The sequence below is a fragment of the Microtus oregoni genome, unplaced genomic scaffold, assembly GCF_018167655.1.
Source record: "Microtus oregoni isolate MIOR12 unplaced genomic scaffold, Mior012 000074F_001, whole genome shotgun sequence".
Taxonomy (NCBI): Eukaryota; Metazoa; Chordata; class Mammalia; order Rodentia; family Cricetidae; genus Microtus; species Microtus oregoni.
The window spans coordinates 783,611-855,699 of NW_024543988.1; positions in this window are offsets into that span (position 1 = coordinate 783,611).

Genomic DNA, 72,089 nt, shown 5'->3' on the forward strand with positions numbered 1-72,089 from the left:
ACTGGTGTTTTTTATTCAGGACATGTTCTCCTGTGTCAGTGCATTCAAGGCAACTTCTCACTTTCTGTGAGGTTCAGAACTAGAATTTTTGTGGGATATAAAATCACCATCCATCCCAGAGCTGGCAGAATTCTTTGTAAGTCCGGTTTTTGGCAAGTTGAGAGTGGAAGGGAGTCTTGCTCCTTTACTTCAGAGGTCAGCTTCAAGCTCCAACACCTGCATTCCTTTTAAATAGACAGTTGGTGCAAGTGAAAAGAGGAGTGGCTGGATCTGGAGCAGGGGAGGCTCTTGGAGGAGCTGGGGGAGTGAAAAGAATGTGATCAAAACAGTTTGTATGGGAAAACTTTGTAAAATAAAAAAAAAATAAAAATGGTGATAATTTGTTAGTCAAAGGGACTTCACTGTCACTCCAACATGACATCCAGATAGAAAGGAAAAACGTAATAAACTAAAACATTTAAGATTATCCAAAGAGGAGACAGATTAGCATTATCCCATCTCCAAGCACCCTGGACAATGTAAGGCTGTGAATCAGTCCATTGTTGAAAACACAGGGTGAAAGGTACTGTTTGGGACTTAGATAACATATTCTTCCCTATGTGAGACCTAATTTTTGTTTGCTTGCTTACAGTAATTTCTGGGTTCAGAGGACCAGCAGTACTGTTAATATTTGAGGTAGCTCAGGGAATAAGAACATTGGGAATATTGAGGTCTACTGGCAATGAGTAAAATTATGTCACAGTTTCAAAAAATTCTGTATCTTCTAAACCAAGCAAGGACAGCTACATAAGTGGCAGGGCCTAGAGTAAAACGAAGACATGGAATCACTGTTCTTCTACCATGTCAGATTCAAGGATTGAACTCACATAATCAAGCTCAGTGGCAAATACTTTTGCCGGGCATATTTATGATACAAAGTGAGTATGCCCAGGTGTATTTCTGTGTACTGTCTTTATGATGTAAACTAAGCCTGTTCGGAAGTATCCCAGATGGCCATTTTAATGTTCTAAGCCAGTGCTCTTGGTGGAAAGGACTCAAAGTAATAGAATTGGTGTTACAAAGGACTTACTAACAACTTTTCTGAGGAGACATTAAATTACCCAAAGTAGAATTTAGCTAAGTAGTGCAGCCTCCAAAAGGCTCCAAAGGTAAGTAGTATGCTAACAGGACTGTTACAGATAACCAAAAAATTATGGTGCTAGGATGTAAATGTTTGTTCACTAGGATTGTCCAGGCATCAAGTTCATCCCCAGAATTTGTCTCTCGCAGGCTGGTCAGGTGGGCAGTGCAGAGTCACAACCAATGTTAAGTAGTTGCCTTCCATAAAGCCCCCAGTTCTCTTCTTAATAAAAATATAACTTTATCAAATGGGCAAGATGACCCTGAGTAACAACTATTCTAAACGAACAATGCTGGTATACTAAAGAAGTGGTTCTAGCAATATCTTAACTGTGTAAATCTCCCATCTGCCTCAGTGACCAGACTTACACTCTCTTATATCTGTTGAAACTGTTCAAAGTGTAACCTGGGGCTTGGACCTAAAAGAGATTTAAGGAAGGATGACAGTGCATGTGAAATGCAAAAGCCTAAAGTGTGTCTGAGTTTTACTGAAATCTTCTATTCAAGGCTGGCTTCTCTCTGAGCATTAGCCAGAGTTGGACAAGCACTATTATAATGCGCAGAGTGATTTCTCATTGGGAAAGCCTATTGTGCTGTGTTCGTAACACTCTAAGACCTTGAACTAAGCTCGTGCTCACCATTTTCCTATTTGGACTAGACCTTAATTTGAACATGATCAAACATCTTAAAATGAGCATGCCCTGTCAGTTACAGCTTAAACTGAGCATGCTCAGTAACATATTTTTAAACTGCACGTTCTGTTGTGTAGCTAGTAAGCTGAACCTGCTAAATTTGGTCATGTACACCTTAAACTGAGCTTTCTCTAAAATATTCCTGTGCCTAATGTGTTTTCCTACTTATGGATTCTATAAATAAAAGCCTGGGTTCATTAATGAGACAGGGAAGTGTTTGCAGAAGAACTTTTGCCTTTCCCTCCCTGCTGCACACAATAAACTATCCACCATTTTTTATATTCTGGTTTTATTTGTTGGCCTTGTACTTACCAAGAGGAGCAAGCTATTGTTATAGCAAGATCGAAGAATTACACTGAATGTGTAACCTGTCTGCTTTTATATTGCCTTGTCCACAAAGCTCTATAATTGGGGTATAGTGGTGTACACCTTTAATCCCAGCACTTGGGACGCAGAGGCAAGGGGATCACTTTGAGTTCAAGGCCAGTCTGATCCACACAGTGGGTTCCAGGCCAGCCAGGGATATATAGTGAGACCTTGTTTCAAACAATAATAATAATTATCAAATCTATAGAGAAAACCTGTTTCAGAAAAACCAAAAAAGATGAATAATACGAAAAGGAATGATGGTGATGCTAGTAATAATTCCATATGAAAGGGAAGATTTAGTTCCCACTCTGTATCTGCTAGGCTTACATTTGTGGATTTAACTAACTTTGAATAAAAATATTCTAGAAAGGAAAAAAATGCATTTGTACTGGGAATATCCTTTCTCTCATGTTACTATTCTCTCAGCATCTCTTCCTAAAATATTTATTTGTGTGTGTGTGTGTGTGGTGTGCACTTATGCCATGGTAGTGTGGAGGTTAGAGAATAACTTTCAGAAAGGCTCTTGCTTTTATCTTGTTTTGAGGCAGCACCTGTCTGGTTATTTCTGCTGTGAGATGCCTACTCCAGAGTAGCTGGCTTGAGAGCTTCTGGTAGATTCTTCTGTATCTGCCTCTAATCTCACTTTAGGAGTTCTGGAAGTACAGATGCATTTAACTGAATCTTATTTTATGGGGGAGGATGTTCCAGAAATTGAACTTGGTTGTCAGGCTTGTATGGCGTGTGATTCTGCCCATGGAGCGATTTTCCTGGTCCCAAGACAGCGACTCTTGCATACCATACATAGTGGTTTGAAGGGAAATGACCCCTAAAGGGAGTGGCAGTGTTAGGATGTGTGGCCTTGTCAAAGTAGGTGTGGTCTTGTCATAGGAAGTGGGTCACTATGGAGGCAGTCTTTGAGGTCTCATATATGTTCAAGTCATGCTCGGTATCTCAGACCACTTCCCATAGCCTGCAGGTCAAGATGCAAAACTCTAAACTACTTTTCCAGCACCATGTCTGCCTGCATGCTGCCATGACCCACCATGATGATAATGGACTGAACCTCTGAACTGTAAGCCATCCAATGAAAGGTTTTCCTTTATGAGAGTTGCTGTGGTCATGGTGACTCTTCACAACAATAGAAACCCTAACTAAGACATTTTACATTAAATTTGGTATTGTAGGTCATCTAGATATTATTTATTTTTATTTTTAGAGATTATTTATATGGGAATCTGTGTGTAAGCTGTAATGTAAATACTACGCCACTTTATAAAAGGAGCTGAGTCTCTGTTAATTTCTATTATTACTGGGGGTCCTGAAGCCAATCAATATGAAGTTTTCTTGTCTGGTTTCTTTTTTTGACCTTTATGTTTTTGGGCTGCAAGCATCAGAATTTTTTTTCCTTTTTAACTCTAAAGAGTATTTACTTGATAGATGTGCCACCATTTGTTTCTCTGCTTACATGTTGTATGGTAATAGGTTGTTTGAAGTTTGTAGCAACTGTAATAAAATCTGTCTAAACAACAATTGTATGTTGGTGTACACATATGTTTTCACTTTCTTCAGCTAAATACCCAGGAACAGAATTGTAAGGGTCATAATGTTACTATGTGACTGTGTTCTCATAATCCTTGTAATTGGTAATCTTTCTTTATGGTTGTGCAGTGTGGAAGCCAGAGGTTGACAGTGCGTATGGGGTCCCTTACTGAATCCTGAGCTCATGGATTGGCTAGACTGGCTGGCATCCTCCCAGCTCTGCCTCTGCAGTGCTGAGGTTCAGGTGTTTGTCATCAAGGGCATCTCTTTAATGTTGTGCTCAGAATCCAAACTCAGGTCCTCATGCTAGTACAGCAGGGACCTTACCCACTGGGCCATCTCCACAGCCCTTTTTGTTAGCGTTTTTAAACTTCATCAATTCCATTGAAAAGTACAGGTGGGTTGTGTGTGTGTGTTCTTGCAGGTACTCATGTGTACATGGTGTATTGTGTATGTGTGTGTGCACACACCCACACGTATAGAAGCCATCAGTCAATGTCACGTGTCTTCCTTTCTCATTCTCTACCTTAGTTTTTGAGACAGAGTATCTTACTGAATATGAATTTCACTAAAACGATTGGATTGGTTAGTTAGGGACCCCTAAGGAACCTCCTGTCTCTGCCTTCCAGTGTTGGATTTACAGATGCATCCTTTCCCTGCCCTCATGCTTACATGGCATGTACTATACCCACCGAGCCTTCTCCCCAACCACAGTCTTTTAAATCTTAGCTATTTTATTAGATGTATGGGGACTATAAGTTGGATTTCCCCAATAGCTAATGTTTTCAGAGTATTTTCATAATGTGTTCTAGTAATTTGTACATTCTCTTCCAAGGTGATTATCTTAAGCTTTGGCTCATTTTAGGTTGGTTCTTGTACTTCTACTTCTTCAGAGTAACATATTCTGTGTACAAATCTTTTTTATTTTTTAAAAGTAAACAAAGTAACATTTTTTTTTCATTTTACATACCAATCCCAGTTCCTACTCTATCACCCTCCTCTCATTCCCTCCACCTTCCCCCTACCCCACCTCCATCCATTCCTCAAAGAGACTAAGGCACTGGGGAAGGATGAAGGCCCTCCCTACTATATCTAGGCTGAGCAAGGTATCCCTCCAGAGAGAATGGGCTCCCCAAAAGCCAGTACAAGCAGTTGGGATAAATCCTGGTGCCACTGCCAGTGGCCCCACAGTCTGCCCTAGTCATACAACTGTCACCCACATTCAGAGGGTCTAGTTTGCTCCTATGCTGTTTCTTTCCCTGTCTGGCTGGAGTTAGTGAACTCCCATTGGTTCAGGTAAACTGTTTCAGTGGCTGTCCCCATCATGGTCTTGAACTTTTTGCTCATATTCTCACTCACTCTTCAACTGGACTTTGAGAGCTCAGCCCAGTGCTTCGTTGTGGGTCTCTTCCTCTCTTTCCATCAGTTGTTGGATGAAGGTTCTATGGTGACATTTAAGATATTCATCAGTCTGACTACAGGGCAAGGCCAATTCAGGCACCCTCTCCATTGTTGCTTAGGGTCTTAGCTGGGGTCATCCTTGTGGATTCCTGGGAATTTCTCTAGTGCCAGGTTTCTTGCTAACCCCATAATGGCTCTCTAAATCAAGATATCTCTTTCCTTGTTCTCCATCTCTGTCCTTCCCCCATTTTGAGCATCCAGTTTCCTCTAGTTTTCCTCCTCCCTCTCCTTTTCCCTCCTCCTCCCCTTCTGCCTTCCCTTCTCCACCCACCCCACCATGCTCCCAATTTTCTCAGGAGATCTTGTCTATTTCCCATTCCCTGGGGGATCTATGTATGTATGTTTCTCTTAGGGTTCTCCTTGTTACTTAGCTTCTCTGGGGTCGTGGACAATAGGCTTCTAATCCTTTGCTTTACAGCTACTATTCACCTATGAGTGGGTACATACCATGCTCATCTTTCTGGGTCTGGGTTACCTCACTCAGGATGGTTTCTTCTAGTTCCATCCATTTGCATGCAAATTTCAAGATGTCATTGTTTTTTTACTGCTCAGTAGTACTCCATTGTGTAAATGTACAACATTTTCTTTATCCATTCTTCGGTTGAGGGGCATCTAGGTCATTTCCAGGTTCTGGCTATTGTACACAATGCTGCTATAAACATAGTCGAATAATGTCCTTGTTGTATGGTTGAGCATCCTTTGAGTTTATGCCCAAGAGTGATATTGCTGGGTCTTGGGGTAAGTTGCTTACCAATTCTCTGAGAAACCACCATACTGATTTCCAGAGTGGTTGTACAAGTTTGCATTCCCACCAGCAATGGAGGAGTGTTCGGCTTACTCCACATCCTCTCCAGCATAAGATATCATTGGTGTTTTTGTTCTTAGCCATTATGACAGGTATAAGATGGTATCTCAGAGTCGTTTTGATTTGCATTTCTCTGATGACTAAGGATGTTGAACATTTCCTTAAGTGTCTTTCAGTCATTTGAAATTCTTCTGTTGAGAATTCTCTGTTTAGATCTGTACCCCATTTTTAATTGGATTATTTGATATTTCGATGTCTAATTTCATGAGTTCTTTATATATTTTGGAGATCAGTCCTCTATCTGATGTGCAGTTGGTGAAGATCTTTCAGTAGGTTACCTTTTTGTCTTATTGACTGTATCTTTTGCTTTACAGAAGCTACTCAATTTCAGGAGGTCCCATTTATTAATTGTTGTGTTCAGTGTCTGTCCTACTGGCATTATATTTAAGAAATGGTCTCCTGTGTCCATGTATTGAAGGTTACTTCCCACTTTCTCTTCTATCAGGTTCAGTGTGGTTGGATTTATATTGAGGTCTTTAATCCATTTAGACTGAGTTTTGTGCATGGGGATAGGTGTGGATCTATTTGCATTCATGTACAAATCTTCTAACAGGCCAGTTTTGAAAATTTTCTTCCCAAGCTGTTGATTTCCTCTTCATTTTTTCTTGAGTCTTTCAAAGAGCAAATGTTCTTAACCATGATGATGTCTATTTTTATGATGTTAAAAAGTACTTGTGCCTTTTAAGTCTTGATTTAGAAAGCTTCACCCTGTCCAATTTTCCTAAGATCTTTCTCCTGGGCTTGTTTCTAGAAGTCTAGTAGGTTTTAGCATTTTCACATAGGATGGATTTTCAGTCAATTTGAGGGTTTAAGATAAGTTAAGTTGCCTTTTCCTATGGAAATATCCACTTATCCTTCTACTATTTATATGCAAAATTTGAATTTTCAGTTGGAAACATTCTAAGGAGATACTGTCAGGACTTCAGTTAATATAGTCAGACCATGTTTTATTTTGTGTGTTTGTGTGTATAGTTATACATGTTTGTATGTATATGTAGAGGTCACAGGAGCGTATCACATGCTGTTCTTCAGATACTATTTTCTCCTCCTTTCATTGTCCTTCTCCTCTTCTTCCTTTTCCTCCTTCTCCTCCTCCCTCCTCTTTCTCCTCCTCCTCCCTCTTCTCTTCCTCCTGCTCCTTGTTCTTTTTCTTTGAAATGGGATCTCTCAGTGGCTCTTGGGATTGCTGATATGGCAAGGTTGCATGAACAAGGAGCCCTAGAGATCTATTTTTGTCTCCCAGTGCTAGGATTATGGACACATGATGCTGTACCTGGCCTTATTTAAAAAAATAAAAATGTTTCTTTCATACAATATATTCTGATTATTGTTTTCCCTCCCCCATTCCTCCCAGATACTCACCACTTTCCCTCTGGCAATTTGAATGAAAATGGCTCCTATAGGCCTATAAGAAATAGCTATTAGTGGGTGGGTGCACCCCTCGTGGTCCCGACTTCTTTGCTCATGTTCTCCTTCCTTCTGCTCCTCATTGGGACCTTGGGAGCTCAGTCCAGTGCTCCAGTGTGGGTCTCTGTCTCTATCTCCATCCATCACCAGATGAAGGTTCTATGGTGATATGCAAGATATTCATCAGTATTGCTATAGGATAGGGTCATTTCAGGTTGCCTATCCTCAGCTGCCCAAGGAACTAACTGGGGACATCGCCTTGGGCTCCTGGGAGCCACTCTAGGTTCAAGTCTCTTGCCAACCCTAAGGTGGCTCCCTTAATTAAGAATTGTGCTTCCCTGCTCCCCTATCCAACCTTCCTTTATCCCAATCATCCTTTTTCCCCAAGTTCCCCCTATCCTCCCCTTCTCCCTTTTCTCTCCCCCTCTCCCCTTACCCCCATCCCACCCCACCCCCAAGATCCCAATTTTCTCCCCGGCAATTTTGTCTATTTCCCATAGCCAAGAGGATAACTATATGTTTTTCCTTGGGTTCACCTTCTTACTTAGCTTCTTTAGGTTCACCAATTGAGACAGTGGGGCTGATCTATTGGGAGCTAACCAAGGCCAGCTGGACTGTGACTGAAAAAGCATGGGATAAAACCGGACTCTCTGAACATGGCGAACAATGAGGGCTGATGAGAAGCCAAGGACAATGGCATGGGATTTTGATCCTACTTAATGTGCTGGCTTGCTTTGTGGGAGCCTAGCCAGTTTGGATGTTCACCTTCCTAGATATGGACTGAGCGGGGAGGACCTTGGACTTTCAACAGGGCAGGGAACCCTGACTGCTCTTTGGACTGGAGAGGGAGGGGGAAAGGAGTAGGGGGAGGGAGAGAAGGGTGGGAGGAGGGGGAGGGAAATGGGAGGCTGGGAGGAGGCGGAAACTTGTTTTTTTTTTTTCCTTTTCTCAATAAAAAAAAAGAAATAGCTATTAGGAGGTGTGGCCTTTTAGAATAGGAGTAGCCTTGCTGTTGGAAGTGTGTTACTGGGGGTCATCTTTGAGGTTTCAAATGCTCAGGGCAGGCCTAATGGCTCTTTCTCTTTCTGCTACCTGATGAACAAGATGTAGAACTCTTGCTCCTTTTCTAGCATGTCTACCTGTGTGTTGTCATGCTTCCCCCCATGATGTTAATGAACTAAACTTGTGAACTCTAAATATTTTTAATAATGAATATTATGAATAATGAAAAATAATGAAATATTTTTTTATAAGAGTTGCTGTGGTCATGATGTCTTTTCCCAGCAATAGAAACACTAAGACACGACCCATCCAAGTACACACCTGTTCTTTCTTACCCTCAGTAGAAAAAAATAACAAAAATAATAAAAATGAAAATAATAAAAATAATAAATAAAACAAAACCAAACAAACTGGAATAGGATAAAACAACAAACACAAAAAAGAGCCAAAGAAAAGCATAATAAACACATATAGACAAAGAGACACATGATGGCACACACAGAAATCCCATAAAAACACAGAACCAGAAACCATAATATATGTAAGAAAGATCTGTAAAAAAAGGCTCTGTCAAAGCATTATGAGACAAAGAACCTCCAAAAATGCTATTGAATTCACTTTGTGTTAGTCATCTACTGCTGCATATGCGATCTGCCCTGAAGAGTGGTTTGTACAGCCAGGAGAAAACTGTTATTTACCATGCAAGCAGTTACCAATTGGAGCTAACTTCTGGGTTAGGGATGGGGGCTTGTATCCACTTCCACTCTCGGTGCTGGGACTCCATCAGGCCCAGACTCATGAAGGTCCTGTGTATGCTGCCACAGTCTCTCTGAACCCAGATGTATGTGCATTGGTCCTGTTGTGTTTAGAAGCCTTGTTTTCTTGGTGTCCTCCATCCCCATTGGCTCTGAAAATCTTTCTACCTCCTTTTCCAGAGTTCCCTGAGCTTTGATAGAAGGTGTTTGATAGAGACATCCCATTTAGGACTGAGTGTTCCAAGGTTTCTCACATTGTCTGAATGTGGATATCTTTACTTGTTCTTATCTACTGCAGAAGAACCTTCCGTGATGATAACTGAGCAAGACACTGGTCTGTGAGTACAGCAGAATGTTGTTAGGAGCCATTGTGTTGCTACATTTTTTTTATCAGAACAATATTATTTGGTTTTTCCCTATGTCCGTGGCCTATCTAGTTTCAGGATCCTGGACACCCAATCAGAGGCAGGCATGGGTTCCATCTCATGGAATGTACGTTAAATCCAATCAGATATAGGTTGGTTACTACCACAAACTTTGTGCCACGATTGCACCATTGCATCTTGCAAGCAGGGTCACCATTGTACAAACGAAAGGTTTGTACCTGGGTTGGCATTTACCTTTCTCCTTTGGTAGTATGCAGAGCACCTTCCAGTGCCATAAACACTAGTTAGTCGGGTGAAGGATCTAAGTAGGCACCAGATCAACTTATATATGTTCACTGAGTTGTGTAGATGTAGTCTTCAGCAATAGAGCTCTGCTGTTAGTTTGTGAAGAGCATCCAACAGCCTTGGCAATAGCCTGTGTTGTTTGGAGATTCCTATATGGACCTTTTGGCCAACAACTCAGTTATATGTAACTCATTACCAGAACTGGAGGCTTCATTTGGTCATGAGAAATTTCTATTTGGGACTCCATTTTCTGACATTATTTTGGTGATTCAATTTAGATACTCTTCATAAATGAATATATTTTAGGAAGCTTCTACTGTATTAGGTTTCCATGAGTCCTCAAATGGCCCTTGGTTTTAGCTGTTTCTCCTCTTATTTTCCCCTCTCTCCTTCTTTCCTTCCCATTCCTCATTTGATCCTCCGTTTCTAGTTTTTCCTGCCCTTATCATTCATCCATAGCTTTCTATTCTATTTCCCCTTTCTGGGGAGATAGAGCTCTCTCTCCTAGTCACTTACTCTCTACCTAACCTTCGTGGTTAAATGGATTGTAGCTTGGTTATCAATGACTTAACAGCTAACATTCACATATAAGAGAATACATACCATAATTGTCTTTCTGGGGTTAGGTTGCCTCACTCAGGATGATTTTTTTTCCGAGTTCTATCCATTTACTTGCAAATTTTATGATTTCATTTTTAACAGCTCAGTAATATTCCATCGTATAAATATACCACATTTTCTTTATCTATTCTACTGTCGCAGGACATCTAGGTTGTTTCCAGTTTCTGGCTATTATGAATAAAGCCACAATGAACATCTTTGAAAAAGTGTCCTTGTGGTAGGATGAAGTGTCCTTTTGGTATATGTCCAAGAGTGTTATAGCTGGAGCTTGATGTAAATTAATTCCCATCTTTCTAAGGAATCATCACACTGACTTCCAAAATGACTGCACACATTTGGATTCCCACCAGCAATGCAGGAGTGTTCCCCTTGCTCTGCATCCTTGACAGCATGAGCTGTCACTTGTGTTACTGATTTTAGCCATTCTGACAGTTATAAGATGAAATCTCGAAGGAGTGCTTCTTTGCATTTTCCTGATGGCTAAGGACTTTGAACTTTTTTATAATGGTTTCTCAGACATTCAGATTTCCCCTTTTGAGAATTCTCTGTTCATGTCTGTACCCCATTTTTAATTGGGTTATTTGTTTACTCGATGTGACTTTTTTGAGTTCTTTATATATTTGAGATATTAGCCCTCTATTGGATGTGTAGTTGATTAAAATCTTTAGCAATTATAAGACTTCTGCTTTGTCTGAATGATGGTGTCCTTTGACTTGTGAGATTTTTCCCAGAAGCCATGGTATGGTATCTGGCTTTGAAACTGTTCAGGTCTTTTTGTAGTAGCCATATTGTTGAGATTTCATAGATGCATCTTCCCTGCCATATTTAGAAGGCACAATCTTTCAGTAGATGTCTTGGTCCTCTGGTTCTTATATTATAATCTTTCTATCCCATCTTTCATAATGTTCCTTAAGCCTTAGCGGTAGTCAGTTGTGTTGTAGATGCATCAGTTGGGGCTGAGCAAACCCACTGTCAGCTGTTCTGTGCATTTTGCCCAGATAGATTTTCCTGTAGTGCTTTGTTACTGTTGTACCTTTGGGTGTATTTTACCATGATTGTAATTGTTGTGGTTTTTAACATCACAGCAGGGTATGATTATTGCTTTATTTTCTTCCTGGCAGACTATACAACACCCTCCAATGATATGAAAGCTAATCTTCATAGAGGAAGCTATCAGGTCAAATCTAGCTTGAATCCTCCTGGTCCTATGTTCTATGTACATGGCATCTTCAGCAATCAGAGTCACCTTCAACTTCTGGGTGGAAACCAATGGCAACAGCAATAGTGTATATTGTGTTTTGAGGGTCTCTTCAACTCCGTGGTCAACAACTTGAAAGGAGGTTTCTCATGTCTGGTATTGGGTTTTTTTTTTGGGTAGTCTATGGCTCTAGAGGCAGCATAACTTCAATTAAAAAATATATATGGATGTAGTCAGGTGGTGTGTGTGCACCTTTAATCCTTAGCACCTGGGAGGCAGAAGCAGGTGGCTCTCTGTGAGATGCTGGCCAGCCTGATCTACAGAGTGAGTTCCAGGATAGCCAGGACTACATAGAGAAACATTGTCTTGAAAACTATATATGGGTGCAAATACATTTATGTGTATTATAGGTAATTTTAGATAAATATAAAATAATGATTACTCTTGACTTTTTCAAGCATCCTCAGTTGTATTTTTCCCTTTCCCTCTCATTCCTGTATTGCCCACTCTCTTTCCCCAATTAACCCCCCCCCCCCCCCATTTCCCATTTATCCCTTCATATTGCCTCGGTCTTGCTGTTCCTTTCCCTAGAGCTTTGCCCTACTTCCTTATCTCTTATTTCTTTGCTGATGTCTACAGTTACCCCTGGGTATGTGCGCACACCTGAAGATTTGGCGCTAGGAATTGCAAATGAGAGAGAACATACAATGTTTATCTTCCTGGATCCGGATAACCTCAATCAATATAGTATTTCCTAGTTCCACCCATTTACCTACAAATTTTATGATTTCATTTTTCTTTCCATCTGAATAGTATTTCATTGTGTATATGTACTCCATTTTCATTGTCCCTCCATCAGTGAAAGGTTAGAGTATTTACATTTCCTGGTTATTGTGAATAGGGTGATAATGAACATTGTTAAGCAAGTATATGTGGAACAGGATGGGAGTCATTTGGGCATATGCCAAGAAGTTATATAGCTGGGTCATATGGTAGATTTACTTTTAGCTTTTTGAGGGTTCTCTATACTGACTTCCAGAGTGGCTGAACCAGTTTGTAATCCTAGTAAGAGTGAATGAGGGCTCCCTTTCCCCCACATACTGTTTAGCATTATTGTTATCTTGATCTTAGCCATTCTGATTGGGTAAAATGAAATCTCAAAATTGTTTTAATTTGCATTTCTGTAAGGATGATGAACACTTTTTTTTGAGATATTTTGTAGTCACATAGTTCATTTCTTAATTAGGTCTTTGTTTCTCTAGGTCTCTCTCTCTCTCTCTGTCACCCCTCTGAGTTTTTTTTATATACTCTGGATATTAATCCTGTCAGATGTGTAGCTGACAAAAATTCTCTTCCACATTGTGCTCTTCTTCTTTGCTCAATTAATTGTTTACTTAGATATGCAGAATTAAATTTTTCTAATAAGAGCACAGGGGAGTTATTGATGGAGCAGACCTCAACACTGGTTGTGACTCTGCTACTCTCTTGAGCTGCCCATTAGAGGCACATTCTTTGATATGAGAATGGGCCTAATGGCTGGTTGTAAGTCAAGATTGTCTTCTTCTGTTATGGGAATAGAGCTTAATTGGAGGTCAATCTTGATGAACAAACATTAGTAGAAAGTTGCTCAGCAAGTCTCATCTTCAATTATGGAACACAATTTTCTTTCTTACAGTTTCTAACAAGCCTGGTTATCTTATCTTATCTTCCAGTCATATTGGAGACAGCACTTCTTTAGCTAAATTCTACTTTGTATAACTTAGTATTTCCTAAGCAAGTTTACTAGTTAAATCCATTATAGCATCAATTTACCTACTCATGTTTCTTTGGTATCAGGTTAACAATAGAAGTTGAAGAGAAACAAATGTGGAAAGGCAGAGTGATAGTTTCTCTCAGGAGGAATGAGTTTCATTCACCTGTTAATTTTGAGAATTCTGTCCTCCACAAAAGTAAGCTAATGTATTTGCACCGTTTCAAGCAACCAAGCTCATGGTACATTGTTTCAGAAGTGATAGGAAACACATAAGTTATAGTGCAATTTCTTTTTCTCCATATATGTGTGTATGAATATGGGTGTGACTGCATTGAATATATGTGCATATAGAGGCCAGAGATCAACTTGGATGTTGCTCTTGAAGATGACCACATACCTTGTTTTGAAAGAGGGTCTCTCGCTGGGACTTTCGGCTCAATGATTAATTCAGTCTGCCTGGTCATTGAACTTTAGGGAGCTTTCTGTTTCTACCTCTTTAGCACTGAGATTCTGAGTGAACTGAGATTTTTGTCCTTGTTCAGCAAGCATGTTACCAAGTAAGCTATTTCCCTGATCCTATATTGCAATTGCATAGTACTTGGTGATAGATACACTTTCTCTTATTCTCTGAACACCTACTGAAACAGAGCAAAGAAACACAATAACAGTTCTTGACATTCTTGCAGAAAGTGGAATGAAGGCTAATAACATTGTGGAAAAGATAAGCAAAGAAAATAGATGTGCTATTTTACGAATAATTCTAAACTCTTCTACCGAACAATCTCATGATGTTTACGATCTGTTTATATATTTAAAGATTTTGTTTACTTATCTTATTTTTATAGGTGTTTTGCCTTCATATATGTCTATGTACATGTATATGTCTGGTGTTGACTGAGTCCAGATGATCCCCTGGAACTGGAGTTAAACATGATTGTGGACTACCATGTAGGTGCTGAATCTTAAAACTGGGCCCTCTGGAAGAATAGCCAGTGCTTTTAATTTCTGGGCAATCTCTCCAGCCCCCTTATAGTGTTTATGACAAGATGTGATACAGAATCTACCTTAAGATGAAAATTCCAATTTGCATCATCTTTTCACCCTCTAACAATTTGCAATAGTTTATAGAAGCTGTTCTTTTCTTTTTTTTTTTCCATGCAGAGACTATACACTCATTTCCCACAGAACAGATCCTACAAAAAAAATCCCATCCTTGGAAGCTTATCCTCCAAAATATACTTTCCTTATGTAGAGCAAAGCCATGAAGCCCTACATCTTCAAAATGTGCCTCTCAGCATCTTTGATTGCATAGGAACTATAGTTGTATGTGTGTGGATTCTTGGTGACACCTTCCTGGGAACTCTAAATGACAGAGCTCCTCAATACTCTCTTGGCATTCCCCTTTGAAAGAGCACCATGCTCGTTGACAGACCAGCTTGTCATAGTATACATGCCATAATCTAAAGAGACCCAGAGGTAGTACTACTTATCTAGCCTGCTTGTCCTCTTCAGGGGCAGTGGGATAATGTTTCTGCTGTATTTTCTGCAGATGTTGGTGTGGGTTTCCTTCTCCTCTCTCCCTTCAGCCTCTCTGTCTCTCTTCTTCTGCAGTACCCAGCTAATGTTAAATGCTTTATTTCAAACTTCCAAACAGACATTCAGAATCTTTACCTTATCTGGTTCTTTTAAATGCTTCAACAGCACAAGCATTTTCTCAATGTCCACTGGTCGCTTGTGCTGCTACTGGGGCTTTCAGGTATATTTTGTGATACATGGAACCCTCTGCATGATTATTTCCTCTCTAGCAACATAAATATGCATTAGTATCCTTCAGTGTATGCAAGGAAGGAGTCCCAAGGGTGTGTGTTAGATGTGCATACACACTGGCTCCCATCCAAGATGCTGAGTTAGCATATTTAGGCTAGCATCTCGGAATTCACATGAATAATAAGCTCACCAGGTCATGGGGAGACAAGTGGTCCTTCCTCCCCCTTATTAGGATTTTTTTTGGGGGGAGCTATGGCATTTTGGAACACCTTAGTCCACATGGCCCATGATTGCCTTACTCAGATAACCATATAAGTAATCTTAGTAATTAACCTAATTATTTACCATTATTCTGTTTAGTTGCCATTTATTTTATTTTCATACTGGGTTGACCTCTGGACTTACAAATGCTCTATCATGGTTGACATTCCAAACCCATACGTTTTTCTTAATATGAAGAAAACTGGGCTTGGCAGAGAGCTTTTGTGTTGATGTCCTAGCTTTTCCTGTTACTATGACAAAATGCCCCAACAAAATCACCAAGAAAGGAAGGAAGGAGGGAAGGAAGGAAGAAGGGAAGGAAGGAAAGAAAAAGGAAGGAAGGAAGGAAAGAAAAAGGAAGGAAGGACTTATTTGTGCTCACAGTTGGAATGTGCTGTATATCACAGTGGGGAAGTCCTGGTGACAGGAGCTTGAGGCAGCTCCTCCTATGGTACCTGCAGTCAGGAAGCAGAAAGAGGTGAATACTGATGCTTGGCTGGCTTACCTTTTCTTTTGTACTTAGTAAGTACTCCAGCCCACAGAATGCTGTACCCCACAGTTAAGGTGGGGGTCTTCTCACCTCAATTAACCAGATCTATGCAATCCCTTACAGAGAATAACCTAATATAGATAACCCTTCATAGGCTGGAACAGAATCTTTTCTTTTAGGTCATTCTAGACTTGGCCAAGTTGATACCATTTACCATCATGATTGATACTTACTGAGCAAGTATGAGGATCTGAGTTTCATTCCTTCATGTAAAAGATGGCCATGTTGTATGTGCTTGAAATCCCAGTGCTGGAGAGGTGGAGACAAGTGAATCACTGGGGCTCACTGATCAGCCAGACTAGCCTGATTGGCGAGCCTCAAGCCAATGATAGATCCTGACTCAAAGCCTAAGCTAGACAACTTCTGGGGAGTGACATCTGAGGTTAAAATATAATCTCTACATGTATGCCCTCTCAAATATGCATATCCCAGGCACACCAAAGAAATGAAAAAATGAAGAAAGCAGATTCACCAAATAATGGAAAGCATGAGCTAACGTCATAAAGCTGTATGTGTACACAGATAAACCCACAAGCCAACATCACCTCTTACTAGGTACTCGTGCACATACAGCATCACTGAGATTGCTTTGAGGTACTGAATATTAGTTTGAAAAAAAACACAATATCTAACCCTTCCCTTTTTCTGCTGTCCATAGCCCAAATTTTAGGGTCAACTCTGATGTACACATTCATTTTCAGTTGAACTGTCCATGCTGAAAACTTGTATAGTTGTGAAACTAGAGTCTGTATTTGTGAAGACAACCAACTTCAGATTGGAAGTATTTAAATAATTGCAACTGTAAGACTTGTAGACTTCTATCTTGTCATTTTGCCAAACAATATTGCATGGCAACTATTTACATTATGCTAAGCAACTAGTTACAACTGGTTTAGAGATATTTAATGTACTTATGAAGATAGGTGTAGGTTCTGTGCACACACCACAGCATTTTACAAAGGGTAGTTTAATGTTCTGGTGTCATGATGACTGCTTGTGGATGGTTGGAACCAACACACTGAGGATATTGAAGGATGACTGGAGAATCCTTTGGCACATGGCTTCAAAGATAAGTTGTACAAGGTAACGCTCTGAGGAAATGAATATACTCTTTAGGCTGACGGTCAGGAAAGGCAAGAAATGAGCTGTTTAATTTAGCCAGAGACCCAGTTAGCTTGGACAGTGCATCTTGCTTTTTGTGACTCATGGTAGAATGACTTCATTAATATTTCAAGCAATATTTATAGAAGCCCCTCAATAGTTCTAAAGCTAAAATTAACCGAAGGGAAGGAAGGAACCAAATGAAAGAAGCAATGCTTCCTACCAAAAAGGAAGGATGCATTGCAATCATTTTACTGTAATTGTTATCAGTGGTCAGGGGCTGGGCCTGGTGCTTCTGGGTTCTTGGCCTCTTATTCAAGAATGCAGTACACCTTCACACAGTTCACATAGTATCAAGGAAACTACTCAAAGCAAAGTAGTAGTAAAGATCAGAAACTGTCAAGATTGACAGAGGTCCACACGAATGAGGTTATGTATAAAAGGGCTCCATTTTTAACTTAGGATTTTTTGTGAGTCTAAACGAGGGAGGAGCTGGTTACTAAGGGAAAGAGTTGGGTAGATCTTTATTTTGATTGACACATTAAGCTATTTAACCATTTTCCAAACCAGTCTAGGCTGGATTGGTTCTCTAACCTTCATACCTAGACATAACTGGAGTAAGACTGAATAGAACCTGTTTAAACTTAATGGTTTAGGGAAGGGGAAACTATTCCATTGTTCAGAGGGGGGGGGTATGTGCAGTTTGAAGCAAGTGTGGGCACTGTTCTGTTAGCATGTTGCTGGGTGCATTGTTCAGAGATGGAAATGTGTGCGTAGCATGCAAAGGTAAGGCTCGCAGGCTGCCAAGTGTATTGTTAGAAGATAGGCATGTCAAAAGCAACTCAGTGCTATTTTTGGAAGACTTTTTGTCTCGTAACGTTTTGTCTGAGCACTTCTTTTGCTTTACAGGTCTTTTGTTTATAGATTATGGTTTACAATTTATATTTTTTATGTGTGAATGTGCTTTTCTAAGTCTATATGCATTTCTTGTGCTTTTTATTTGATCATTTTTTTTCTGTTTGTTTTGTCCTATTCTGGTTTGTTATTTTATTTGAGATGCCCCTTTGTTTCCTAATGAGAGAGAGAGAGAGAGAGAGAGAGAGAGAGAGAGAGAGAGAGAGAGAGAGAGAGAGAGAAATAAAGTGTGTGGATTTGGGTGGGTAGGTGGCTAAGGAGGTGTGGAGGATCTGGGAGGAGTTGCGGGGGAGAAACCATAATCAGAGTATATTGTATGAAAAATTCTGTTTTCAATAAGAAAGAAGATGAGTGTGTGCACAGCCCATGCAAACTGGAGGCCAAGGTTACTGAACTCTTTTCTGTGCTTGCCTGTCTCATGATCAATCACAATAAAAATTCTGTGATAGAGATGTAATAATGCCTGCCTAATATTTTTGAGATAGCATCTTTTTATGTAGCCTTGGCTGTCCTGGAACTTGCTCTGTAGACTTGGCTGGCCCTGAAGTCACAGAGATCCACCTGGGTCTGCCTCCCAAGTGCTGGGATTAAAGGTGTGTGCTACCACCTTTAGCAGAGTAATTTTTGAAGGAAGTTCTCAGAGAACTTTCTCCCTGCAGAGGATGGCATATTAAATAGAAACATGAGTTCAAGGTTAGCCTGAGCTACATAAGACCGTGTCTCCAAAAATGGGGTGTTTAGTGGTAGAGCCTAGCATGCACGAAGCCATAGGTTCAATCCCCAATACCATAAATAGGCATTTTCAACACAACAGAAAAGGAACATTGCTCATAAAAGATAAGAGAGGAGGTATCTGCACTCTCAAATAATCCTTCCTCTCTTTTTCCTTCTCCACACCTCTCTCTCCACTCTCTTTTAAGATAGGGTTCATGTCAACCAGGCTAGTATGGCACTCACTATGCTGCTGAGGCTAGCCTTGAATTTCTGACCTGCCTCCGTTTTTCGATCACTGTTTCCTGGGTGAGCCACCAGTAATGCTTGATTTAATGTAGTGTTGGAGATAGAACTCAGGATTTTGTACGTGCTAGGCAAGCACTCTACTAACTGAGCTACATCCCTAGCACCTCAAATAATATTTTTCTTTTGACATATGTAAATGAAAAATGTGCTGAAAATAATAGCCAATTTGTAGACACAATCTCACTAAGAAGTCAAGTTCAAATTCTTTTTCTGTTCGTGGGTTGATCTTCCTTAACTTTAGTCCCTGTTTGGTCCTGGTTTATGTGTGGGGTTTGGTACCCACCTTCATGTTTCCTTTTAAGTTGCCTGTTTTTCATGGTTTGCTGGGTTTTTTTTTTGTTTTTGTTTTTGTTATTTTTTTCAAGACAGGGTTTCTCTGTGGAACAGCTCTGGCTGTACTGGAACTTACTTTGTAGACCAGGCCTTGAACTCAGAGCTCCACCTGCCTCGGCCTCCCAAGTGCTGGGATTAAAGACATGCGCCACCACTGTCAGTTTGCTGTTCATTTTTTTTTCAAGGGGATTGGGTTGGCTTTCTGATAGCAGTAGTTTTCAAGATGTTGTAAGGAGAAAGGATCACAATAATTAAGTCCCTCATCCCAGGGTATTTGGCAATATCTGGTCATACTTCTTGTTGTCATACATGGAGAGTTATGTTAGTCATTTTTTTTCTATGATAAAATGCCTGGTATTTAATAAATAAGTGAATGCAGGAAGGATGCATTTTGGCTAATGGCTTCGGAGGTTTCACTCCCTCCTTCTGGAGAGGGTATGGCAGAGTAGACCAGCTCGAATCTTGTCTGGAAACATTCTTGTAGATACACTCAGAGATGAGCATTACAGAATGTAGGTACCTGTCAAGTGCAATAAAAATGACCTTTGGAGATGGACCATCATGAAGGTGCAGAGGCCCAATGATGCTGCTAAACATTATACAGTGCACAGAACAATTGGCCCCTTCTCATGGTTATTTGTCTTAAATGGAAAAGTGCTGAAGAAGAGGAATGTTACTTTACACATGGCATTGCGTTCTCACCCTTTCTGGTGTTTACTTGTGATCATAGATAAAGTGAACATATCTTGGCAAGAATTTTTGCTAGGTGATACATTTTAGTTTTTGATTTTTTTTGTGGTATGCGTGTATGTTTGTAGATACATATGCCCATGTCACACATGCAGAGACCAGAGGTATTGAATATCAGGTTTCTCTACTGAGCTCTACCTATTTCCCTTGAGACAGGATTTCTAGGTAAACCTGTTTCGTTCAGGCTGCTGGCCAGTAAGCTGCCAGGACCTTCCTGTCTTGGCACTATTTCCTGGCAATGCTGGAGTTACAGGCATGATTGGCTATCTCTGCCTTTTTTATGTGGGTGCTGGGGATTCAAATGCAGATTCTCAAGCTTGCATAGCAAGATCTCTTACCCACTAAACCATCTCCTCAACACTTAGGTAATAGGTACCTAAGGTAATATAACATATTATACCTGGTGGAAAGCTCATGGTTCAGCTGTCCCAGTTTTTCTTTGTACTGTTCAGTTTAGCACTTGGCGAAAAGATGTATGTCACAGCATTTTTTGATTTCTAAACTGGCTGCACATTTACATTCTACTCATTAGTAGTAGGTGAAATCATGCACAGGATATTCTCTCTTACACCACTCTCTCACACACATGCAAATAAATGCATGTACAACAGATGTGTGTGCATGCTCGTACACTTACACACACACACTTATAAACCATCTTTGCTATAAGTGATTGTAGTGTTTAAGCTTTCACCATGAATTATGCTTCCTGTTATATTTAGGGAAATTTTGGGAGAATCAATCTTATGTTTATGAAAAAAATCAATATGACTATGAGCATACTGCTATAGGAAGAACACATTTGAAGAAACTTAAATTTCTCTTTTTTTCAAAAAAATAGTACACACTTTAAGTAAAACTTTAAAATTAGAGAAAGCTGGGCATGATGGCACACCCCTTTAATCCCAGCACTAGAGAGGTAGAAGCAGGTCTACAGAGCAAGTTCCAAGACAGAGGAACCCTATCTTGAGAAAACCAATCAAGCAACCAATCATTAAACAGTAGATAAATAAATATATAAATAAATATATAAATAAATATATAAATATATAAATAAATATTTATATAAATATAAATTTATAAATATATTTATTTATCTATTTATCTATAAATAAATGGTATCGAAACAGTGGGTTATGAATTAGCAGAGCAACGTACTGTTATTTGGTCAAAGATTAGTCAGCAGTACATGTATAGACTGTGAGAATAATAAACATTAAGAAATAAAAAATGTACTATCATTTTGCATTGAAGTTTTGCACTGTTCCCTGTGGAGGGACAGGTGTGCCATCAGTATACATTACCCTGTATGAAGTGTTTTAGACAGTATTATCTAGAATAAATAAACGTTGACTATCCCTTTTTGTTATTTTGTCCTGTTTTGTGAAAGGAAGCTAGGAAATGTGTCTACATAGAGTTAGAGCCTGCGATCCGTGGCTCTGTTGAGAAGGACTTGTGCCTGTGTTCTTAGGAAACTCCTGGCCTCGAATCCTGTTCTGCCATTTTTGAGAAAGTAACTTTCAGAAAATTCCTTAAGCCAGACGAGGTGGTGCATGCCTTTAAATCCAGGAGGCAGAAGCAAAGAGACCTCGGAGTTCTGACCAGGCTAGTCACATGGCTAGTTCCAAGTCAGCCTGAACTGCATAGAGAGACCTCTTAAAAACAAGCAACAATAATAACAAAAGAAAGTTCTTTAGCTTCTGGTTCCCTTTACTTCGTTTTCTTCACTAATGAGTTAGACAGTTTGACTTTGAACGGTTTTCTTTTTTCTTTTTGGTAGATGGAGGCCTTGCTGTGTCAGGCTAAGCTCCAACTCAGTTCTGCCTCATTTTCATGAGTGGTTGGGATTATAAGCATGCAATACCCCACTCAGCTTGATACCTTTTTAATATTAGTTCTTTTTCTTTTAAGGAAATCACTACCACTACCCTGGGTCCTTGTGCATGCCAGACCAGCACTTTTCCCTGAGCTCTTGTCCCAGCCTCACATAGTAGACGTGGTGGATGTGAACCCCTATGGCAAGCATTTTGTGTGTGTACTTGTGTTTCTTGTCTAGTTTTCATGGTAGGACTAAGGAGGGACAGTTTTTAATCACATTTTGGAAATGGGGGACCTACTGCTCAGAAGGTTAAAGCAGTACATGTTTATATAGCTAACAGGTAGGTGAATTGAGTCCTGATCCTTTGATTCCAACGTTGTGTTTTGCATACCTTCCCTCATTTTGTAAAAAAAGGCTTATAGAAAATGATAGGAACTGGACATAGTAGTCACATTTTTAAGGCCATCATGATCCTCGATGTTTAACAGATATCTGTCTACTTGGTCTTCACTACCATCACTGAAAAGTACAGGCACTGTCTCCAGTTTTTCAGAAATACCCAAATGAGAACCCAAGAAACTAACTCCAGAGCTTCACGGTTACTTGTTGTTCTTAATGGAGATAAACCAGAGCAGAAATGCCACAGGTGCCTGTGCGTCTCTCTTAATGGAATTGCATTGTTCCTAAGACCCTTAAGACATTCTTCAGAGCCCAGTGTGGTGGTGCACACTCTTAATCCCAGCACAAAAAAAGCAGAGGCAGGTGGATCTCTTGAGTTGGAGGTCAGGCTTGTCTACATAGAGTTCCAGGCCAGCCAGAGCTGCATGTCGAGACTATCAAGAAAGAAGAGAAGGAAGCAAGCAAGCACTGATTCTCCAAGGGCCTAGTAAGATGGCTCTGGTGGTCATGCGCATTTGCTGCTTTTGCTAAGACTAGAATTCAGTTCGCCCACACTGATTGCTCACGACTGCCTGTGACTCCAGCCCCAGGAATCGAATGCTTTTTTCTGGCCTCATAGGCACAGATATAAACATATACATAATTAAAAATAAAATAAATTTTGGATAAAAATATTATCCCATTAATAATATGAGAATTCAATTGTTAATTATTAACATTACCCCATAATTATATGGCAGAAAGGCAAGTCTTGCTTTTTATTAAAGGAGTATAAGTTTAAACCAGGTGTTGGTTTATTCCTGATAAGACTAGCATTCTGGCCGGGCGGTGGTGGCACACACCTTTAATCCCAGCACTCGGGAGGCAGAGGCAGGCGGATCTCTGTGAGTTCGAGACCAGCCTGGCCTACAAGAGCTAGTTCCAGGACAGGCTCCAAAACCACAGAGAAACCCTGTCTCGAAAAACAAAAACAAAACAAAACAAAACAAAAGACTAGCATTCTGGATGCTGACAGGAAAATTCTGGGAATTAAAAGTCAGCCTGGGTTACAAATTTGAAGCAAACTAAGGCTACGTAGTGAGACTTTGTCTCAAAAACAGTGGAGAGCTGGGGAGGGAGGGACCTAAAACTATAAGGCCAAAGAAAACACCAAGCAAAAATGTAGAGTAGCCAGTGATGACGGCTCCGGAGGAAGACCTGACTAGGGAAATAGAGGAACTAAGCGTGCGGCTCAGTGGGCAGAGTGCTTGCCTGGAATGCACGAGGCCTCTGCTCAATCCATGGCATAAACTGGGTAGGATGGTGCATGCCTGTAATTCCAAAACTAGGGAGGCAGAGGCAGGAAAATCAGAAGTTGAAGGTCATGTTTGCCTATATAAGGAATTCAAGTTCAGCCTAGATTCCATGAGTCTCCCATCCCAAATGAGATGGCTCAGTGGTTAAGAGCGCTGACTACTCTTCCAGAGGTCCTGAGTTCAATTCCCAGCAATCACTTGGTGGCTCACAACCATCTGTAATTAGATCTGTTGCCCTCTTCTGATGTGCAGGTATGCATACAGGCAGAATGTTGTATACATAATAAATAAGTAAATCTTTAGGGGAAAAAAAGGACGGTAGATAATTTTAAAAAGTTTCAAGTAGCCCTGTGCAACTATACATTGTATTTGTGGGTAAGGAACAAGAAGTGTCAGATCTCCTTGGTAACAGGAAATTGGTTTAGGGGAAAAAAGTCATTCAGTTGAGAAGTTTACCCTAAGTGTTATGCTTGAATCCTAAAAAAATTAACAAATTGTAGGATCGCCAGGCCATGGTAGTACTCGCTTTAATCCCAGCACTAGGAAGGCAGAAGCAGGTGGATCTCTGTGAGTTTGATACCAGCCTGGTCTTTAGAGCGAGTTCCAGGACAGCCAGGGCTACAGAGAGAAAGCCTGTATCGGGAAATAAATAAACAAAACTCATAGGCTCTGAGTAGATGTTAGTGAGAGGAAAGGGGTAACACTAGATTTAGCAGCTGAGGATGGCCCAGAAGGCATATCAAATGGATGGTTGGAGCCCACCCTCAGTTTATGATCTAGTAGGTCAAGAGTAGGATCCAAGGCCACACATCGTCTGATGTGTATTTGGAAAGGTTGAGTCTCTAAGACGCTTCACATGGGTGGCATTTTTTTTTTTTTTTTACTTTAGTAAATTCAGTCTGTTCTAAGGTCGGACCTTTCTTCAGAAGCTTGATTTCATCAGTAACCAAGGCAGTATCTATTAATCGAGTTGGCAAGAACAGATGGAAGGACCGGAATGCCCTTTCCCCTTAGCATTGTCACTGGACTTTGCCCACAGTAGATTGAATGAGTTCTTCCTTCCTGGTGTACAGGCCCGTCTTGATCTCAGCTACCTGGGTCACGGGCATGGTTTTCTAGATGAATGTGTTGATCAAGCTGACGCCTGGTTTGGCTTGGTTGGTTGGCTGTCTATCTCTTTGGAGTAACTCTGCATACCTTTGCTTTTGAGTCATTGTGTGTATCTTTCAGTGTGTTAAAGGGCATAATTTTAGATCTCAGGAGATAGAATTTGTCATCAAATATGTGCTTGGTCACAAGACAAAAATGAAAGCTGATTTAAAAAAATCATATCAAGTTCAGGTCCTAACGTTGTATATGTTCTGCATGAATGAATGATACAGAAATCATCTTGAGCCAGGGATGGTAGTATAATGCCTATAGTCTGAACTGTAGCGGCTGAGGCAGAGGATTGTCTGTATTCATTACCCAGGATGCACTTTGTGAAGATAATTGACTATCACAAGTTGCCTTACTCACACACTCAAAAATGAGAAAGATGAGAAGAAGATAGAGAATGTGATGATCCATTTTAAGAACATGTTGATCTCTGAATAAAGGGGATAAAGCGGATTTCCCTTAAAGTCATTTATATAGAATACTTTCTTTTCTTATCCTGGATGAAGTTATCACTGAAGGAGGTGCACAGAACACTGCTACCAGAACTGCTCTGGAGGTGGTTGCTCACCTGCATAACGACACTTGCAGTCTGTGTTGTTACTGTCCTTAGTTCAGTGGTGAGAAAGCAGGACAGGGAGGTTAAGTAACTGGCCTGAAGCCAAGGTTTCAGCCTAGGCATTGGCTCTAGAGCAATGCGAAGAATATTCTACCTCAGGACTATTACAAGATGCAGACTAATATGAGCTTGGCAGAGTGGTTCCTAAGTGCCTACATCCTCAGAACTTGCATGACAGGCAGGCAGGTAGAGTGACATGCTGCCTGACTGTTCAATCCTACCTCTAACACCCTCCCGGCATGTGCGTTGTTGGACGAACTATTCTCTGCCCACCTGTCTCCGTTACTAAAGCTGAGCTGTGGAGACTGGACAAATGAACAGTTTGGTGGCTAAAAGCTGTTGCTACTCTTGCAGAGGACTCTGGTTTAGTTCCCAGTACCCTCGTAGCAGTTCACAACAGCCTGTAGTTCCAGTTCTGGGGATTGGACATGCTCTTCTGGCCTCTCTGGATAGTGTGCAGATGTGGTACACTTAGTACATGCAGCAGAACACCCAGACACATAAGAAACCTTGAGAAAAACTCGAGATGTAAAAGGACACAGGTGATAGGGCTGCTCTGAAGAGCGAGTTGAGTTTAAAATAATGCTGAATACCGTTCTAAGTCGACACTGAGAAGTGGGAAACGCCCAGAAGGTAAGAACCTTGGGTTGAAACCAAGATTCTGACTCAATCTGAGAAGCATTTCTAAACTCCTGAGCTGAAGGAGGGGGGCACTGACTCCTGCCCAGGTAAGTCTTGTTTTCCACACAGGAGCTGGTGTGTAAACCCTCCCTGTAATGCCTGCTACTGATACCAACTAACTGTGTACCCGTTCCCTCACTCGCTCAACTGTGTAACTAGGTTCCAGGAAAGACAGATAGGGGTGCCTCCTCTGTGCCCGCAGATAAAAACCCAAAGGATGGAGCTTGGCATGGTGGCTTTTGCATGGAATCCCAGCACTTGGGAGGCTGGGGCAGGGAGATTGTACAAGGGCAGCCTAGGTTACAGAGTGAGACCCCATCTCAACAAAACAAAAATCAAGAGGAGGGGAGGGAGGAAGGGAAAAAGAGGGGATATGAAGAATGAGACCGACTTTGTGGATTACTAATAAAGCGTGTAGTGTTGGGCTGGTGACGTGGTTCAGTGGGTAAAAAGCCTTGCTGCCAAGACTGACTTAAACCCAGTCCCCACAACACACATGGGGGAAGAGCCAGCTGGAAAGTTGCCTCTGAACTCCAAATGCATGTACAACAGTAAAACGTTGAAATAATTATAATTAAAAATTAGTTTTAAAAATGTAGTTCTAAATACTTGAGAAAAGTAGACAAAACTGTAGCCTCTGTACAGGGAGACACTCCTAGACTGGTGTCTGGGTCTGGAGGAGACTAGGGTCCTTATTCCCAAGGTTTCTTGTGTGAGTTCAGGGGAGCCCTGGCTGTCTTTGGTGCTCGGTGCCGCTGAGTTGAACCAGACTCTGTGGACCCAGGGCTTTCTAAAGCCTGTGGCTATACGTTAGCTGGAATGTTCAGGTCAGGACACACTAGTTTTGTAGTTCAATAGCATTCTCAGGCTCTTATTGGTCTCCCTGGACACTGAGGTGTGTGCTTAGGAAAAGGGGGAAATGTCATCTCTGCTCTGCCTAGCAGGGATGAGTGAGTGACTACCCAGATTGTATACTTGGGACGGCTATCCCCAAGCAGGGCCATAGACCACAGACAGAATGGAACCATGGGGCATACGGATGAGAGCCACCTAGCTTGACTCTTCAACGTGGTCTCAGAAAGTCAACCCCTCTCTGTACTTGAATTCTGCCAACTACAAAAAGGAGGTATGTGGAAAATATTTAGTAAGTTGAGATAAGATTTGGTGTAAAATGTGTGACTCAGAGGTTGGCATATTGAAAACTCCTGACTGGGGAGACTCAGTCACGATGCATCCAGTGGATGGGAGGCTTGTATTGCACAAGCACCTGGGATGCAGATGCAGCCCCCAGGCTCTTACAAGAAAGCCTTCAGGAGGTCATGAATCCAAGTGTCTCAAGCTGCTCCCCTGCCTACTCTCGTTGGCTGAGCTTGTATAAGCCCCACAGTTGCCTGCTGAACTGTACTGGTGGGGTGCCAGAGCCCATTCTTCCTGTTAGTGGTCATGGAAGATGCTGAAAACGCACATGCCCTACCGAGAGGCTGTCCCACCCCCCCGCCGAATCTTGCTGATCAGAAGTCTGTAAACTGGAGCCTGCTCTGGCCTGCAACCTTCATCCTAGCTTTACCCCTCCTAGCTCCCTGCTGCCCGCTTCTGTTTGTGCTCAGTGCCTGTCTCTTGGCCCTTTTGGAAGCGGTTAGCCCTGGAAAGGCAGTGGAGCCACCTTTGCCAGGTAGAAACCCAGATAAGACCATCGCCACCCATCAGTATGGGGTGAGGCTGTAAGCCTGCCACTGGCCCGGTGCATGATCCAGGACAAACTTGGCCCTCTCTGTGCCCAAGGATGGGTCTTGACCAATTTGCCATGCGTCTGCCATGCGTGTCATGTGTTTGCCATGGGTCTGCCATGTGTGCCATGGGCGCCACGTGCGCGTCATGCGTGTTTCACGTGCGCCATGTGGTTGTCACATGCACGCCATGTGTTCGCCATGTGTGTCATATGTTTGTTGTGCATTTGTCATGTGTGTCATGTGTTTGCCATGTGTGTTGTGTGTGACGTGTGTGTTGTGTGTGTCGTGTGTGGGATTAATAGAATGTGCTGCAAGCCTAGCCTGTTTTGAATCTTTAATGGACCCAAATAATTGAGAAGAGAAACCCAACTGATTGGCATTTGAAGACATTAAAACAAAGACAAAAAGTAAACAAACATCTTTTTCTCTGCACAGAGATGCTCTTGCACATGGCTTTTTTAGATTCAAAGTTTGCCCTAGATCTATGTCAGGGAAGGGAGTGATTTTGAACAAAATCTGGGTTCATATTTCCCAGGAATTTTGCCTGAGAAGCCAGGCAACTGTAAGGAGGTCAGGCCAGGTATGTATTTAGATTTATAACACATGTATAATTGTGTCTGGCACCACTAGGAAACCATCAGGGGGCTGTTAGCATGAATTAAACTCCTGACTTGCTTTGAGTTTCATTCATTCCCTCATAGAAATCCTCGTTGCCTCACCTGATCCCACCCTCCCACTCAGCATCTCACATCCAATTTGCTCATCCTCATGTTCTTGGATGTAAGATTTCTTCACACCATTCTTTTTTTCCATGCCTTGGAGGTTTTGAGGAGATTTAGTTAGGTATTTGCAGAATGTTGTTTTTCTGGTGAACTTCTGATGATGCATTGAAGGGTTTTGAAGAGAGCTGAAGTGATTTTGTCAGGGCCCAACTTTAAGAGCACATCATAGCTCCATGGTGTTTATCTAGTGGCATTGACCTTGGGCACCTGCTTAGGTGACATGGTTCTGCACTGGGAACCTACTTCCTGTTTTCTCTTTCCATATTCTATTCTCTGGCCTTGAATTACTAACTTCATTGTGACCATTCTTTTTGAGTGTATGTTAATGAACGTGCAGGGGTGTGTGTGTGTGTGTGTGTGTGTGTGTGTGTGTGTGTGTGTGTGTATGTTTTGAGGCCAGAGAACAGTGAACAACCTCAGAAGTTCAGAGGTAGCATTTTAGCTACCAGACAGATTCATGAGAGAAGAAACACACTTAAGTCAGTAAGAAAGAGTTTGCCTTAGCAGTTACAGGCATCACTAAGATTGGCTATGAACTAGAGTGAAAGACTTATATATTGCTTGTAGTTGTTGCCCAGCAGGAACATTATGAACACATTTATTGTTTGTCTCATATAGCATGCATAGTAGTGCTCTATGCTTCCTGGTCTAGTCACCATTGTGATGTTTCCCATTTTACAAATTAGAATACTGAGACTCATGTAATTTCATATACACAACTATTGAAGAAAACCAATGGACTTTTGAATAGGCTGCATCACAATAAAACCACAGTTCTCCTTCCATTGTATCATGCAATCTTCATGAAATAAAGAAAGGTGGATAGAATGGGATGTTTTGTAAACATTCTTTTATTTACCTTAAATGCGGCTAGCATCTCCTGTTTCCATAGAACCCTGTACTTTGTCCCTCCTGCCTTTCTACTTACTGGTTCTCCTGTGTAGAAGAGGCACTTTTGATTATTTGCTAGCATATACATTTTCTTTAAAACAGTACTCAAGACACCTCGTCATATCATCTTCCTAGAGAAGGTTCACTTGACTTGAAGCTCAGTCCAAGACATCCAGAGCTTTATAGAGTCAACAAAGCTGGGTCACATCACTGACACTTGCATGCCCATGTCTGTGGACCTCTGAGCATTCATAAATTCAACTATGGGGATCTAGGCTCTGTGGAGGACATGGAGTTGGAGGAGTTACAGGCCTCTTTGTCAGGTATTACACAGTACCAGGGTGGAAGAACGGTATGGATGCAGTAGGTTACAAACAGGAAAATAGTTCAAAGTACAAAGGAAGGGCCCAAAGCCTCATTCATGGAAGAGATGTGGTCTGAAGTGAGCCTTAAAGGTTGGACATGGTTTGCCAGTTTGGAGAAAATTCGGACTGTCTTAGTTACTTTTCTCCTGTGCTGTGACCAAACACCATGACTAAGGCAACTTATAGAAGAAAGGGTTTATTTGGGGTTTAAGGTTTTATCGCATAAGTCCATGACTGTCATGGTAGGGAGCATGGCAGCATTCAGATAAACATGGAACTGGGCCAGTAACTGAGAGCCAGTAATCTTGAGACACAGTCACAAGGGAGAGAGAGAGAGAGAGAGAGAGAGAGAGAGAGAGAGAGAGAGAGAGAGAGAGAGAGAGGGAGGGAGGGAGGGAGGGAGGGAGGGAGAGAGAGAGAGAGAGAGAGAGAGAGAGAGAGAGAGAGAGAGAGAGAGAGAGAGAACGAGAACTAACTGGGAATCACACAAATCTTTTGAAACCTCAAAGCTCATCCTTCCATGACAACACACCTTCTCCAACAAGTATTAGACTGAGTATTCAAATGTAACAAGCCTATCTGGGCCATTCTCATTCAAACTACCACATTCCACTCTCTGCCCCCCCCCAGTCTCATGGCCATATTATAATTCAAAATTTATTTATTCAATTTCAAAAATTGTGTAGTCTTTCAGAGTCTCAATACAGTTTAAAAGTCTGAAGTTCAAAGTTTCTTTTGAGACTCAGGGCAAGTTCTTAACTGTAACCCACTGTAAAGTCAAAAAGAAAATTACATACTTCCAACATACTAAGGCACAGAATACATACTACCATTGGAAAAAGGAGGAATGGGAGAATAGTGAGGAAATACTGAACCAAAGCAATACTAAAACCCTGCAGGACAAACTCCAAATCTTATAGATCTATGTCTCATATCAAAGGGCTTATAGGCTTTGTGCTTCTAGCTTTATTGCTTGCGACATACTTTTGTCTCTTGGGCTGGTTTTATTTCTTGTGTAAAGCTCTCTTGGGAAGATATCCTACAGTGCTGACACTTTTAACATCTCGTGGTCTTCAGTGCAATCCAAGCTTCACTTGCACAGTTTCGCACAATGGCCTCTCAGGATCTTCCTGCAGGAGCATCCTGCCATATGCCTAGCCTCGGTGGCTCTCCTTAACCATGGAGGTAGATTCCACAACCTTTTTTCTTGTGTATCCTTCATGACTTTAAAGCTGCAATCCTGTAGTTGGGTGGCACTGCCAAGTTTGGATGACTGCTTTTGGTGGCGTGTTGGTCCCCTACATTTGCAGAAGCTTTCCTTTATTGTGTCAAATTAGGAGTAGGAAATTCCTCAGGTCTTTCTTTTTTCTACAAATTAGAAGCTTTATTGGATAGGGTCTTGACCTGATGGCTCCCCTCCTTTTATTCCATTTAAAATAAGACCTCTCTTTAATTTTCTCATCTCTTTAAGAATAAGTCTTGGCTTCAGTGTTAAGTTTCCTGGTTCTATTTTTCTCCTAAAACCATATTTTTGCATTTCTTTTTGTTCAACTTGCTCTTTTCCATTATAGACCTGCCTATTATTGATTGCTAATAACCACATGACAAAGTCAATATTAGGCTGTCTTATAATCTCCTCTGCCAAATAAATTAGTTCATTACTTTTCAGTCTAATCTCAGGCATGTCTTAGGATATGAGAAAAAAAAGGCAGTCACATTCTTTGCCAAAATATCACAAGATTGGTCCCTAGCCCAGTTGCTAATATTGTTCCTCTGTGAAACATCTTGGGCTAGGGTCTCCACAGTCCACATTTCTCTCAGCAGTACTGTCTTCCAATGTCCTACTAGGATGAGCCATTAAGCCCTGCTTACAGTGCTTTCAGCCACTTTCCTAGTCCAGAGGCCCAAAGTTTTCTGCATTCTTCCAAAAATGCATGGTCAGGCCCGTGACAACAATAACCCACTCTCTGGTACTAACTTCTGTCTTTATTACTTTTCTATTGCTGTGATAAAACACCATGCCCAAGGCAACTTACAGAAGAAAGAACTTATTTGGGGGATACAGTTTAAGAGGGTTAGAGTCCATGACCTTGTGAGGAGTGTGGGAGCAGATACAACACTGGAGCAGTAGGTGTGAGCTCACATCTTAAGACAAATCATGAGGACGAGAAATAGAACCCTGGGAATTGATAAATTTTTTGAACACCATGGTCAGATGGTATGTATGCGTGTGTGTATGTTTATGTATCAGGAGAGACAGACAAAAAGAACTCTCTTAATATATTTGACGGCACAAACCCAAAGGCTTTGAATCCCATCGGAATGAGAAAGATGAAGTGCATTTAGAAGGTCTCCTCATAATTGCAGAAAGGGTCAAGTCAGTAGGAGAAGACTACATTTTCAGTGCCTTTTTGTTTTATTTTTTGAGACACAGGATCTTGTCAATTAATCTAGAATGCCTACTTAGTGTGTATTTTAGGCTGGCTTTGAAATCACCATCCTCCTGCCTTAGATTTCTGGGTGCTGGGATTGCAGGTGTTTATTATCACACCCAGCTTCAGAGTATGCTTTTAACATTTTTCCATTTGAGGATACATTTCCTTGCGCTTGCCATGTCTGTTATTGGGAGCATCCACCATTCTGGCTATCTATATGGCATTCAACAGTGCCCTGTAGATAGTGGATGTTCTGTCCCTATTTTGGACCTGAAGATAGTGGATGTTCTGTCCCTATTTTGGACCTGACATGGGTTGGAAACCAAAACTGCAAGGCTTCATTAATTGCTCAAGGACTTCAAAGTGTTCTAAGGAAACAATGGCTCTCACCAAGTGTAGCAATTTTTTTTTTTTTTTTTTTTTTTTTTTGGCTATGTGGCAAGGATTGTTTTACAATGACAACCTTAGCTCCAAATGGTTGTCTTCAGATGAATGCCAATAGCATTTTCTCTGGGATAGGGCACATCATGCCTCCCATATTTCACTCCCTCCAGGTGCTCCCAGAATAGCTCTTCAGACTCTACTGTGATTATGCGAATGAAAAGACTCTATCTCAGCCTGACCTTCTAGTCCCAAAAGGAGATAAAAGAAAACCCTCCTCCTCTACAGACAGGGCTAATTGCATCTTTGCACCGTAGAAATGAATGATATTTTAAGAAGTACAATCTCACTCTCAGGAGCTGAACAAGTACCCTCTTCGCTTCTGCAGAAGTTTCCACAGCAACGCAAGTTGGAGTACTTCCCCCACTTCCCAGCCTCCCCTAAAATCTGCTCCAACAAATTGTCTTAGAAAAAGAGCTGGCAAATGGTGTCTTTCACTGGCTGAGAATGTCATTATCTTTGATCTGTGTAAAAGCAGCTCCCAAATGAGATGCAAACTGGCTTGCTTTTAAGAAATCAAGTCGTGGGAAGAATAAAAGCTATCAAACTGGAGTTCTCATCCAGCCAAATGGGATTCAGAACTAAAAATAAAAGCCTCTTTTCTTCTGTGGGGAAGAAATGAAACCCAGCCCTGACTGACCCTAGAGGCCATGGTAGCCAAACCAAGTATCATTGAGTCCTATGTTTCCTACAGTCTTTGTATTCGATGTGAAAAAACATATTTGTCTTAAGTTACTTCTCTTGTTGCTGAAAACACCTGGCAAAAGCTTCTTATGGAAAGAAGAATTTATTTTACCCCAAGGCTCCAGGGTGTGATCATGATAGGAAGTCATAGTGGCAGGGGCTTGAGGTGGCTGGTTACATTGTGGCTGGTACCCAGCTTACTTTTTCTTTTCCCCACAGTCCATAGCCTCAGACCATAGAATGATGCTACCCACATTTATGGAGGATCTTCCAACCTTGATTAACCTAACCTAGATAATCATTCACCAACACACCTAGAAGTTTATTTCCATTGTGATCGTAGCTCTTGTCAAGTTGGCAATCAAGCATTGGTTTGAGGTTGTGCTTACCTTTTGGGAGGACACTTTGGAACGTCAGTGAGCTGAAGAGCTGAAATTTTGAATTTGCTCCTACCTACCAGGACTCCCACAGATAGAGGTGTGGTCTATGTGGTAAAGAACTGACGGGATCTTAAGACTTAATTTTATCTTTTAAAAAATTTGTTATTTTTAATTATGCATCTGCATGTGGATATGTGCCCATGAGTGTGGATGTCCATGGAGATCAGAGTCATTGGATCCCCTGGAGCTAGAGTTGGAGTCATCTCTGAGCCACCTGGCATGGATGCTAGAAACTGAACTCTGGTCCTCTGGAACAGCAGTGACTGCTCTTAACTGCTGATCCATTTCTCTAGCCCGGAAGAGATGGTATTTAGCTATCCCAAACTTTGATTTCACTGATAAGCAGCACAAGCCAAGTGAAGCTGGTAGGCTAGTGACTAGAGAAGGTCCGGGGTCTCTTGACTCCCTTTCTTTTGCACTGCCAGAATTCCACTTATTTATGTAGTCAGCATTTGCCTTCGTGGGTAAGACATCTTAGCTCTGAAACTTTCCACTGGGTGCCTAAGGCTTATTTGTATACATGTACCTGAGGTGGAGACCAGAAATACAAAGAGTCATGACCTGTTTTTTTTTTTTTTTTTTGATGCATTCTATCTTGCTTCCACACAATGGGTCCAAAACAATGATGCTTGTCTTATGGTTTCTATTGCTGTGATAAAACACCACGACCAAAAACAACTTAAGGAGAAAAGGCCTTATTTCATCTTATACTTCCTGGCATTTCTCTTCCCAAATCCCTCTTCCCCAAATGACTCTTGCTGTGTCCTGTTTACATAAAAACTAACCAGAAAAGTGATCATGTATTTACAACATTTTCTGAAGCACCCCTCATAAGGACTCATGGCAAAATGTTCCTCCCTGACACCTTTGTTTCTTCTCCAGTTGCTACGAGAAAATACCTTGACAAAAACAACTTAAGGGAGAAAGGTTTTGTTTCTGACATGTAGTTCCAACGTTCAGTCCATCACAGTGAGGAAGTCAAGGTGGACTAGTCACATGACACCCACAGTCAGAAAACAGAGTAATGAATGCATGCTGCTCAGCTCACTTTTTGTCATGTTGTGTCCTGGACTTCTTACTCAGGGTATGGTTCTGCTCACAGCTAAGATAGTCTTTCCATGTCAGCTAATACAGTTGAGCTATGACTCCACAGATATTGCCGGAGACACACGTCTCAGGTGATTGTACAGTTCATCAAGTTGACAGCTGAGATTAACCACCACCCCCACCCCTCAGAGGAATGAAATGAATTTTCATCTTCCGTTCAAGTTATTTTCTGATTTTCTGGCTTAGGTATAGGGATACTGCTACAGTCAGAGGTAGTCTTTAGAAGGCCAACAAGAAATTGTGCCCTTGTTGTGGTGAACCCAAGCTAATTTGCATGCCTAATTTGACCTTTACTGCCATCTGCTGGAGCCTCCGAGAGGAACTTTGTGCATCCTGCAGAGTTCTTCCATGTTCTCTTTTGCCCTCTGCCGTCCTTCCATGTCCCATATGTCTTAACTACAACCTCCTTGTCAAGCTCCCAAGTCTCTCAGGTTAGCCACTCAGTTTGGTATGTTCTACACACACACACACACACACACACACACACACACACACACACACACGCCTTCTCTCTATTTTATTAAGAAATTGAGATAATATAATTATAACATCTCTCCTTTCCCTTCCCTCCCTCCAAACTTTCCTTCATACTCCTCCTTCCTCTCTTTCAAATTCATGACCTCTTTCTCTCATTAATTGTCATTATAATTAATGCAAGATCAGAAATACTTGTCATCCAGGGGCTAGAATGCTTTACATGAGACCTTGTCTAAACAAGAGTGCATTCAATACATAATATTTTTAGTGATGGTTCGTGGTCCCACGTTAATTAAGTGGGTTCAATTAATTTTAATGTCTCTATTGCCTGCCATGTAAATAATTTCTAATTTTAGCTAGTACATCTAAAGAAGTTTTAAAGAACACTTAATTTGCTAAATGACTATCTTAGCAAAACTTGAAAATGATGCCTCTTTCATTAGCTTTGATACTGTTCCAGTTTAAGAAATCACTGACAGAGCCCAAGAGCCCCATGATGAGCGTGGGTGTCTAGACGTGGTGATGTGGTTTCAACTGCAGTCAGCTTCAGTTTGGAGAGATAGGTTGAGTAGGTCATAACTGTAATATGGTTTTCTTAATTTGTGTAGGAGATAGCCAAGTTGAAAAGAAAATAGGCAATGGTTTTGAGTACTTAAATTGCTCACTCATACCATGTATACCCAGGCTCCTTGTGGCTCCTAAGAATGGAGTTATTTAAGTCTATGACTATCACTGGGGCAGTTGGGAATTGATAATATTTCCCCCTGACACTAGGGCATCTCCAAATGTTGGAGTATTGCTTGGGTTGTCAAGAGGAGAAGGGTGGGATGCTCCTGGCATCTTAGAGTCGAGTCTGTTGCTGTAAGAAACAATGGTCCTTACTGCTTAGTAAGAGTACTGGAGAATCCGAGTACTGAAATTGAGATGGATTGATATTTGTTTCTGCATAAGTCTGGAGTTAGCTTGGACAAAAGCAAAAAACAAAACAAAACAAAAACACAGCATCAAAAAGAAGTATGTCACACTCATTTGGCACAAAAAATAGTTTTGATACTTCTAATGGCATTTTTTTGCCCCCTTTTGTTTCTCATTGCCTGAGTTCTTTAGGAAAGTGCTATTTTTCCTTGTGTTTGCAACTTCAATCCTAGCTGAGAGCATCTAGACAAGTAGGGCCAGCTGCCACACAGAGAAGACAAGAGCTTAGTGCCCCTACTTCTCTAATACTTTTTTTGAGCTCTAAGTGCACCTTATACTGAAAATGGGCCACAGTGATTTGTTTCTTACACCAAGGACCTCATGACACACAGGATAGCTCCTACGACAAAGAATACTGCCTTATATGCTTGCACATCCGTGTTTGCTGATGATCTAATCACAATAGCCAGGGAATGGAAACAGCCTAGCTGCCCAGCAACAGAACATGGAAAATGAAAATGGGGTCCACATACACAGTAGACTTTTCCCTCAGCTTTGCGGGAGGGGAGCGGAGGGGATGGGATTAGAAAGCACCGAGGTAAGTGAGGTGACCCAGTTTCAGAGAGGCAACCATCACGTATTTTGTTTCACATGTGGATCCTAACTTTGAATGCTTGTTTTTATCAACATAAGGAGTTGTGAAAGTGGGTATTGAATATGAAATGAGGCAGGAGACCACAAAAGGAGAATAAGAGATGTTGACAAAAAAGGAGGGGAGGGCAACAGGTCAAATGAAACATGGAAGTAGAAAAGTTTCGACTGTGGGTGGAAGACTGAAGGAAAGGGGACGAAGTTGTGGAGAGAAACAACAAAAGAAATTTTAATTGAGCAAAAGAATGTCACAATGAAACTCAATTCTTTCTAAACTAATTAGGACAAAAATGGACCACAGTGATTTATTTACTTACTTATTGGTTACCAAATGTCAATGTTCTTCAGGCTGAGAAACCCTCAGCCTTCCCATAAAAATGATCACTGGTAGTTTAATCAAGACAAAGTAGAATTCCTTTAATTAATTTGCTTTATATTTTAAAAGATAGATTTTGATTTTTGCTTGCTTGTGTATGTGTGTGAGTGTATGCCTTGTGTGTTAGTACTCTTAGAATCTACAAATTCCTCTGGATCTAGAATTACAGGTTGTTATGAGTTACCTGATGTGGGTGCTAGGAATCAAACTCAGGACCTCTGTAAGCAGCAAGTGCTCTTAATTGCTAAGCCCCCTCTCCCACCCTTAATTTTACTTTTTGAAGGTAACCACTATGTCTTTCTTTTTGTATGAGTGTGAGTGTGTATTCATGTGTACACTTGACTATGGAAGGTGGAGGAGGTTAATGCCAGGTATTCTCTTCAATTTCACTCTACATTTTTGTTGGCATGGGGGAGGGGCAGAATCTTTCAATGAACCTGGAACTCACTGAATCAGTGGGGTCGGTGGGCCAGCAAATCCAGGGGATCCTCCTCTTTTCACCTCACCAGTGCTTAGGATTATAGGTTTATGCCACCATACCCAGATTTCTATGTTGGTTCTATGATAGAGCTCAGTCCCTCATGCTTGCATGACGAGTGCTTTGCTGAGCCATCTTTCCAGTCCCATATCTTACTTTCTAATCATGTCCATGTAACTAATTCATGGAGCTACTTTCCATGAACCCTTCCTTTGTAGGAACCTAGGTGACCTAGGTTATTTATTGTAGAGCCTGTACATATGGTATAGAGCACACACACAGAAGGAACACCTCAGCACACTGGCTCACTTGTTGCCAACAGATGTTGCCATAAACTACACTTGCCCTCTACCCACGTGCCATCTTGCCTCTCTTTCCTTTGTGCTGATCCCTTTGCTATGATACAGTTTCAACTTTTCACATATTGCTTCTTCAAGAAGATCTTGTTTTATGATGATGGGGTTCTAATCCAGGTCTTGAACGATACTAGACCCTGAGCTGTCTCCAACTTTCACAAATCAGATGTTATTAAACTTCACATATTTTTTTCAAGCTCTATATCAATGCTCCTGAATTTCTTCCCTTCTTCCTTACTCTTCCCCACCCCAACTCTTCCCTCACCTCCTATCCTTTATTTTCTATTACACGTATTCATTGTAAATGGTGCTGTGTTAAATAATATTTCAACAAGTATGTGTTGTATATTGAGTATATTTCCACTGCTCCTCTCGCTGTCTCTCTCCCCTGTTTTTCCAAGATAGGAGTTCATGTAGGCCAAGGTGGTCTCTAACTCACTATATATTGAGGATGACCTGCTATTCTTGTCTTCTAGCTTCTACCGCCTCTTTGCTGGAATTACAGGCATGCACTACCCCTCTCACTTCTAAATTGATTTTAAGTTTATTTATTTACATGTGTGCACATGAGCACGGAGGGTGGAGGTTTTGGGTATCTTCCTCAATTACTCTTTGGTTTATTTTTTGGGACAGAGTCTCTCTTTGGTTTATTTTTTGGGACGGAGTCTCTCACTGAACCTGGAACATGTGTGTATGAGTGCACGTGCATGCCACAAGTTGTTGACACTGTATGTCTTCCCTGATTGCTCCCCACCTTTAACTATGCAGCAGGGATTCTTAGTTGAACCCGGAGCTTACTAATTTGGCTATTGTAGTTTGCCAGTTTGCTCAGGGTGGCGGTGGTGGTCTCCTCTCTCTGTCTCTCATACTCTGGGATTGCAGATGGTTTCCTATGCCCACTTGACATTTATGTGGGTGCTTGGGATTCAGACTCCAGTCTTTATGTTTGTACAGTAAACACTTTACTTTACGAACTACCTCCTCAACAGTTAAATGGAGGTTTTGATCCTGCATGTATATGTGTTGGCCATGGCGTGGCTGTATCTACTCTGAATACTTGATCTGTTTACTAGCACTGTTCCAGAAGATTCAGTTGGAGCCCTGTTCTGGTGTGTTTTTCTATTATACTGCATTCTTCTCCTTTTTTTCTATAAACTTGAATGAAGAAGAAATAAAAGGACATTGTAATACTATGTGAAACAGTTCCCATAAATATAAGACAACTGCAATAAAAACGAAAGCAGCTGGTTCTGGTAACATGAAATGTAGCAAAACTTTAGCCCCCATCCAATCTGTATCAGCTCTAAAATGGTAAAATTGGATGGATTATCAGATAGGAAAGAAAAGAAATTTAACAAGCATGCATAACACATGGCTGGTAAGCTGCTATAGCCCATGTTTAAAGGGACACTGCAGCTCAGTATTTTTTATGTTTGGCTTTACAGAATAGAGGTTGTCTGGGGTATGGTGTTGCACACCTGTGATTTTAGCAATTGGGTGGCTGAGGCAGGAGTATTGCAAGCTGGAGGTCAACTTATGTACCTGGAGATCCTGTCTCATAGAACAAATAAAAGAGACTACCCCCACCCCCAGCCAAATCAGACAAACCAAACCAGGTCCTTTTTCACACACTGGGAAGATCTGTTACTTAATTGTTCACTTCTGTCACACCAACCTTTGAGATACATTATTGGGACAGTGGAGATGAAAATATTTGGCAGCTTACAGTGCTTAGTGCTCAATTCAGATGCCACAATTCCTGTAGGTTAAAGGTCACTGTAACACATGAAACGAGACAGAATGATGAAGAAATAGTATTTCTACTTTGATTCCCAAGCTACTGCTGCTGCTTCTTCTGTTCTTTTTATTTTTTTCTTTTAAAGAACCCTCCTCAATTTGAGATATAAATGGCCATTTAAGCCAGTGGTTCTCAACCTGTGGATCTCGATCCCTTTAAGGGTTGAACAACCCTTTCACAAGGGTCATTTAAGACCATCAGAAAACACAGCTATTTACATTGCAATTCATAACAGCAGCAAAATTACAGTTATGAAGCAGCAATGGTAATAATTTTATGGTTGAAGGTCACCATAGCATGAGGAACTGTATTAAAGGGTTGCTGCATTAGAAAGGTTGAGAACCACTGCTTTAATGGAACAGAATGTCTTAATGTTATAGCACTGGGGTGAATTGCATATAATTAATCTTGCAACTCATGTACTTTTATGTTGCCTTTTACTTGAAGTCTAGACAGTATTTAAACATACCTTAATGTTAAAATGAAAGAACCAGAACCCAAGGTGTACACACAATTGCTATTTCCATGTCAACCCACTTGGCTCAGTTTTCATGTTTCGTATTACTATTTTTTGAAACTGACTATGATGTTTATTTAAAGAGCTGCCTTAGATTCTTCTGGGGAATAAGAGTGAGAATGTGGTAAGGAGTCCAGAAGTTGTTTTTCAATTCGAGGTTGTGGACTGTGGACTCTAATCCAAACAAGCATTCCTTTTTGAACACCACAATTTCCTAGCAGTCTACGTGACTGAACAAAACCTGTTTCATTTCTTGTGTGTGTATGCTGTATATGTAAGGGTTCACATGTGTGTGACACGTGTTTATCAATGCATGTTCATATATATGTGTGTGTATAGCACATAGAAATTGATATTATGTATCTTTCTCAGTCATTCAACTTAACCTTAAAGTTCTTTTTATTGAAAGTGTTCTTTTTATGTGGTGTATCATATCATATTCTTTCCTTTCCTCCAACTACCCCTAGACCCCTACTCACCCAATTTTATGACTCTATGTTCTCTCTTTCCCTCTCTTCCCCCCAAAAAAACACAAAACAAAAACAGAAAATCAAAACAGACAACAACAAAAGAAAACCAATAAGACAAAAAAAATAAGTACCAAAACAAAAACAAAAAGCACACTTACAAAACATGAGGAACCTGTTTTGTATTAATCAACTACTGCTGGGCATGGGACCTGCTCTGGAGTGTATGAGTTCATATGCCCAGTGACATTCTACTGAAGAAAAGTGATTTGCCTTTTGCTAGTGGGTACCAATTGCACATATCTTCTTGGTTTGGGGTGGAACCCCGTGTTCATTTTCCCTCTCTAAGTGCTGGGACCCCTCTGATTTGAACCTATATAGGTCTTGTGTATTTTGCCACAGTGTCTGTAAGCTCATATGTGCATCAGTTTTCTTGTGCCCAGAAGACATTGTTTCCTTGGAGGCATCTATCACCTTGGTCTTCTACAGTCTTTCCACCTCCTTCCACATAGCTCCCTGAGCCCAGAGAGGAGGGATCTGATGAAACATCCTTTTTCAGGACCGAGGCTTTAAACTCTCTCACTTTCTGCACATGGTCCAGTTGTGGGTCTCTGTGTTACCATCTATTGCAAGAAGATTCTCTGATGAAGACTGAACTGAACTGAGCGCCAGTCTGGTGTGGCAGTTGTAGTCTCCTGGTATAGAGTGGTTCTTCAGGTTGGTAGTTCGAGTCACAGTGGAATAGAGATGACTTAGAAGGGAAGGCTGAAAGAGACTTCCAGGAAAAACTAGTGAGACTCCAGGTCCTTATCAAGAAACTAAGTCCTTAGGGAAGCCATTTTAACTTTCTAAAAATATATTTTTTAGTTTTTTAAATTAAAATGTAGTTATATCATTTTCCTTGCTCCCTTTCCTCTTTCCAAACCCTCCCATGAAGTCCCTCTTACTCTCTTTCAAGTTCAAGAACCTCTTTAAAAATGTTGTTATAAACACACACACCCATTTCTAAATATAAATACAATCTGCTCATATTATACAATACTAGTCGTATGTATATAGTTTCAGGACTGACCACTTGGTATTGGATTACCAAGTAGAGCTCTCAGCAGTCTTTAGTTGCTTGTAATTCATGTATAGGGCTGGGGACCCATGAGACTTCCACCTTCCATGTTATCATGTGTATTCGTGTTGTTATTGGACTTGAGGCCTACCCAGCAAGAGGAACATCATATCTAGTACTGGAAATGAGGCCAACTACCCAGGGCTAGTGACGTCATATATCTTCAAGGTGAATGTATAACCACCATTTTTCTAAACCGGCATAATCCCTAACAGTAATCTAGATATTTGTCATTATATCCACTCATCATGGAAACTTCTTTTTGCAACAGTCAGAGATCATTACAGAGAACCACATCCAATCAAAATACAAAGTTATGGAGCCCAGTCTCAATGGATACGTGTTATGAAATAACTCCCACACCTAAGGCTCAGGAACATTGCTGAATAGGGGATGGAAAGGTTGTAAGAGCCGCTCCTTTCTCTCGTTCATATTCATGGATTTTTTTCATTGACTGTTATTATATGCATACACACACATACATACACATATATATTCCAAAGCATGACCTGTCCAGTCTGTTTAAAGTTTGCTTGTGTGTATGTTTTTAGGACTAACTTTTCAGTGGATAACCAATGGTGTGCTCTTCCTTGAGGAAGACTATTTCTCCCACTCTCAGTGTTCCTTAGTTGCCTATAGTTCTTTGTATAGGGTTGAGGCCCTATGAACAGAACTAAGAAATTCATTTATTTCTTTTAGGTTTTCCAGTGGAATGGAGTACAGGCTTTTAAAACATTCTCTTCTAACATTCTGAATTTCTTTGATTTCTACTGTAATGTTTTTTTTTATTCATTTCTGAGTCTGTTAATTTGACCATTCTCTTTCTTTCTTCTGGTTAGTTGGGCCAAGGGCCTATCAGTCCTGTTTATCTTATCAAAGAACCAGCTCTTAGATTCATCGATTCTTTGTATTTTTCCTTTGTTTCTAGCTCATTGATTCTTACTCTGAGTTTTATTATTTATTGCTATTGACTGGGTTTTCACTTAGTTTATTCTTGTTTTTCCAGCTTTTGATCATTAAACCATTTATTTGTGCTCTTTTTGATTTTAATGTAGCCCCTTAGAGATATAAATTTCCTTGGTAAAACTGCTTTCAATGTGTCTCAGGGAATTTGTTGTCTTTTCATCTTCATTTAGTCCCAGGAATTTTCTTATTTCTTTTTGGATTTCTTCTTTGACCCATTCATACTTCAGTAATGAGATATTTAATTTTCATGAGTTTATGTATTTACTAGAGTTTTTCTGCCATTTTAGGATTTATTATATTTTGGTCAGATAGGATACAAGGAGTTATTTCAATCGTTTTGAATTTGTAAAGGTTTGTTTTGTGTCTGAGCATATGGTCTACTTTAGAAAAGCTTCTATGTACTGCCAAGTAGAATGTGTATTTTTGGTGTTTGGGTGGAATATTCTGTAGTTATCTGTTAAGTCCATTGATGATTGATGTCAATTAATTCTGATGTTTCTTTGTTTATTTTTGTCCAGAAACCTGTCTATTTGAGAAAGTGGTGTATTGAAACCATCTACTATTAATATGTTGATGTTAATCTGTATCTTTAAGTCCAGTAGTAAATCTTTTATGAAATAGCATGTGCCAGAGTTTTGTGCATACATGTTTAAGATAGTTTGGTTAACTGTTCTCTTGATTAGGATAAAGTGTCTTTCTTATCTCTTCTGATTAGTTTTAGTTTGAAGTCTATTTTGTCAAATATTAGGATAGCAATGTCTGCTTGCTTCCTGGTCTCATTTGGTTGGAGTACCCTTTGTCCTTCCTTTTACTCTAAGGCAATGCCTATCTTTAAAAGGAAGATGTACTTTCTCTCCTTCTGCTCCTGATTTGGACCTTTGGTTTTAAGTACGGTGCTCCAATGTGGGATTCTGTCTCTGTCTCCTTTCATCGCATGATGAAGGTTAATATCCAGGAGGATGACTATATGTTTTTCTTTGGGTTCACCTTCTTATTTAGCTTCTTTAGGATCACGAATTATAGGCTCAATGTCCTTTATTTATGGCTAGAAACCAAATATGAGTGAGTACATCCCATGTTCCTCTTTTTGGGTCTGGCTTACCTCACTCAGGAGAGTGTTTTCTATTTCTGTCCATTTGCATGCAAAATTCAAGAAGTCATTGTTTTTTACTGCTGAGTAGTACTCTAATGTGTATATATTCCATACTTTCTTCATCCATTCTTCCTGTGAAGGGCATCTAGGTTGTTTCCAGGTTCTGGCTATTACAAAGAATGCTGCTATGAACATAGTTGAGCATATACTTTTGTTGTATGATAGGGCATCTCTTGGGTATATTCCCAAGAGTGGTATTGCTGGGTCTTGGGGTAGGTTGATCCCGAATTTCCTGAGAAACCACCACACTGCTTCCCAAAGTGGTTGCACAAGTTTGCATTCCCACCAGCAATGGATGAGTGTACCCCTTACTCCACAACCTCTCCAGCAAAGGCTATTATTGGTGTTTTTTATTTTAGCCATTCTGACAGGTGTAAGATGAAATCTTAAAGCAAGGAACTCAGGACTGCGAGGGGTGCACCCACACACTGAGACAATGGGGATGTTCTATTGGGAACTCACCAAGGCCAGCTGGACTGGGTCTGAAAAAGCATGGGATAAAACCGGACTTGCTGAACATAGCAGACAATGAGGACTGCTGAGAAGTCAAGAACAATGGCACTGGGTTTTGATCCTTCTGTACGTACTGGCTTTGTGGGAGCCTAGGCTGTTTGGATGCTCACCTTACTAGACCTGGAAGGATGTGGGAGGTCCTTGGACTTCCCACAGGGCAGGGAACCCTGACTGCTCTTAGGGCTGATGAGGGAGGGGGAGTTGATTGGGGGAGGGGGAGGGCAATGGGAGGCGGTGGCGGGGAGGAAGCAGAAATCTTTAATAAATAAATAAATAAAGGAAGGAAGATGTATCTCTTGTAGATAACATATGGATAGATTGTTTTTTTTATTTTTTAAATTTATTTTTACTCTTTATATATTTCACATCATGCATCTCCATCCCATTCATTTCCCTGTCCCTTCGTATCTACCTTCTGCCCTTGCAACTCTCTCAAATAAAATAAAATAAAATAAAATAAAATTTAAGAGAAGAAAAAAAATCAGTCTCATCATGGAAGCTGTAATGTGACTCAGTGAGTCATGCAATGAACCCTTTTATTCATATATCTCTACTTGCAAGTGTTTATTGCAAAAAGTCATTGGTCTGGTTCAATGCCTCTGGTTCCTGCTATACCGTCTATACTGAACTTTCACTGGGGCTCCTTCCTGGACATCCCATTGCTGCTCTGTGTTGTGGAGATCTTGCAGCCATGGGTCTGCAGTACCAACCCCCACCCACCTTTGCCCCATGCTCCAGCAGATCACAGATGGGGATGTTGGGATGGGCCAACATAACCTTATCTGCATCTGGGCTGGGCAGTGGCTAGATTGTTCAGCCTGCCAGCTCTCTTCTGTCTTCATCACCAGGTGAGCTCTTCAGCATTGCCCTAGCTACTTCACCTTTTGCAGCACTGAACAAGCGGCAGGGCCAGTTCTCCAGCTTTCACATCCTCAGGGGCGGTTCTCCTACACCTACATCTTCAGGACCAGCTCTACTATATTGCCCAGGTGTGGCATAGGGGTCACTCTCCTGAGTGCTGCAGCCGCTGAGGGTCAGGGACAACTTTCGTGCTCTTATAAATAAATACAAAGTTATAGTTATTAATACACAAGTTTCTTGATTCATTCAGTCTGCCTTTTGATTGGAGCATTGAGGCCATTGATATTTAAAGTTACTATAGAAACACATGTATTAGTTGTGATCATCTTGTTAATTTTTGTTGTTTCTGTGTTTGTTCTCAGTGATCTAATTGTGTTTTAATAATTATGGCTTTGTATTTCTTTCCACAGTCTCTCTGCTCTTCTCATTCCTCTTTGCAGTCCAAAACAATGTTTTCTGTATTTTCTGTAGGTTTGGTTTGTTGGATATAATTTTTTTTTATTGTATATGTCATGGAAAAGTTTTCTTTTACCTTTGATTATGGCAGACCGTTTTGCCGGGTGTATTATTTTAAGTTGCTGTTGTGGTCTTTTAGGATTTAGAATGCATTGCTCCAGGCTCTTCAAGCTCTCAAAGTTTCCATTGAGAAATCAGTTGATATTCTGATGGGTTTTCCTTTAGATGAGACTTGTGTGCGGTTTTTTTTCTTACAGCTTTCAAAACCACTTTGTTCTGTAAACTTGGTGTTTTAACTATGATATGCCATGGGGATTTTATTTTTAGTTCTTGTGTATTTGGTGTTCTGTGTGCTTCTTGTATTTGTGTGGATGTATCTTCCCTTAGTTGGAGGAAATTTTTTTCTTTGATCTTATTGAAAATCTCGTCTGTGTGTAGAATCTTCTTATTCATGTATGCCTGTAAATCGAAGTTTTCTCCCCCCTCATGGGCATCCCATATTTCCTTTGTATTCCGTTTCTGTGTTTAGAAAAGAATTCATGTTCTTTGTTTACTTGATCCAGATCCTCTACTTTATCTTCGAGTCCCAATATTCTATCTTCTGCTTGTAAAGTTTTTCTTTGAGTTTTCTGATTGAGTTACAGGGGTTTTCAGTTCCATCTTCATATGAGTGTTCTTCAATGCTTCTATCTCCTTATTGAATTCCACTCTCAAGTCTTGTATTGTCTTCGTCATTTCCATCAGCCTTATATTTGTGCTTTCTTGGGTACCACTTGGGTGTTTACTCTCCTTAAGTCCTTTTTGCTTGAGCTATATCTTTGTGTCTAAGCTGTGAATTCTTTGACTATTTGTGATTGTTCTTTTAAATTCTGTATCTTGTTAGTTTTTTTTTATCTAGGTAATTCTCATTGGCAAACACTTATACAGTACTGGTGGGTTTTGGAGAGAAGATACTGGCTTGATCTTTAATATTGTAGGTATTTTTGCAATGAGTTCTGGGCATTGTAGACTTCTTTTTTAAATGATTTTTTTTTTATTTTTTAAATTTCATTTTATATTTCAACCATAGTTCTCCCTCCCACCCTTCCTCCGGTCCTCCCTTGCCTCCCCCCAATCCACCCCCATCTGTTCCACTTAAAGGATAAGGGTTGTCATAGGCAGTCAAAAAAGCCTGGACTATTAAGTTGAGGGAGCACCAAGCCCCTCCCCACTACATTAAGGCTGAGCATGGCATCCTACCATAGGGAATGGGCTCTGACAGCTGTGGAGCACCCAACAGACTGAACTAGGCCCTCTGCATGTGGGAGACAGTTGTGTAGCTTAGTCTGAGGGGCCCCCTGAAAGTAGGACCAGGATCTGTCCCTAGTGCATGATCTAGCTTATCAGAGCCCATTGCAGACTTCTTTTGTTAGTTCTGAGTTTGTTAGGGACAGAAGAGGGAATGTGGGGGGGCAGGTTGGGCCTAGAGATTGAAATCAGTTGGGCGAAATGAATTTAGGCAGAATGAAGGTACCGAACTAGTATACAGAATTTGTTTCCTGATCCCAGTCTAGAGTGCTGGGGTAGACCTGGCAAAGTTTGGTTATGGCATGGGAAGGTCCTGTGGGTTGGGGTGTAGGGAAAGAAGGTCAAAGCTACAGCTCCTTTCTACTGCATACATGGGAGGCCAGGTTAGGCCAGGGCACTGTATGTGGAACCCATGCTAGATTTGGTAGTTCATGGAAAAGGGAAAAATAGGGTGGTTAGGGAGACTCACAGGTCTGGATTCTGGAGGAAGATGTGGGAACTGTGGATGTATGTAGCATGACTAATAAAAACACAGAGACAGAAATTGGGGTTCAACCTGAAGGTCAGAAAGGCAGAACAGCCAGCCAATGGCTCTTACCTCTACCTCAGTCTGAAATGGCAATTCTGCCTTCAGGAACCTCAGAATGAGACTGAGTAAAAGCTGTCTCCTCCCATCTTATATTCCTCTCTAGTGCTGGGGTTAAAGTCGTTCACCACTACCACCTTGTTTTTATGGTAAACTAGTGTGGATACTGGGATTAAAGGTGTGTGTCACCACTGCCAAGTCTGTAAGGTTGATCAGGACAGCTGTTTTATGCTCTGATCTTCAGGCAAGCTTTATTTATTAAAATACAAATGAAATGTCACTACAGATGGGGACTGCGGTGGTTGTAAGTGGTGCAGAAGGGACTGGTGGGTGGTTCTATTGTAATTTTTGCAGCAAGGCTTCTCACTGAATTTGGAGCTTACTGATGGGTTAGACTCTTTGACCAAAAAGCCCCAGGGGTTCTCCTGTCTCCACTTCACTGGTGCTGGGAAATACTTAACTGACTGGGCCATCTCTCAGGCCCTGTTTAAATTTGTTGTTCCCTAATTTTCTCAACAGAAATGCTGGACTAGTAATAGGATATAAGTTTTAAGCCCTGTTGAAGAATCTTATCATATTCAGACTTTTCTGCTTCTCAGGTGAATTACATGCAAGTTAACATTTTTTTTTCTGCCATGGAGATCATTTCTCAAGGGACATTCTGCTCAAGTTCTCAGAGAAATTTAAGCACACTCAAAGACAACTTCTCAGAATATATAAACATGATAGCTACTTCAGCTGCACAGACAAAAGCAGTATAAAATACCTTAGGTTAAGGTCAACCATCGACTGTTCTAGATGCACAAACATGGCAGAAATAAGCACCTGTCTGTCCCTGTTTTCTCCATTATGGGAGTGTAAATCAATGTCTGATTAGCAGCGTTGATAGTAACAGATTTCAACACATAAAGGCCTTTGCTCTTTTGAGCTGATGGCGCTGGTAAATCAGTCCTAAGATTGATATTGCATGATAAGAATTCCCTTTGCTGTCCTCCGTCCTACATGTTATCGGCAAGGAAATAATTCTTGCCCAAGTTCCAACCTTCTATACTTTATAGCTGAAGGGTCTTAAGCTGCCCCTAAGTGCCTTTTGTGTGTGCATGGAAGATGCGTGTTCTCTAAACACCTTCCCTTTCATGTTCTAGCCAATCAAACAGCATAGATCTGTGGTTCTCAACCTGTGGGTCACCATCCCTTTGGAGGTTTCATATCAGATATCCTACATATCATGTATTTATATTACAATTCATAATAGTAGCAAAATTGCATTTATGACAGAGCAACAAAAATAATTTTATGGTTAGGGATCACCACAACATGAAGAACTCTATTAAAGGTTCACACATTAGGAAGGTTGAGGGCCACTGACACAGATAATGCTATAAAAGTTCAATCTTGTATGGTGACATGTGCTTGTAACGCTAATGCTAGGGAGGCAGAGACAGAGAACTTGCTGGGGCTCACTGGGCAACCAATGTAGCTTATTTGGTGAGTCCCAGGGCTTTGAGAAACCTTGTCTCAAAAATGATAGGTGGATGGTACCTGAAGAATGCTACCTGAGGTTGTCTGCTAGCCTCCATATGCGTGTTGTAAACATGTGCACCTGCTCACACATAGACACAGAAGAGCCTGGCCAACTCAGTAACCAAGGCAGGCCAACATTCTACATTTTGTAGCCTCAACATCACTTCACAGGCAATAAAGAAGAGTTCTACTTAAAAATCTTATTTTAGTGTTAGACAAAACATGGTGCAGTGTAGTAGGAAGCTCAATGCTGTGTTGTAAGGAGGCCGCTTGTTCATTTCTGGCTGCCCAGACTCAAAATAACCACTCAGAAACTGTATTATTTAAATCACTGCTTGGCCAATCACTTAAGCGTATTACTAGCTAGCTCTTATATCTTTGGTTGACCCATTTCTATTAATGTGTGTATTGCCACGTGGCTGTGGCCTACCTGGTAAGGTTCCATCTGACATTTGGCATCTGTCTCTGGTGGAGCTACATGGCTTCTCCTTGACTCTGTCTACTCTCCCTCTCTCTCTATAGCTCTTCCAGCCTGGCTATATTCTGTTAAGCCACTGGCTGAAAGAAGCTTCTTTTCTCATTAACCAATAAAAACAACACATATTTAGAAGGACTTCCTACACCAATGCTGGTTATTATTATTTTTTTCTGAAAAAGAACAGCAATGAGTTCAGTTTCCAAAGAGCTTCAGGCTAGGCAATGATAATGTCTTGGGACTTCAAGGAGTTATTCAAGTGAAAACGAGGCCATGACGCCTTGCTTGATTTTCTGAGTTGATGTATTAGGATGGTAGTCTGGGAATGCAGCTTCAAAGAGGTATGTTTGATTTTAAGTGACATTTGAAACTCTGCAGGGGTAACCTTTTCACTCTCAGTGCCAATCTTGACACTGGACCTGGAATCCTGTGATACTGGAGAGTCTGCTAGTCTGCACTGGTAATTGATAACCAGTTACATTGTACAGGGCTAAGTTCAGAAGAAACCAAGAAAACTGAGAGCCATGTCTGCTCTCTGAAAACCTGGATATTTTACCACATGCTTTTCCAGTGGTTGGACAGTATCCCCTTCCCTCTCAGAGACGCCATTTTCTTTTATCTTCCATGAAAGCTAGAATGGGGCTTTATTCAGGATACAGATGCTGGTGTTTTGCAAGGCTGATGTCCTGCAATGCAGGATTGTAGCAGCTGTTTGGGGATGTGTATAGCAAAAACTTTCTTATGCTTTTATGTCCTGAGTGTGTTCTCTGTAAGCAGAATTCCTGGGGATGTATAGAAATGCAAGTTGGCCGGCGGTGGTGGTGGCACGCCTTTAATTCCAGCACTCGGGAGGCAGAGGCAGGTGGATCTCTGTGTGTTCATGGCCATCCTGGTCTACAAGAGCTAGTTCCAGGACAGGCTCCAAAGCTACAGAGAAACCCTGTCTTGAAAAACCAAAACCAAAAAATAAAAAAAAGGAAAAAGGAAAGACATGCAAGTTGATAGGCTTTCCTCCTCTGAGGAGTTCTGAGGATGGAGCCCAGGTGTTTGAGTTACAGCAAGTGCTCTTGGGTGGTATAGACACTTGCTCAACCTTGTTTACAATTTTCTAGAAAAGAGCTTCTTAAACATTTTCCACTAATGACCCCTTTTTTGCCTGAGAAAATTTCATGCAAAACCAGGATAGAGGTATATGAAATAGGTATATAAATAAATCACTTCCTGATAATAAATCATAAAAATTTAATTAAATACAATTCTTTGATGTAATGTTGTTATTAATATGCAAGAAAATTTGTAAGCTAATGAGATGGATATGCTTATATAATTTTTCATAAAGAATTGAATCTTGCTGGATTGTTTAATACTATAAGTCAGATAGCATCTTCTCTTTTTAAAGAGTTGATTGATATTTTGATTTCATAATAATCATTGCTGGGAATGCTACTTTTCATAAACACAGTACAAAATGGCCAAAGTATACTTTTTTTGAGACAGGATCTCTCTTACCATGAGCAGTTATCAAGCTCCAAATGTCAGTGGTACAGGGTAGAGAAACCCTGAATGGGAGGATTGGCAAGGGGCAACCTTGCTGCAGGTTCCATCATTGGCTGGAGCATCTTGCAGGAAAGGGTGAGAGTGGAGAGAAAACTTCGGTGTATTCTAAAGTCTGGAGTAAAATAAGCAATGTGTGGACCACGATGTTCAACCATGGATACATTACTGCAACAAGCCTTCCTAAAGGGAGGGTGGAGCTGCCTAACCTCACACTGCCTTCAGCTCTAAGACAATGATTAAATCCACTGGGAATTAGATGAGAACCTATTCCATTTGGTATTTCACAGCTCCATAAAAAAGAGAGATTAATTTACAGACACCTCAAGGACTTTGTCTTCTTTTAGAAAATCACAAATACATTTAGGCATATTTAGCACTTAAGAAAGTATTCAGGACAGACAATTTCATTTGTGTCAGGGGCTAGGGAGATGGTTCAGTGGGTAATGAAGACTTCAGTCTAGGTCCTGTATAAAAATGATCAGCATCTAATCTCAGGACTTGAGGGTGGGTGGGGGATAGTAGGCAGAGATAGCAGATTTCCTGAAGTTTGCTGCCCAGCCAGTCTGGTAGAATCAGTGAGAGAGAGAGACTATGTCTCAAAAATTAGATGGAGAGTAACTGAGGAAGACATCTTATCTTGACTTCTAATCTCCACACATGAATATTTATGCATTCCTCCATTAATTTTTTGTGTCTTCTAAACTCATTTACATGTAATCCCTTCACCCTTTGTAAGACCTGTTTACTTCCTGTCAAGTGTACACACTTGAGTTAAGTCTACTGTGGCACAAAAGAATAGGGCAAGTTGTTTGAAAAGTGGATAGATGAAGCTGTCAGGCCCAACCCAGGAGAAAGGGGGCTAATTGAGTAGCAGTTTGGGGGAGGATTACAGAAGACCTTTCCCATTCAGGATGCTGACTTTGCCTGAGGGCTGACATCCCTCCATTAGGATTTCATTGGCTAGCTTTGAGACTTTAATTTCAGAATATACATTGGAAATGTGTCTCAGTGATAGAGCACTTTCCGGGCATGCACAAGACTCAGTATTGAAAATTTTCAGCTAGAACAGGAGTATTCTTGAGAACTGTATCTCCGTTCATTCCATAAATGTTTTCTGATCAGCTTTCTAAGTGCAGTAAAAGCAACAGGGCACTAAAACAGCTCTCATTACTTAAATGTAGAAGATGGATGAATGTGTGATCTGTTTTCGAGCAGTTACATTAACAGACATGTAGGCTGTATGTGATTGGCATTTTCAAACTTTTCTATTGTGGTGGAGAAGGTAGTCTAAAGCGTGCAGAAGAAAGACAGCCAAGACCCAAGATATTTACCCAAAGAGTTTACCAGCTCCTCAAACGGTTAAGGGCAGGAGTGCTACAATCTACTCAATTATTGATGTCTTAGACATGCATTTGGAACCACATTAAACAAAGTCCTCTTGTTCTTCTTCTTCCCCGAACTATACTAACCGTTAACTTCTCATGGTTGTTGTAGGCTGTGTTAAGGGTGGAGTGAGCCATGAATTGCCTAGCATAAAATTTGTTGTGTAACTTTTATAACCAAGTCCATCTGAGATAGTTTGAATGAGAAATGTTGCCCATAGGCTCAGATATTTGAACACTTGGTCCACAGTTGGTGGCACTGTTTGCGGAGGCTATGGAACTGTAGGAAATGGATCCTTGAGGGAAGAAATATGGGAAATGGAGCCACAGGATTTGGTACTTGACCTGCTGGGTTCCAGTCTTGCTTTGGCTCAGTATTTGCTCACTGTGCTCCCTTTCCTCTCTTTTGGAGTGGGAATGTGTATTTTGTGCCATTTTGCATGGGAAGGATGTAATTAACATTTTGATTTTTATAGGGGGTTACGGTTAAAAAAATTGCCTTAAATCTCAGAGGAAACTTTCTTTTTTTTTAGAGTTATTATTTTTTTAATTTATTTATTTATTAAAGATTTCTGTCTCTTCTCCGCCACCACCTCCCATTTCCCTCCCCCTCCCCCAATTAAGTCCCCCCCCCTCAGCCTGAAAAGCAGTCAGGGTTCCCTGTCCTGTGGGAAGTCCAAGGAACCCCCACCTCCATCCAGTTCTAGTAAGTTGAGCATCCAAACTGCCTAGGTTCCCACAAAGCCAGTGCGTGCAGTAGGATCAGAAACCCATTGCCATTGTTCTGGAGTTTTCAGTAGTCCTCACTGTCCGCTATGTTCAGCGAGTCCGGTTTTATCCCAGGCTTTTCCAGACCCAGGCCAGCTGGCCTTGGTGAGTTCCCAGTAGATCATCCCCATTGTCTCAGTGTGTGGGTGCACCCCTTGCGGTCCTGAGTTCCCTGCTCGTGTTCTCTCTCCTTCTGCTCCTGATTTGGACCTTGAGGTTTATGTCCGGTGCTCCAATGTGGGTCTCTGTCTCTGTCTCCTTTCGTCGCCTGCTGAAGGTTAATATTCAGGAGGATGCCTATATGTTTTTCTTTGGGTTCTCCTTATTTAGCTTCTCTAGGATCCCTAATTATAGGCTCAATGTCCTTGGTTTATGGCTAGAAACCAAATATGAGTGAGTACATCCCATGTTCCTCTTTTTGGGTCTGGCTTACCTCACTCAGGATAGTGTTTTCTATTTCCATCCATTTGCATGCAAAATTCAAGAAGCCCTTGTTTTTTACTGCTGAGTAGTACTCTAATATGTATATATTCCATACTTTCTTCATCCATTCTTTCAGTGAAGGGCATCTAGGTTGTTCCCAGGTTCTGGCTATCACAAAAAATGCTGCTATGAACATCGTAGAGCATATACTTTTGTTGTATGATAAGGCCTCTCTTGGGTATATTCCCAAGAGTGGTATTGCTGAGTCCAGGGGTAAGTTGATCCCGAATTTCCTGAGAAACCGCCACACTGCTTTCCAAAGTGATTGCACAAGTTTGCATTCCCACCAGCAATGGATGAGTGTACCCCTTTCTCCACAACCTCTCCAACAAAGGCTATCATTGGTGTTTTTTATTTTAGCCATTCTGACAGGTGTAAGATGGTATCTTAAAGTTGTCTTGATTTGCATTTCCCTGATCGCTAAGGAAGTTGAGCATGACCTTAAGTGTCTTTTGGCCATTTGAACTTCTTCTGTTGAGAATTCTCTGTTCAGCTCAATGTCCCATTTTATAATTGGGTTGATTAGCCTTTTACGGTCTAGTTTCTTGAGATCTTTATATATTTTGGAGATCAGACCTTTGTCTGTTGCGGGGTTGGTGAAGATCTTCTCCCAGTCAGTGGGTTGCCTTTGTGTCTTAGCGACAGTGTCCTTTGCTTTACAGAAGCTTCTCAGTCTCAGGAGGTCCCATTTATTCAATGAGGTCCTTAATGTCTGTGCTGCTGGGGTTATACGTAGGAAGTGGTCTCCTGTGCCCATGTGTTGTAGAGTACTTCCCACTTTCTCTTCTGTCAGGTTCAGTGTGTTTGGACTGATATTGAGGTCTTTAATCCATTTGGACTTGAGTTTTGTGCATGGTGATAGATATGGATCTATTTTCATTCTTCTACAGGTTGACATCCAGTGTTGCCAGCACAATTTGTTGAAGATGCTCTCTTTTTTTCCATTGTATACTTTTAGCTCCTTTATCGAAAATCAGGTGTTCATAGGTTTGTGGGTTAATGTCAGGGTCTTCTATTCGATTCCATTGGTCGGCTTCTCTGTTTCTATGCCAATAGCAAGCTGTTTTCAATACTGTAGCTCTGTAGTAGAGTTTGAAGTCAGGGATGGTAATGCCTCCAGACACTCCTTTGTTGTATAAGATTGTTTTGGCTATCCTGTTTTTTTTGTTTTTCCATATAAAGTTGATTATTGTCTTCTCCAGATCTGTGAAGAATTTTGATGGGATTTTGATGGGGATTGCATTGAATCTATAGATTGCTTTTGGTAGAATTGCCATTTTTACTATGTTGATCCTCCCAATCCAGGAGCAAGGGAGATCCTTCCATTTTCTGGTGTCCTCTTCAATTTCTTTCTTCAAAGACTTAAAGTTCTTGTCAAATAGATCTTTCACATCCTTGGTCAGAGTTACCCCAAGATATTTTATGGTATTTGTGGCTATCGTGAAAGGTGATGCTTCAGAGGAAACTTTCGACTTTTAAATAGTTTAGAATCTGTACAAGACTATGAGCACATTTGAAGTTGGACCACATGCATTTTGCACCATGGAACGGCTATTGTTTTTTGAGGAGCAGAAGAGGAAATGTGGTGCCTGGAATGAACCATGTCATGTGGGACTCAGGTTCTAATGAATACTTGATCCCCAGTTGGTGGTGCTATTTTTGAAGTTATAGAATCTTTAAGAGGTAAAGTCTTGCTCGAGGTCGTATGTCACAGGAGCTTATGCCTTTAGGAGTTTATAACCTTGCCCCACTTTCAGCTTATACTGTTTCACCTTTGTGATTTAAGATGTGATCTCTCAGCTCCTTGCTTCAGCTGCTTGATGCCATGCCTCCCTCACCATTATGGACTCTTCTTTTAGAACTAGGAACCAACATACCTTTTCCCATAAATTCCTTTTGGTTCCAGTGTATTAGCACAACAACAAAAGGAGTGCATCACATGGTGGATGGTCATTTCCCTTCCGATGAAATTGTAAGCAAATGTTCCAGATAAGTAGACCCAACAATGTCACATTCAAATACAGCTCCATTAGTACCATAAGTAGTGCAAAAAGGACATCTGGGGACAGAAATTCACTCAGTGAGCACCATTCAAGGCTCTGAATAGACTACTAGACTGTGTTGGAAAACAACAAGCACAGAGGGGGAAAAGCTCCCAGTCCATGCAGTGTATCGTGCTTTTTTTTTTTTTTTTTTTTTATGGTTTTTCGAGACAGGGTTTCTCTGTGGCTTTGGAGCCTGTCCTGGAACTAGCTCTGTAGCCCAGGCTGGTCTCGCACTCACAGAGATCTGCCTGCCTCTGCCTCCTGAGTGCTGGGATTAAAGGTGTGCGCCACCATCCCCCGGCCCAGTGTATCGTGCTTTTACGCCGGTTGCTGCTTGAGGGGCACTACTAGCAAAGGAAACTGTGCATTTTGGGCAGCGCTTCAACTGTTGTGACTATCTTAGTCTCATAGTTCCTGTCATGGAATACACTGACACAAACCATCTTAGTGGAGAAAAGGATTATTTTAGCTCTCAATTTTAGGTTATAGCTTGTTATGTAGGGGAAATTAAGGCAGGAACTTCAAATAACTAGTCCCATTCAAAGTCAAGAGCAGAAAATGCATGCATGCACACTTAGTATTCAGTTAGCTTACTCTATTCTTATACAGTCCGTAGCCTGAAACCAGGGAATAGTGCTGGCCACTTTTTGGCTGGGTCTTTCCACATCAATGAAGGCAATTAAAACAATCCCTCATTGACTTGCCCGAAGGACAACTTGGTCTGTACAATCTCTCACTGTGACTCAAATAAAACTCACCATCACAATGGCCCTACACATTTAGTAAGGAAAAGAAGGGAGACTGTTATTTTGAGAGGCTTTGCTGAGGTAGTGCTCTGTTAAAATCAAGGCACCCCCATTTCCAGCCTTAACATCCACCCAGTTCCTGTTCAACTCGTAAACTGGGAGGTATGAACTTGCAGAATGCCTTCTGAGTGAGTTTCTAAGGTTGGCATTCACGATTCCATTGGAAAGCACCCCCACTTCCTCAGTGAACTCAAGTACCCTTTTTTTTCTGGAGTTCAGAGCCTGGCAAGTTCAGGCTGCTTTTATATTCAAGCTCTACAGTTAGTGAAAGCTCTTACCCGCACAGAGCAATTTCTTCTGTTTTCTGAAGAAATCAGCATTCCCAGGTTGTTCTAATGGAGCTTACCTGTCACACATAGAGCTTATGACTCAACAGCAGTGGCCAGAAACTCTTTACTAATAAGAGGAAAGGTTTCTTTGGATGATGAGATAAATTGAATTTTATTGACCTCCAAACGCACTCCACAAAAATGTTTCAATGCAGAATTAGTTAAAAGCTTTTTCATAGAAACTTTTCTTTCGTTTTTTTGACAGCTCTCACTATCCTGGAACTCACTATGCAGACTTTCCTCCCTCTCTGACTCCAATCCCTGGGGAATCTGCAGATCATAATGGCAGATCCAACTTTCCTCTGTCCTGTGCACTCCCACTCCCACCTCACCTTAACACATCCCTAGGCTTTGCATTAGCCTCTAATACCTAGAAACGCATGCTGAGCTGGGAGGTGGTGGTGCACACCTTTAATCCCAGCACTCAGAAGGCAGAGGCAGGCGGCTCTGTGAGTTTGAGACCAGCCTGGTCTACAGGAGCTAGTGTTACGACAGCGAAGACTGTTATACAGAGAAACTTTGTCTCAAAAAAATAAACAAACAGAAACTCCAAACAAACAAAAAAAGAAATACATACTGGTAGCCATACTTGGCAGGAATTCAGAAGCACTCTCCACCAGATAACTCAGACTCACTACATTCTCCTAAGATCCAGAAAAGCAACAGAAACCAAGGAATGGAAAACTCACCCATAAGATGAGAGCAAATATCAATACCTAGAATTATAATCATCCAAAACTCAGTTGCTCAGATGCCAGCATAAAACACAGTCAATAACAGGACAACATGTCTCCATTAGAGCCCAGCAACCCTACCACAGTAGGATCTGAGAAATGAAATATAGCTGAAGCACAAGACAAGGACTTCAAAATAAATAATATAAATATGATCAAGGACATTAAAGAGCATATGAATAAATCTGTAAATAAACTCAATGAGATTACAAACAGTGGAATAAAATGAAAGAAACTTTTTGAGCCATAAAATTGTGTGAGTTCCAGGCCAGTCTAGTCTACAGTGTGAGTTCCAGGACAGGCTCCAAAACTACACAGAGAAACCTTGTCTTGAAAAAACCAGTCAATCAGACAATCAAAAAACTTGAAAACACAGATAACAAAAAAGACATGAATGTGGAAATAGAATAATAAAGAAAATCCATGCCAAGCGAAAACTGAAAGTAAAAGTTTGGAAAGCTCAGAGGCAAGCCTCAGCAACAGACTCCAGGAGATGGAAGAGAGAATCTCTGACATTTAAGAAAAGATAGAAGAAATGGGTACCTCAAAGAAAATGTTTCCTAGAAACGCAACCCTAATATCAAGAATAAACATCACCTTGGGGTAAAAAAATGGAAAAGATATTTCAAGAAAATGGACCCAAGAAGGAAGCCAGAGTAGCTATTTTAGTATCTGACAAAACAGATTAAAGCCCAAACTAATTAGAAGATCTAGGGAAGGATGCTGCATACTCATCAAAGGAAAAATCCACCAAGAGAATATTGTAATTCTTAACATCCATCCACCAAACACAAGGGCACTTAAGTTCATAAAAGACACAGCACTACAAGTAAAAACATGTATTGATTCCTTAAACAGTGATAGTGGGAGACTGCAATACCCCACTCACCAATAGACAGGTCATGTAGACAAAAACTAAACAGAGAAATGCTGGAGCTGACATCATAAACCAAAGGGTTATAGCAGATATTTATAGAACATTTCACCCAAACATAAAAGAATAAACCTTGCCTTCCTGGCCATCCTACAGGGGCTATACTGCCCAAACCCCCTCTCTCTTCCTATCCCACCCAGCTTACATCCAGATCCCCACACCCCCTGTCTCCCTCCCTCCTTTGGGGCATAGCGCCTCCCTGCCCAGCCTGCCAGGGCGCTGGGACCGAATCTGAACCGGGAGGACATAGGGGTGGCCGGTAGCTCCTTTGTCCCATAGCCTGCCCGCAGCGAGCAGGGTGGGCCCTTTGTTCGCGAGCTAACCAAGCAGCGCAGAGTTTCGATCTGGGCACCGAGTGAAACATCATTGTGGTGAGTGAGTGCTGCGGCAGCTGGGATCATACCTCAGCCCGCCCACACTTCCTGGCCATCCTACAGGGGCTATACTGCCCAAACCCCCTCTCTCTTCCTATCCCACTCAGCTTACATCCAGATCCCCACACCCCCTGTCTCCCTCCCTCCTTTGGGGCATAGCGCCTCCCTGCCCAGCATGCTAGGGCGCTGGGACCGAATCTGAACCGGGAGGACATAGGGGTGGCTGGTAGCTCCTTTGTTCCCATAGCCTGCCCACAGCGAGCAGGGTGGGCCCTTTGTTCGCGAGCTAACCAAGCAGCGTGGAGTTTCGTTCTGGGCACCGAGTGAAACATCATTGTGGAGAAACATCTCTGGGGAGTGACATCACTGGGAAGGTACATCAGTGGGCAAGAAGACCTGATCCTATAAAAAAAGATCCAAAGGGGAGTATTGGGAGGAAGAGATGGGCAGACGCCAATGCAGGAATTCTCCCAACAATCTGAAAAACAACACGAAACCACCAGAAGCCAGTGACTCCACAACAGGAGGACATGAACACCTTAATCAAGAAGAAGTAGAAAAAACTGACTTCATGAAAGTGATTGACACCCTTAAACAGCATATAAAAAACGCCCTTATAGAAATGGATGAGAAGTATAATAGAAAGTTCGAGGAATTGAGTAAATCAGTGAATGATACCCTAGGAAACCAAGGAAAAACAATCAAGCAGATAAAGGAAACAGTTCATGACTTGAAAACTGAAATGGAGGCAAAGAAGAAAACACAAACAGAGGGCCGACTGGACATGGAAAATCTAGGTAAACGAATAGAGACTACAGAATCAAGTATAACCAGCAGAATACAAGAGATAGAAGAAAGAATCTCAGATTCTGAGGATAACATAGAGAAAATAAACACTCTGATCAAAGAAAACAGCAAGTCCAACAAACTCTCATCACAAAACATTCAGGAAATATGGGACACAATAAAAAGACCAAACCTAAGAATAATTGGAGTAGAAGAAGGAGAAGAAGTGCAGCTCAACGGTACAGAAAATATACTTAATAAAATTATAGAAGAAAACTTTCCCAACCTGAAGACAGATGTACCTATGAAGGTTCAAGAAGCATACAGAACACCAAATAGGCTGGATCAAAAGAAAACATCCCCTCGCCATATAATAATCAAAACACAAAATATACAGAATAAAGAAAGAATATTAAGAGCCGCAAAGGAAAAAGGCCAAGTTACTTATAAAGGTAAACCTATCAGACTTACACCTGACTTCTCTATGGAAACCATGAAAGCCAGAAGGTCCTGGATAGATGTTCTCCAAAAACTAAGAGACCACGGATGCAAGCCCAGACTACTATATCCAGCCAAACTTTCATTCACTATAAATGGAGAAAACAAAATTTTCCAGGATAAAAACAAATTTAAACAATATGTAGCCACAAATCCAGCCTTACAGAAAATAATAGAAGGAAAATCACTAACCAAGGAGTCCAACAATGACCACAATAACTCAGACATCTAGAGACTCTTCACCAGCGCAAATCAAAGAAGGAAAACACACAAACCCTACTACTTAAAAAGTGACCGGAGTTAACAACCACTGGTCATTAATATCACTTAATATCAATGGGCTCAACTCACCTATAAAAAGGCACAGGCTAAGAGATTGGATAAGAAAACAGGATCCAACATTCTGCTGTCTACAAGAAACACACCTCAACCACAAAGACAGGCACCTACTCAGAGTAAAGGGCTGGGAATAGGCTTATCAAGCAAATGGACCTAAGAAACAAGCAGGTGTGGCCATACTAATTTCTAACAAAGTTGACTTCAAACTTAAATCAATCAGAAGAGATGGAGAGGGACATTTTATACTCATAACAGGAACAATTCATCAGGAAGAAGTCTCAATCCTGAATATCTATGCCCCTAATATAAAAGCACCCACGTACGTAAAAGAAACATTACTAAAACTCAAGGCAGCCATCAAACCGCACACACTAATAGTAGGAGACTTCAACACTCCTCTCTCACCAATGGACAGGTCAATCAGACAGAAACCTAACAGAGAAATTAGAGAATTAATGGAGGTAATGAAGCAAATGGACTTAACAGACATCTATAGATTATTCCACCCAAAGAGGAAAGAATATACCTTCTTCTCTGCAGCTCATGGAACCTTCTCGAAAATTGACCACATACTTGGTAACAAAGCGAACTTACACAGTTACAAAAAAATATTAGTAACCACCTGTGTCTTATCAGATCACCATGGATTAAAGTTAGAATTCAACAACAATGCTACCCCCAGAAAGCCTACAAACTCATGGAAACTGAACAGTCATCTACTGAACCATACCTGGATTAAGGAAGAAATAAAGAAAGAAATTAAAGTCTTCCTTGAATTCAACGAAAATAAAGAAACAACATACTCGAACTTATGGGACACTATGAAAGCAGTCCTGAGAGGAAAGTTCATAGCACTAAGTGCCCACCTAAAGAAAACAGAGAAAGCACATATTGGAGACTTAACAGCCCACTTGAAAGCTCTAGAAAAAAAAGAAGCAGACTCACCTAGGAGGAGTAGAAGACTGGAAATAATCAAAATGAGGGCTGAAATCAACAAAATAGAAACACAGAAAACAATCCAAAGAATCAATGAAACAAAAAGCTGGTTCCTGGAGAAAATCAACAAGATAGATAAACCCCTATCCAAACTAATCAAACGAAAGAGAGAGAACACGCAAATTAATAAGATCAGAAATGAAAAGGGGGACATAACCACAGACACAGAGGAAATTCAGAGAGTCATTAGTTCTTACTACAAAAGCCTATATGCCACAAAACTGGAAAATGTAAAAGAAATGGACACTTTTTTAGATAAATACCATTTACCAAAACTAAACCAGGACCAGGTGAACAATCTAAACAGACCTGTAAGTCGCGAAGAATTAGAAGCTGTTATCAAAAACCTCCCTACCAAAAAAAGCCCAGGACCAGATGGTTTCAATGCAGAATTCTACCAGAACTTCCAAGAAGACCTAATACCTATACTCCTTAATGTATTCCACAATATAGAATCAGAAGGGTCATTACCAAATTCCTTTTATGAAGCCACAATTACTCTGATACCAAAACCACTCAAAGACTCAACCAGGAAAGAGAACTACAGGCCAATCTCACTCATGAATATCGACGCAAAAATCCTCAACAAAATACTGGCAAATCGAATCCAAGAACACATCCGAAAAATTATCCATTATGATCAAGTAGGCTTCATTCCTCAGATGCAGGGCTGGTTCAACATACGAAAATCTATCAATGTAATCCAGCATATAAATAAACTGAAAGAAAAAAACCATATGATCATTTCATTAGATGCTGAAAAAGCATTTGACAAAATTCAACATCCATTTATGTTAAAAGTCTTGGAGAGATTAGGGATACAAGGGTCATACCTAAATATAATAAAAGCTATATACAGCAAGCCGACAGCTAACATCAAATTAAACGGAGAGAAACTCAAAGCTATCCCGCTTAACTCAGGAACACGGCAAGGCTGTCCACTCTCACCATACCTCTTCAATATAGTGCTTGAAGTTCTAGCAATAGCAATAAGACAACATAATGGGATCAAGGGGATTCGAATTGGAAAGGAAGAAGTTAAACTTTCGTTATTTGCAGATGATATGATAGTGTACATAAGCGACCCCCAAAATTCCACCAAAGAACTTATACAGCTGATAAACAGCTTTAGTAATGTGGCAGGATACAAGATCAACTCCAAAAAATCAGTTGCCCTCTTATACACAAAGGATAGGGAAGCAGAGAGGGAAATCAGAGAAGCTTCACCATTCACGATAGCCACAAACAGCATAAAATATCTGGGGGTAAATCTAACCAAGGAAGTGAAAGATCTATTTGACAAGAACTTTAAGGCATTGAAGAAAGAAATTGAAGAGGATACCAAAAAATGGATGGACCTCCCTTGCTCTTGGATTGGGAGGATCAACATAGTAAAAATGGCAATTCTACCAAAGGCAATTTATAGATTCAATGCAATCCCCATCAAGATCCCATCAAAATTCTTCACAGATCTGGAGAAGACAATAATCAACTTTATATGGAAAAACAAAAAACCCAGGATAGCCAAAACAATCCTATACAATAAAGGATCTTCTGGAGGCATTACCATCCCTGACTTCAAACTCTACTACAGAGTTACAGTAATGAAAACAGTGTGGTACTGGCATAAAAACAGAGAAGTCGACCAATGGAATCGTATAGAAGACCCGGATTTTATCCCACAAACCTATGAACACCTCATTTTCGATAAAGGAGCTAAAAGTATGCAATGGAAGAAAGAAAGCATCTTCAACAAATGGTGCTGGCACAACTGGATGTCAACCTGTAGAAGAATGAAAATAGACCCATATCTCTCACCGTGCACAAAACTCAAGTCCAAATGGATTAAAGACCTCAATATCAGTCCGAACACACTGAACCTGATAGAAGAGAAAGTGGGAAGTACCCTACAGGAGCTGGGCACAGGAGATCGCTTCCTATGTATAACCCCAGAAGCACAGACATTAAGGGCAACATTGAATAAATGGGACCTACTAAAACTGAGAAGCTTCTGTATAGCAAAGGACACTGTCACTAAGACACAAAGGCAACCTACTGACTGGGAGAAGATCTTCACCAACCCCGCAACAGACAAAGGTCTGATCTCCAAAATATATAGAGAACTCAAGAAACTAGACTTTAAAATGCTAATTAACCCAATTAAAAAATGGGGCACTGAACTGAACAGAGAATTCTCAACAGAAGAAGTTCAAATGGCCAAAAGACACTTAAGGTCATGCTCAACTTCCTTAGCAATCAGGGAAATGCAAATCAAAACAACTTTGAGATATCATCTTACACCTGTCAGAATGGCTAAAGTCAAAAACACCAAGGATAACCTTTGCTGGAGAGGCTGTGGAAGAACGGGTACCCTCATCCATTGCTGGTGGGAATGCAATCTTGTGCAACCACTGTGGAAGTCAGTGTTTCGGTTTCTCAGGAAATTCGGGATCAACTTACCCCTGGACCCAGCAATACCACTCTTGGGAATATACCCAAGAGATGCTCTATCAAATGACAAAAGCATTTGTTCAACTATGTTCATAGCAGTATTATTTGTAATAGCCAGAACCTGGAAACAACCTAGATGCCCTTCAAGGGAAGAATGGATGAAGAAAGTATGGAATATATACACGCTAGAGTACTACGCTGCGGTAAAAAACAATGACTTCTCGAATTTTGCATGCAAATGGATGGAAATAGAAAACACTATCCTGAGTGAGGTGTCCCAGACCCAAAAAGATGAATATGGGATGTACTCACTCATTATTGGTTTCTTGCCATAAATAAGGACCAAGGAGTCTACAATAGGTGAACCTAAAGAAGCTAAGGAAGAAGGTGAACCGAAGGAAAAACATATAGTTGTCCTCTTCGCTAAGGGAAGTAGACCAAATTTCCGGGGAGAAAATGGGATCTTGGGGGGGGGTGGGATGGGGGTAAGGGGAGATGGGGAGAGAAAAGGTAGAAGGGAAGGAGGGGGGACCTGGGAAACGGGAGAATTGGGATAAAGGAAAGGTGGATAGGGGAGCACGGAACCACAATTCTTAGTTAAGGGACCCACTTTAGGGTGGGCTAGCGACTTGACCCTAGAGGGGCTCCCTAGTGCCCAAGATGAGGTTCCCAGTTAGTTCCTTGGGCAGCTGAGGATTGGGAACCTGAAATGACCCTATCCTAGAGCAATACTGACGAATATCTTGCATATCATCATAGAATCTTCATCTGGTGATGGATAGAGATCGAGACAGTGACCCACACAGGAGCACTGGACTGAGCTCCCAAGGTCCCAAGGAGGAGCAGAAGGAGGGAGAACATGAGCAAAGAATTCGGGACCACGAGGCGTGCATCCACCCACTGAGACAGAGGAGCTGATCTACGGGGAGCTCACCAAGGCCAGCTGGACTGTGACCGAAAAAGCATGGGATAAAACCGGACTCTCTGAACATGGCGAACAATGAGGGCTGATGAGACACCAAGGACAATGGCAGGGGATTTTGATCCTACTTAATGTGCTGGCTTTGTGGGAACCTAGCCAGTTTGGATGTTCACCTTCCTTGATATGGAGGGAGAGGACCTAGGACTTACCACAGGGCAGGGAACCTGGACTGCTCTGTGGACTGGAGAGGGAGGGGGAGAGGAGTGGGGGGAGGGGGAGAAGGGTGGGAGGAGGGGGAGAAGGGTGGGAGGAGGGGAAGGGAAATGGGAGGCTGGGAGGAGGTGGAAACTTGTTTTTTGTTTGTTTTTTTTTCTTCTTTTCGCAATAAAAAAAAATTAAAAAAATTAAAAAAAAAAAGAATAAACCTTATTTTCTGCACCTCATGGAACTTTCTCCAAAATTGACCACATACCTGGACACAGAGCAAATCTCAATAGATACAAAAAAAATTGAGACAACATCCTAAATCCTAACTGACCACCACATCAACAACAGGAAGCTTACAAACTCATGGAAACTGAATAACTCTCCTGAATAAAAAGTGAATCACCAGAAATCAAGAAAGAAATTAAAAATATTTTAGAATTGAATGAAAATGGAAGTACAACATACCCAAACTCATGGGACACAATGAAAGCAGTTCTTAGAGGTAATTTCATAGCACTAAGTGCCTTAATAAAAAAAAATTAGAGAGTTCTTACATTGGTAAATTAATGACATATATGAAAGCTCTAGAAGAAAAAGAAGAAATAACACCCTAAAGGAGTAAACAGCAAGAAATAACCAAACTCAGTATGGAAATCAATAAAATAGAAACAAACAAACAAGCAAGCAATAAAAATGAATCAAACAAAGAGTTGGTTCCTTGAGAAAATCAATAAGAATGATAAAGACTTAACCAAATTAACTAAAAGATGGAGAAAAATCAAATTAATAAAATGAGAGATGAAAGAAGGGACTAAAGACTCTGAGACAAAGTCCAGAGAATCTTGAGAACATATTTTCAATTTTTTTCAAAAACTCTGTATTCAACTAAATTGTACAACCTAAAAGAAATAGATAAATTTCTTGATATATATCATCTACCAAAATTAAATCAAGATCAGACAAACAATTTTAAAAAGACCTATAACCCTTAGTGAGATAGAAACAGTAATTAGAAGTTTCCCAACCTATTCCTGAGTATGCAAATGAGTGAGTTGTTAGGGGATTGTGTTAATTAAATAAAACTAACCTTGGGTTAGGAGGCTGAGATAGCAACTAGTTGATAGAAAGGAATCATAAAGCATCTGAGGGCATCTAGAAGAGGTAGAGAGAAACACACTGTAAGAAGAAGTAGGGAGGGGTTTTAAGTGGCATGGCTTTTTTTTTTTTTTTTTTTTTTTTTTTTTTGGCAGAGCAGCTAGGAGAGCAGGTTAGTAGGTTAGTTAGTTGCCATTCAACCTTTCTCAGCTAGCAGGTTTTCATCCCAGCCTTTGAACCTCGAGTCTAATTTATAAATAGAACAATAGAGATTTAGTTAAAGCTACCTTTTGACAGAGCTGGTGCCTATGGGAACAGAATTCTCACTAGACTCGGGCCTGCATTGCCAGAGAATCAGGCCAGTAACTGTGAAGTTGCAATTCCTGACTGAAATAGCAGTAGATTAAGGTTATGTATTTGTTTTTATATTATATTATGTTCTATTCTATTCTATTCTATTCCCTTAGAAGCCTGTTCATTTTCTAATGAGAGACAGAAAGGTAATGTATCTGAATGAGTGGGGAGGAACTGGGACGAGTAGAAGGAAGGGCAACTGCAATCAGGATGTATTATACAAGAAAAAAATCTATTTTCAATAAAAGGAAAATAATATCATGTTAGAGAATAAGAGTGCAGGGATCTCTACAGTGCTAACAGGGACTTTATTCAATTATTATTGAAACTTAGCAAAATTGTACCAAGTGTCAAACAAAATTCAATTGATGCTTATTGAAAAGATATTGAACTTTTGAACAATATTTTATGTAATTTCCATTTTCCTTCTGAAACAAAATATACCTGTAGTGTGTGTATAGTAAAATTTACTTAAAATATGTCTCCCAACCAAAAAAAAAAAATCTTAGGGCCAGACAGATTCAATGCAGAATTCTACCAAATTTTCAAAGAATTAACACCAATAGTCCTTAAATTATTTCACAAAAAAGAAACAGAAGGAACATTGCCTAACTCTTTTTATAAGGTCACAATTACCTTGATACCTAAACCACATTAAAAATCCAACAAAGAGAATTACAGACCAATTTTCCTTATGAACATAGATGCAAAAATTCTCAGCAAAATACTTACAAACCAAATGAAAGAACACATCAAAAAGATTATCCACCATGATCAAGGAGGCTTCATCCCAGAGATGCAGGGATAGTTCAACATATGTTAATAAATATAATCCACCGTATAAACAGACCGAAAGACAAAACCATATGATTCAGCACCCTATTAGATGCTGAATAAGCCTTTGACAAAATCTAACACCCCTTCATGATAAAAGTCCTGGAGAGATCAGGGATACAAGGAACATACTTCAACATAATAAAGGCAATTTGCAGCAAGCCTACAACCAACATCAATTTCAATGGAGAGAAACTGAAAGCAATTCCATTAAAATCAGGAGCAAGACAAGGCTGTCTACTCTCTCCATGCCAATTTAAAGTCTTAGATAGAGCAGTAAGACCACTAAAGAAGAACACGAGTATGCAAATTGAAAAGGAAGAAATCAAAGTATCTTTGTCTTCAGGTAGTCTGATAGTGTATATAACTGACTCTCAAACTCCAGTGAGTAACTCCTACAGCTGATAGATGCTTTCAGCAAAATCTCTGGATTCAAAGTTAATTCACAGAAATCAGTAGTCTTCATATATACAAATGACAAATGGATTGAGAAAGAGATAAGGGAAACAACACAAATTTTACAATAGCCTCAAATAATATCAAATATCTTGTGGTAACTGTATCCAAGCAAAAGGAAGACTTGTATGATAAAAAATTCAACTCCTTGAAGAAAGAAATTGAAGAAGATATCAGAAGATGGAAAGATTTCCCATGCTCATGGATCAGTAAGAGCAACATAGTGAAATGGCCATTCTACCAGAAGCAATCTGCAGGTTCTGTGCTAAACCCCACCAAAATTCCAACACAATTCTTTACTGAACTTGAAAGGACAAGTTTTAGTTTCTTATGGAACAAGCACACAAAGTCCAGAATAGCTAAAACAATCCTGAATAATAAAAGAACTGCTGGAGGTATGACCATACCTAATCTGAAGCTGTATCACAGATTGATAGTAATAAAAAAAATCATATAGAATAGTAATACAAGCAGCACAAAAATAGGTGGCATGTTGATCCATGGAATAGAATTGAAGACCCAGACATAAGTTGACGTACCTATGGATACCTGATTTTTGATAAAGAAACTAGAAATAGACTCTGAAAAAAAAAAAGATAGCATCTTCAGCAACTGGTGCTGGTCAAGATGAATTGTTGCATATAGAAGAATGCAAATAGATCCGTATTTATCACCCTGCATAAAACTCAAGTCTAAGTGGATCAAAGACCTCAAAATAAAACCAGATGTACTGAACTTAATAGACGAGAAAGTAGGAAATAGCCTTGAATGTATTGGCACGGGAGAAGACTTGTTGAACAAAATACCAATAGCACAGGCACTAAGATCAACAATTACTAAATGGACCTTGTGAAACTGGAAAACTTCTGTAAGACAAAGGACACCGCTATTTGACTAATGCAGCAGGCTACAGAATATGAAAAGTTTTGGTCAACTACATATCTAACAGAGGGCTAATATCTAAAAATATCTAAAAAACTAGATATCAAGAAAACAAATAACCCAGTTAAAAATGGGGTACAGATTTAAAGAGACAGAGAGAGGGAGAAAGAGGGGGGCTCTCAAAAATGGAAAGAAAACTGCATGAGAAACACTTTAAGAAATGTTCAACATCTTTAGTCATCAGGGAAATGCAAATGAAAACTGGTTTGAGATATCATCTTACACCAATCAGAATGGTTAAGATCAATAAAAAAATGACAACTCATGTTGGCAAGGATATGGGGTAAGAGGAACACTCATTCTTTGCTGGTGGGTGTGTAAATTGTACAGCCACTGTGGAAATCAGTGTGATTGTGCCTCAGGAAGACGGGAATCTGTCTACCTCAAGATTCAACTATACTACTCCTGAGCATACAGCCAAATGCCACTTCATCCAATCACAAAGACACTTGCTCAAATATGTTTATTGCTGCTGTATTTATAATAGCCAGAAATTAGAAACAGTGTTTTATCAATGAATGAATAAAGAAAATATGCTATATTTACATAATGGTTTATTATTCAGTTGTAAAAAAGTAGAAACCATGAAATTTGCAGGTAAAAGGATGGAGCTAGGAAAAAAATAATCCTGAGATAACCCATATCCCCAAAGACAAATATAGTATGTATTTGCTTTTATATGGGTATTAGCAGTTAGGTCTTTGACAAGCAGTCTACAATATTTATAACCATAGAGATTAGGTATAGATTAAGGGACTAAGGATGAGGGCAGGATCTCCTTAGGAAAGGGAAATAGAATAGATAGTAATAGATGGATACAGGTCCGAGGGTGACTAGGGCAGGAGGATCAAATGGGAAGGCAGAGAATAAAGGGGACTTAGGGAATAAGGGGAGGGACAACTAAAATTAAGGGCCATTTGAGTAGTCATATGGAAACCTAATACAGTAGAAGCTGCCGAAAATGTACACACATATGAAGGAGATCTAAATGGAATCACCAAATAATGGGGGAGATGGAGCCCCAAATAGACATCTCTCATCACTAAATGAAACCTCCAGTACAAGGAACAGGGTATATTACTGAGTTGTTGACCAAAAGGTCAATATGAGAACCTCCAAACAACCTAGACTATTGTGAAGACTACTGGTTGCTCTCCACAAACCTATGGTAAAGCTGTATTGCTGCTGACAACACCTATATAGTTTATTTAAAATGGAAAAGTCAAACTGGTACCTACATAGAACCTTCACCCCTACTGACAAATGTTCATGATACTGACAGGTATTCTGTACACTACCACAGGTAAATACTAACTCAGGTACAAACCTTTTGATCCACAATGGTGACCTGCTTGCAAGATACAATGGTGCAATAGTGGCACAAAGTTTGTGGGAGTAACCAACCAATATCTGATTGGATTTAAGACCCATTCCATAATATGGAACCCGTGCCTGGCTCTGATTGGGTGGCCAGGAACCTGAGACTAGATAGACCAGGGACATAGGGGAAAACCAAATACTACTTTCTGCTAAAGAAACATAGCAATAAAATGACTCCCAATGATATTCTGCCACATTCATAGGTCAGTGTCTTGTTCTGCCATCATTAGAGAAGCTACCTCCTAAATTAGATGGGAACAAATATATAGAGCCACAACTGGATGATGTTCACAGTAAGGGACCTTACAACACTAAATGGGATGTCTCCATCAATTCCCTCCTCTCAGGGCTCAGGAAACCCTGCAGAAGAGGAGGTGCAAAGATTTTAAGAGCCAGAGGGGATGGAGGGCACCAAGGAAACAAGACCTTCTAGACAGAACAGGACTGACACAGTTATGTACTAACAGAGACTGTGGCAGCAGGCAGAGTCTGCACAAGTCGAAGTCAGGTGGGATCCCAGTGCTGAAAGTGGAAATAGACACAGGCCCCTATCCCTAACCTAGAAGCTATTGCCAACCACTTGCAAAAGAAAAATTAGCTTTCTCTGATAGAGTCTCGCTGGTTAGGCAAACTGTGGTGGTTTGGAAAAGAATGGCCCCTAAATGCTTATATATTTCATATATTTGAATGCTAAGCCACAGTGGAGTGGGACTCTCTAAAAGGATTAAAAAGATTAGAAAACGTGACCTGGTTAGAGGAAGTATGTCACTGGTGGTTAGCTTTGAGCTGTCAAAAGCACATGCCAGGCCCAGACTCTTGTCTCTCATCTCTCTCCTCTCCCTCTTCCTCCCCACCTCTCCGCCTGTGGATCAGGATATAACTCTCAGCTACTGCTCCAGCTCTAGGTCTGCCTGTGTGCCACTATGTTCCCCACCATGATGATAATGAACCAAGTCTCTGAAAGTATAAACAAGCCCCTAATTAAATGCTTTCTTTTGTAAGAGTAGCCTTGGTCATGGTGTCTCATCACATCATGATAGTAATAGAACACTGACTAAGACACGAACCGTACTGACGCGCAGGCCCCATGCCCAGCAGTAGATGATGACTAACAGCAAGCAAATTGAACAGTGTTTTTAAAGTTTTTTTTTTTGTCTCACAATGCTTTGTCTGGGTTATTTTTTAAAACTTTACAGACCTTTTGCTTATATATTATAGTTTCTGATTTTGTTTCTATGGGATTTCTGTGTGTGCGAGTGTGTGTGTCTTTATATTTGTATGTGCCTCTTGTGCTTTTTCTTTGTCTCTTTTTTCTGTTGTTTTGCCCTATTCTATTTTGTTTGGTTTTATTTTATCTTATTTTTATATTATTATTATTAATAATAATTTGTTTTAGAAGCCTATTTATATTGTATTGAGAGGGAAAAAGAAAGTGTGTGGAGCAGGGGA